This window comes from Rhipicephalus microplus, chromosome 3 (genome assembly GCF_043290135.1).
Source record: "Rhipicephalus microplus isolate Deutch F79 chromosome 3, USDA_Rmic, whole genome shotgun sequence".
Classification (NCBI taxonomy): Eukaryota; Metazoa; Arthropoda; class Arachnida; order Ixodida; family Ixodidae; genus Rhipicephalus; species Rhipicephalus microplus.
The window spans coordinates 26,455,214-26,527,302 of NC_134702.1; positions in this window are offsets into that span (position 1 = coordinate 26,455,214).

Sequence of the window (72,089 nt, forward strand, 5' to 3'; positions counted from 1 at the left end):
CATTCGACAGGCGGTTGGGATAGCAGTGTTGGCTGACGACGGACATGCGGTGGCGCATCACCTTAAGACGTATGCACGGTTGGGGAGCGTGAGAGTGGACTGCACCCGCGAAGGTTATCAATTGCTGCTGAGGCTGCTCCGGATTGGGACCACTGCGTGACTGCTGAATTCCCTCGCGTACATGGGTTAACACGCTCAACACGCTAAAGTGCGGAACGCCGTGGCGCTGCGCTCGGAACTGCACGGGCGACATCTACAGACGACACGGTGTTTTCAAACTCTAAGATGGTATGTGAGCATGCGCGGCCCGCAATGACGCGTTTGCCTCGCGTGTTCTCTCTTCGTTGATTACCACGGCTACAGCAACTCTTCTGACAGTCAGAACTGCCGTCAATTGTGCCGCGGCTTAGAAAAAAAAAAACGAAAGGCCTCACCCGGCTCAGCACCCGATGCAGGCTATGCAGCCACACGAACTTCGGTTAGCGGCGCCATCATTCGGGCGTTCCGTCACACGTACAGTGCGCGTTTCCCTTTTCTCTCTTTTAGATGCGGAAGCATCTTATACTCGCGCCTTGTAGTGCGCCGTCCGCGCCGTTCGCACCGCTTCTCGAACATTCGACAGCTGACGCGCGCGCATGCGCCGTCGCGCCGTCGCCCACCATCTGTGCCGCGCGCGCTTCTCCTTCGAGAACATTCGACAGCTGACAGCGCATGCGCCGTCGCGCCGTCGCCATCTGTGCCGCGCGCGCGCTTCTCCTTCGCGAACATTCGACAGCTGACAGCGCATGCGCCGTCGCGCTGTATATATACTCAAGGTCGGCGCTCGCTCGCTCAGTTGCCGCTCGTCCGTTGGTTTGTACGGCGCGTCGACGTCCGAAGTCGCCGTGAAATGAATGCCAACGTATCCACATACAGAATGATCGACGTCCCTTCGACCAGCGCCGGCCAAACTGTTGGCGGAACCGCAAGCGTGTTCACTAATTTAACACCCCATTTCACAACCACGTTAACCAATTTAGCCATCGACCCAAGTAAGTCGCAATTTAACACCCGTTAACCAATTACATGCTTCCGCATCCTCCTCAGTGTTCCCCCGAGGGAAGCTGCGGGCAATTTTTTTTGCTCCCGAATAAGCTCAAGAATGTATACTACCTACATGGCTTGTGGCATTCCGAAGGCAACAGATAAGAAACCATGACCACATTCGAGAATAATTCGATACGTTCACGCATGACTGGCGCCGAGAGATAACACGGGTGATAAATTTCGTTGGTCAAGTCTGGTTGCATGGAAAAACGAGAAGACGAGTAATGAACGGTGATAATTTTCGTCCGAGTGACACAGACTATGAAAACGACGGCTGCGATGGTGCACCACGTCGATGCGCTTGAAGAGAGCGAGATAAAAGAAAGCGGTGTTCAATTCACATAAAAATGTTGAGAATGTTGCATTTGAAAACCACAATATCATGATGACAGACGCTTCAATGGAAGGTTCCAGGCTTTTTTTACATCTGATGGTCTTTTACGTGCACCTAAATCTATTGTCACGGGGCTTTAGCATTAAGCGTCCTTCCCAAAACCGTCACAGCTGCCGGAGATTGATACCGTGGCTTTGAATATTAACAATTGTTGAGGTTTAAAGTCCCAAAGCCACCTTGTGATCACGCCCCGCCACGGTGGTCTAGTGGCTAAGGTACTCGGCTACTTACCCGCAGGTCGCGGGTTTGAATCCCGGCTGCGGCGGCTGCATTTCCGATGGAGGCGGAAATGTTGTAGGCCCGTGTGCTCAGATTTGGGTGCACGTTAAAGAATCCCAGGTGGTCGAAATTTCCGGAGCCCTCCACTACGGCGTCTCTCATAATCATATGGTGGTTTTGGGACGTTAAACCCCACATATCAATCAATCAATCACCTTGTGATCACGAGAAATGCCATGACAGCTAGCCCGCCATCTGCGGACCAGTAATTAGGCACAAAGACCGCAGTGATTGGTTGGCGTGCGGTCGAATGCAGACGCAAAAAATAGTTGAAGATAGAAGCTAATATTAAGGAGTAAGCCTATGTAACGTGATGAATTTAGCGCGACAAAAGACGTACCCGTGTTAAAGATGGAGGACTGGTGCTTTCAGCAACTGATTTATTGGATATACTGATAAGCGTAACGGCACTCGTCCTCACGTTTTCCGGCACGATTTGTTCGGAGCAACTGAAACCGGTGACAAAATTGTACACTGTCGTCTTTTATGAAAGGGAACACGCGAATGTGTGGCCTACGGCACCATCAACCGAGAAGAAACGAAAGTACGTTCGCTTTCGGCGCCATCTATGGCCAAGCAAGATAACTAGTCATGGCTGGTAGACAAGCGCTGCTAGATTACGTTCCCATGCACATGATATCGGGTGATTACTGCAGCTTGCACCGTGGTCGCGCAGAACGATTGATATGTTGGCAATGAACTACGCACTACAGGCGTGAGCCAAGATGGAGGGCAGTCTATCAGCGCTTGCCTACAGGCCATAACTGGTAATTATTATTTTTTTTTGCAACAGGTGACGCTGAATGGAAACGTGTTTTCTTTTCCTGTCAGTTGATGGTGGCGTAGGCTGCCGGCGCAGAGCGCAGGCCACGCGTTCGCGTGTTCCCTTTCATAAAGAACGACAGTGTACACGTATTTGCCTACTTCAGGACGTGTTTTTCAGGGTTAACTTTCAACACGAAGCCCACCGGAAACTGTCAACTGCGGTTTTTTTTCCACCTCACGCTGTACTTCAGTGCCATGCACACGTGCTGGAAATGTACATCCCGCTAAGAAAAGGTCATGTTTCCTTTGACATACATCTCATCATTCCAAACTCGTCAAACGTGCGATCACGCCTTTTGCGATGAAACACGCCTTAATGAGGTCTTGTCCTGATCAAGTTACAACAAGCTTCTCTGACTCTCTCGAAGAAGCTGTAACGCGGTGTTCGAACCTAATACATGGGAGAATGGGCTGTCTAACAATTTAAAGATGATAGTCTTTCTTGGGGACCTTGGACGCCAAAATTTTGGTCTGTCTGTCTGTCTACTTGTCTGTTTGTTTACCCTTATAACGGCACCAGATGATACTCTAAATGGCCGACCCCATCCGCAGCGCCCACCAATGTTGCTCAAGGTTCAGCGTTCATACTTGTGCGATTGTAAATTAAGAAGCATTTATTGCGCGTATCTGAGGCACCACAGCAACACGCATACCTTCTGTATGTGCGTCTTTTAGTAGAAAAGTCATACATAAGTAATTCTAAGGACAGTAGCGTTTATCACGCTGCGCTGACCATTCAACGCTTGCACGAAAAGGCAAGTGATTCCAACGCTTTGCTAACACGACACGGTAGTGGCACCTATCCGTCGCCTTGCGTTCTACACCTTATGACCTCTGAGACGGGCGCGCGCACCCGTCTTAGAGCCGGGCGCTTCGTTTTCCAAGATAACTGCCAGACAGCGCTCATATCTGACGTGTGACGCGATTTGATGCGCTAGTTCGCCTCTGCTGCACTCTCGAGGCACTCTAATGCAGCGCCCCAAGAATAACATTCACCGATTTTTTTTTTTGCGCAGAACATCAAATAAACAGTTTGTTCACTCTCTCCAGACGCAAGACAATCGTCTTTCGACGACATTTGCAGCGTAACATGCAGATACGGGGCCAATTTCCTTTTTTATGTAATACGTTGTCCAAGTCTCCTCCGTTGTTGCCTGAACTGCTAGGCACAGGCACAGTCGGCCGCAGCACGCGGGTGAAATTGCGGGTTGCGCCGTCCAGTGGCAAGGTGTCTCCTTTCGGGAGCATCGCCTTGGCCGCACAATCGCCAGCCCAATGTTATCGACAGCAGACGAGTCACCATAAGACGATGCAGGCGATATTCTTCCACGTGCCCCGTGTTATTTTGTGGTCGACTGTTTTTTTTCTGACATATAGTTATACTGCGTCCTGTTAATTTTGAGATCATACATAGAGTTCAATCCATTTCTTTATTCGTAAACAAGTATTCTGGACTTCCTTTCGCGCACTGTCACGACTCATCCCCACAACTTTTAGAAGACAGAAAAATATCCCAATCTATGACGCGCCCAAGATTAAAGTGTTCAGCAGAAAAAAAAATAAACATCGATTCCTGGCCGTCCAAATCAGAAAACGCATGAATGATAGAAAGGCAAAACTGACTTGTGAGCGTTGGAGTATGCTGTCTTAATTAGCAGGCTTTGTATGAAGATTTCAGTTCTTATTTCCGCCTTCGCGTATAACAACACAGTATTTTTTTTTTCACTTCACAAAAACTTCAATCTAAACGTCCAGGATACTGGCTCCTGTGCATAGGAGCGAGCTGGGTTCCTTGATAATTGCTTATTTTCGGAGCTGCAAAAATATAATAAGATACGTGAGAGGGACCACTGCTAGAGCACAGAGATCACAGTGAATCCTGGAGAACTTTTTTAACGAGTATGCTTAGAATTAAAATAAGGCTCTCTCAAGCCGAACAAGCGAGGCATACCTGACTATAATGGCGTTAAAATAGGTCATCTTCGATGGAACAAACACAAAGTTATGAATATGTGTAGCTGTGTTTGTAGTCTCTACGCAAAGCTTCCAGCTTTAGAAAAAAAACAATAAAACAAAGCACACCTTTCTACACCTCGGTATTCGGCTCTGTTTCTTTTGCGAATACTGAACGAACACGCCTTCGCAACGCTTACGCCTATCGTTTACGGGATTTTCTGCAATTGTTAATTTTTTCTGGTCGTCGTATTATTTAATTTCCGCGTACTCAGTGATTAGTTATAATAAATAGACCGTAGGTTCATATTTTGGGGAAAATTGAGGTGATGGAAAGAAAGAACAAAACATACAAGGTTACAGATGCAGTCGCAAAAGACGGCTTGAATACAAAAGCTATCCTCCTATTTATTTCGTCGCAGTCGATATACTCAAACGCCCTCTTCCAAATGTTCTAAATGCGAAGCATTTCTTAGTGAACTTCGGCGACATTGAGCGTATCTATCTATTTATCTATCTATCTATCTATCTATCTATCTATCTATCTATCTATCTATCTATCTATCTATCTATCTATCTATCTATCTATCTATCTATCTATCTATCTATCTATCTATCTATCTATCTATCTATCTATCTATCTATCTATCTATCTATCTATCTATCTATCTGTCTGTCTGTCTGTCTATCTATCTATCTATCTATCTATCTATCTATCTATCTATCTATCTATCTATCTATCTATCTATCTATCTATCTATCTATCTATCTATCTATCCGCCGACGACTTTTCGCTCTCCTGGCCGTTTCGACAATGGTATTGATACTAAACTTGGTATGACATGACATGACTGATTGAAGAACCTATTTGACAAGTCATAAAATGAAAGTCATGACATGTATGTCATGGATGTCTTGATTTACATTTCATTGTCCTGCAGCTCTTGCGATGGTCTCGTTGACATGACATGTTGCAGAACTGGTATGGTATTGCATGATTGCAAGACTAAGACAAGCGAGAGACCCTAAGTTGAAAATAATGACATGCGTGTCATGTAACAACATGACTACATGCTACACTCATGATGTGCTCGCGGCCATTTCGCTAGCTTCACACGTACTTAATTTGGTATCACGCGACGTGAACGGACGACATAGGTAAATGACACATCCAAACATGATAATCACGAGAGGCGTGTCATGTAACCACATGACTACATGCCACCTTTATGCTGCGCTTGTGGCCGTTTCGCTAGCTTCGCATATGCCAAATTTGTTATTTCGTGACGCCAATGGATGACAAAGGTATGTGACTGGTGCAAACATGGCTATAACAAGATGCGTTTCATGTGAGAACATGACATGAGAACATGTGAGAAGAAGCCCCACCCGACGGCGGTCGACTTCGAGTCATCTTAGGTTAGTGCAAGAAAACTTTGTGAGCTTTTTTTTTCTTTTTAAGCCAGAAATCATATAATAAACAATGAAATTTGACATTTATTTATTTATTTATTGTATGTGACATGACAGCAGTATGTGCATTTGTTTCTGCCTTCGCGTCTATCTTTTTTTTTGGGGGGGGTTGTGTTTTGCCATAAACAGTGTCACTAGATAGGAGCTTTTCAGCATTGTACTTTACCAGTACCAGTTTTCACGGAGAGAAATCTCAAGTAAACTTAGACTGCAACTGTAGTTATCGTGAACTCGAAGGAGTGGCCATTCCAGAGATGCTCTTTCGTAATTGTGGTTTAATCGTATCAAACTCCATTGTCTATTTTCAAAACCCTTTACTTTCTACCTTTCGGATAGCCTTCCGTCTCAGTACTCTACGAGAAGAAGAAAGTGCAGTGCCGTATTTGAGGTAACTTTCTATGTTCTTAACTGACTCAATGTTGCAGGGGTTAGCGGAAATGTCGCGGCAAGAGGGTACAAGTGCTATTTCGTAATCGAAAAAGCCGTTTCGCCAGAATCTCCAATCCCATCAGGCACGTCACTTGACATGGCACTCTACTTTTTCGGCAGTGCGGGATGCTAAGGAACGCTTCGACAAATAAATACATCGAAAATTCGCAAGAAGAGTAACTTTGTGGCAGTGAGGTGAGGGTGTATCTGTGAGGTCCGATTCTCATCCTATTTCAGAGGAATCGATTTTCGCCGAGACCGGGCTGTCTTTCGTTCTTTGTAAGAGCGCATGGCTTCGCGAGGGACGATCGAATTACATCCTGGTGCTTTTGCGAATGTGGGTCTTTCTCTGTCTTCTTCTGATGTGCTACCATTACGATGGTCAAAACGGAAAATGTAGGATTTCGTCTACAGCCATCTGCGGGAATACTGCACGTTTACTCTTATTACAGCAGTACTGCCCAGCGTTGGATTACTGTAGGCTGATTTTCTAGACCATTGGCTACTGGTATACTTACACTTCTTGGAGTGGCTAGAGAGAGAAAAAAAGAGACTCATGGGTTGTCTTATGGATTCGGCAAAAAGGACTCGAAGGCAAAAACCATCTTTCCAGGTGATGTAGCCTATTAATCCACAATTACACCCCCTCCCCCTCAATACTTTAGCACCTAACGTCATTTTGCCTTGCCTCAAAGCTCAGAAGTAATTGCGATCGTTGTGCAGCTCACTTAGCTTTGCATTGCCTCGGTGATCAGCCCACCTTTGTCTAAGAGAGAAGATCAAGTGACTACGTCGTCATGTGACCTCAGGGCGATGTAACAAACTATGGCAATAAAGAACGCCATGATGATGTCACATTGTGACGCCATGTAACTACCTATGCTCTCCTACACTCTCTCGCACCCCATGCTCCGGTTTCTAGGGGTGAGTATAAGCACGCGCACCCTCAGCTGTTGCTATGGGACAGGGAGTGAGAGCGGAAAGATAACACCTGCCGGCGGGCGGACATCGCCGCGGACAACGCCGGATGCCTGACGTAGCCTGTCGAATAAATGCATTCGCATTCAAAAGATTTATTCCTTTGTACAGCGAACACTACCTAGTGAGGAAATGAGACTAAAGGTGCGTCAGTACAGTTGACGAGAACCGAACTTGTTTTCGGTAGTTCAGGCACATGTTGCGGCACGAATTTTATGAGAAGTACTTTTGTTTGAGCTAGCTGGTTCATAGTACTCATGGTACTCATAGATAGGTTAGAGCGTGAGATTGTCGAGCCATTTTTAATTCATCAAGCAGGTGATAAATGCGTGATCAGGCCTTCTGTATCTTCGCCTTACACGAAGATTATGCATCTTAGATGTTTTGTTTCATTGTCTCTCCTTATCTTTTGTGTCCTTTTTTATCATAGACTGGTGTTTCTCACTGAACACCTATGCGCGAGTCCTTAAAATGTTTTCATCGTTTTCAGTTTCTTATTTTCCTTTACTTGTTGAAACCAGCATTGTTATCTCCCTTTTTACTTCATCACAATCGCGTCTACTTCCCTCTCTCTCCTTTGTGGCACATATATATGCACAGATGACTGCAATAAAATATCAGTTGTTAGTGCTCTTTGTCTCTCTGTCGTTCTTTCCTCGAGTCATCACGCCGCCCTTTCAAAGTGAGAGATGAATTTCACAGAAGTGTTACACAGTGATGGTACAATATTAGAAAATTTTATATCTGTCAGTTATACGATGTTTTGATTCCCTACACCGAACAAAAGTGTGTATCGTGCTGAGCGCAACACTAAGAAATACAAATCGGAGTAATTTTCAACTAGTCACATGTAGATAACAGTGGTCTAGGAACTGGTGAATAATAATACGCATAAAAATCATAACAAACTTCCCTAATGAAGAAGCCAAGACGTTAATATAAATTTATTTTTGCACTGCTGCTAATGTCGGGCTAGTGTATCGATGTATACTTTCAGGAAGGTCACACACACACACAAAATTCACACATACCCACGAAGTGGATGCCGATCGTGGCTCGGCACACTAACTTAAAGGTACACTAATTCACTCACTCATAATCCTTTGAACGTGGTGAGTCTGCGTGAGAGAATTCTCATGAGTGTGAGTGAACGATCGTTAGAGCTCGTGAGTGGGAGTAGTCATAATTATGGATCTGAGGTTGTACTCGTGAGTGGGAGTGGACTTGAGCGAGCACCCGTAGGTGTGAGCGGACGTGATAGCGAACATGAGTGAGTACTTAGGAGTGTGAGTGGCCGCGAGTGTTAACGTGAGTCAGTGCTCGTTAGTGTGAGTAGACGCAAGCGTGTGGGTGAAGAAGTATTCGTGAGTGTGAGTAGACGTGAGTGTGAACGTGAGTGAGGTCTCATGAGAGTGAGTAGACGTGAGTGTGAACTCGAATAAAGACTACAACGAGTTTCGCTCCAAGCCGTTCTTCCAGCACCCGCGTCGACAACCGTTCCAGCTGTGTCAACGGCGTGCGCATCGCTGCTGCTTCGCATCCCATCGTGGTTCCCTTAGGGGAGATGGTCCATAATTTTTACAAGCAGACGCTGCCTTCGTCGGCCTTGCGTAGAGAGAGGGGGGAGGGGAGGGGGGCAAGAGAGCGACGGTTATGCGGGTGTCTTGCTGAGGCCGTACGAGACGTGAGCATGTGCGTCTCGGCACAAGACGCGGGCTTGCTCAGTAGGGGTGTACAGAGGGACAGTGTTACACAGGCATGTCAAAGAGCTGGTTCACATCTAAAAGGCTCATTGAATGAATGCATAAAGGACGCTGTCCGTTACGTACCAGAGGAGGCGTTGTCAGAGCTCGTCTTGGTTGAACTTGCGCCTTGCCTGGTGAGAAAAACATAGTAGGTACGTTAACGACATGACTGCAACATCTTTATTTTGCAGTTTCTTGTTTGAAGGATCCCATGCGAACACAATTTTCTAACTTTCACGGCTCTATTTTGTTGGGTTTCAAGTTAAGGTGTTTGAAGAGGCAGTTGAACACTGGAATATAATCAGATCGAGAAAGGAGCCTTTGTGAATCAAGTAAGCCAAGTGTGCCGCAACTTATTTGATTTGAAATGCAGCCCGTATGAAGCGCCGAAATCTGGCATAATTGTGCATAAATATCATGATTTACCCATAGTAGAGTACCTCGTACTCTAAATCGTTAGCAACTTTTTCTAAACACACAATAGTATACAAAGTTGTTACTGGAATGGTATGAAGCCTTTGTGTTCTGTACATGCTGTAAATAATTTTTTTCTAAACACAAAGTTCTGTAAATCGTTAACCACCTTTTCAAACACAAAAGCCCCCTCTGGTTTATTCATGTCTTTCGTACAATTCGCACGGCTCAGTGCTCTCCCATAGTTGAGTACTAAGCTCTTGAAATTGTTACACATTATTCTAAACACAAATGCCAAAATTGTCGAATATTTTTTTCTAAACACACGTTTTACTAGGTATCCCACTTTAGGGTACATCATGCTCTAAATCATTGAACATTTGTTCTAAACAAACATAATAAGACGGCTCTATGCTCTTCCACTGTAGATAACCAAATACTCTAAATCGTTAACCACGTTTTCTGAACACCTATATCAGTGTTTTTTTTTTACTCCAACGGGACGGCTGACTGCTCTCCCATAATCGAGTACGAAGTACTCGAAATCGTTGAGCACTTCTTATAAACACACAGATGAGGGTACTGCCCTTCCAGACGCGTTTAATTATCTTAATAGTCTACGTGGTGGCAGTGGTAGTATTGATGAAAGTAGTGGCGAACCGTAAAATACGTCTCTCGAACTGATTATCAACATCTATGCTGAGAGCTAATTTATTCGACTTACTCAATTCAGCGTTTTCAACTGGTCTTATTCCCAGACAGGTACAGGAGTGTCACGAAAGATTTTTATATCCCACTGTAGTAGGTAACAGCTCCAAAGTAAACAAAAATAAAAGTTAGATCTCATGCCTTGTGGGAATCGGCATCATACGAAACTGTCAGTCAGTAGTTGTATGTGAAGCATACTTCTAGTGCCGAGCATTTCAGGGATCCGGCTGTCGTATCCTGCCGTATGCTGTCATCATCGCTGGGCGTAACGCAGACGAAGCCACTTCTTTTATTCCCTTCACCCCTTTCCCCAGCACAGGGTAGCCAGCTGGTCTAAGAACTGGCTAACGTCCTTGTCCTTCCGCTTAAACTTTCCTCCTCCTTATAGAATGGACATCAGTGGCATAGCCACGCATATAGAGATGCAGGAAAGAGACGGTGAGGAGCAATGATCTGAAAGTGAGGAGAACAGAAAGCAGGGAGGCAGAGGGCAAAACATTGTGCAGCTATGTATTTTGTCAGGCAGGCCAATCACGTAAAGAAGGAGGAGGAAAAGGACTAAAATAAAAGCTAAAGGACAGTGAGGTTAGCCAGTTCTTAGTCCGGTTGACTACCTTGTGCTAGGGAATCGGGGGCAAAAGGAAAAAAAAGTGTTACGAGAGAAAGAAGAGGGAAAAACGTAATACGACAATTAAAGTTGCTTAAACTCTCACTCTGAGTTGACCGCAAGGAACGCAACAACGCTATCAAAAGTTTCCGTTCCGAGGAATGTTTCGGGCACAGCACCATCGGCAAGGTGCCGTCAGTTCTGTGCCTGAAACATTGATTGATATTTATTTCTTTATTAAGTACGTGCTTCGTGATAAGGCATTACAGCAGGGAGGGTACAGTACATATAATCAAACACATAAAAAGCATTCATAGAGCATAGAAAAAATTATAGCTTGAATCTATGCAGACTATTTGCGGTGGCAATGTTGTCCATTCTGTTATAGTGCGGACAAAGAAAGAGTAGCAAAAAGCGTCACCCCCAAAAGGAATCTCGCGTATTTTGAAGTGATAATCACGTCTTTGAGAAACATAGTGGGGTGGTTGAAAATACAATTTCTCGATGATCCCTGTTCCGGAATGATAAATGCTATGAAAGAATTTTAATCTAAGGTTTCGACGATGGTTTTCAAGAAGATCCAATTACATATTTTTATGCTCTATGTCACACTAAGCATCCTGCCGTATTTCCAAGGACAAATTGAATTCCTCTATTCTGCCTTTTTTCAGGTTTATCTCTAAGTTCCTTAGTATATGGGTCCCAGCAGACGCGCGCATACTCCAGTATACTGCGGGCGTGTGTAAAATAGAGCTGCTCTTTAAGTGTTCGTGGTAAACTACTGAAGTTACGTTTCAGAAAACATATTGGTTTCACCGCCTTGTTCCTAACGGAAGTGACATGTTTATTCCACCTCATATCACCAGTAAAAAATAAGCCTAGGTATTTCTATTCTGTGACATGTTGAAAATTATCGTTATTGATGGTGTATGTAATGAATTCTGCAGCGCGAGAGTTTCCTAGTGAAGGTGACGTGAACGCTTTTTTTTCACATTCAACGACATTTTTTATGTATCACACCATGTGGGAATTAAATCTTAATCGTTTTGCAGTCCTTATTCGTCAAGGTCGCTATTGATGGCCCTATATACTATACAGTCATCTGCAAACATTCTAAATGATGATGTCATACCAAACGTGATGTCATTTATGAATAACAAAAATAAAAGTGGACCTAATACTGATCCCTGTGGTACACCAGAGGTCACAGCAACATACGTAGAGGAACAACCATTCAGAGCCACAGACCTGCTGAGTATGTTCGCCTTGAGCGAAGATAGCTAAGTATCTTCGCCTTGAGCGAAGATACTCAGCTATCCAGGCAATAACCCTATCATCCAATTTGTAATATCGAAGTTTAGCGATCAAAAGACTATGCGTAACGACGTCAAAAGCTTTTCTGAAATTAAAAAAAAATATACAGTCAACACTTTGCTGCTTATCGAAAGCTGAGGCAAGGTCATGAGTTAATTATACCAATAGCGTCGTACAAGAAAAGTCCTGCTGTAACCCATGCTGACTAGGATGAAGAAGGCTATTGGCAACAAGGTGAGACATGATGCTGCTATAAATCACAAGTTCCATAACTTTGCATACAATACTAGTTAACGACACTGGCTTATAATTCTCAACTCCGTCCCTCTGTCCAAATTTATGAATTGGCACCACGCGGGCCAACTTCCAGTCCCCTGGAACAATGCCGTCATTTAAAGAATTTAGAAACAAACGACAAAAATATAAACACTGAGTGCCCGAACAGATAATAAGAAAGAATGCCGGGACATCATCCGGATCACTCACTTTCGTGTGTTTCAAGCCTTGTAATAATCTCTTGACTCCCGTCTCACTAAACGCAATCTGAGACATTTTGTCGTCTTGGACAGAAAAATCAACAGTTGTACTGCACTAGCATCAGAAAAATCAGACTCAAATACCAATGAAAAGTAATTAACAAAAATTTCGACCTTACTCGTATCGTCATTAATAATTTTGTCGGACCAGTGCAATGGTGGAACAGAAGTGTCCTCCTTACCATTTCTTTTAACGTATTTCCGAAATTCCTTCAGATCGTCTACCAGCCTCTGGACTAAGTTAGCGAAGTATGTTCGTTTGGCTGATCTTGCGAGCTTTATAAAACTACGTTTCAACTATGCTAACTGTATATAGCGACTATCCGATTTCTGAGTCTTTCTAAGCCAATAGATTCTTCTGATTTCTCTTAATAAGGAACTGAGTTGCCTGTTAAACCACGGTTTATTTTTTGAACTTTCGGAAGAGAACGTTCGAATGGGAAAAAATTCAGCACGCAGTTCAAAAAGCTTCTCGTTAAGTACTCCCCAGAAATCTTCCCCGTTTAATTGTCCCCCGTAGTAGTTGTCTTTCAAATCTTCAGCGCGGTGCAAAAGTGCCGCCTCAAATGCGTCATGTGGTGTTCTGCGCGTATGTATTGCATTGCATGTGTGTTCCATTTCTTGTTATGTATAACTTCAAGTTGCTGCTCACAATAATACCGAGAAATTATCTCGACACCTGTACGGTACTTCTTTTTCGCAAATAATTGTTTGTACCTCCACCCTGTAACGGCCCACTTCTGGGCTAACAGTATAAATAAATGAAATGAAATGAAATTCATCTGCTAATGTGTCAAAAGCGGGAAAGTAAGATTCCTGAGCTAGATTTATTGCTGCGTAGTTAGCCCTGTTATATGCATACACTGTTCTAGGGGCTTTTTTCGATACACACACATTTCTAAATGTAGCGTCCGCTACAATAACCCTATGATCACTTATGCCGGGCAAAGCACATATGTCTGAAATAATGTTCGGTGCATCACAAAGTAACAAATCAAGCACGTTACCAGTGTCATCATTACTCGAAGGATCTCTTACCAACTGGTGCAGACTGTTTTCGGGTATAAACTCAAAGAAGGCTCTGTACAAACCACCTGTTGTACCACCTGCCAGACAATTACTCGACCCCCAATCTAAAACGGAAAGGTTAAATCACCTCCCAGTTTAATGTAATCACACTGAACCATAAAAAAACAATCATTTGAGCGAACTGCTGACACGGGGCAGCAGGTGGTCGGTAATAAGAACCAATGAGAAAACATTGACCATTATCAGCCCGCAACTCGCAAAATACAGATTTACATTCCAAAGCACAATCTACTCGAACACAAGGCAAGTCTTATCGTACAAAAATAAATACACCACCACCCCTAGATTCATGGTCCCGCCTAAAACAGTGATAATCAACGAGGAACAAACAAATTTACTGTCAAGAATAGTGGCTTCGAGCCAGGATTAAGTGCCTAATACTACTGAAGGCTGAACAGAACTTAACGGCAAGTGAAAGTCATCAACCTTATTTATAAGACTTCTGCAATTGACGATGAGTAGTCTTAGTTGATGCGTCACTGAAGATTGCAACGGTGGTCACATTTTAATTACGTCACCTGTAGTGCAGTCAACCCGATATCACTTATCGCCCAGATATAGGGTATCAAATCTTAAAACGGATTTCTCGCCTTCCTTCTTATTATGTTTTGCGTATGCCCAAAGCTTCTTTCTTTTTCCACGGACTGTGCGTCAAAAATATTCAGATATGCCGTATGCAGTCTCCCTTGAGTTATACGCTTTCGTCAAGACTTGCTGACGCGCTTTAAAGGAAGCAAATCTGTCTATTACTGGTCGTGCTTTATTGGCATTGCATGGTCCTATTCTACGGGGACGCTCTATGTTCACAGTAGTGCAGTTTAACGTCTCAAAACCACCATATGATTGTGAGAGACGTCGTAGTGGAGGGTACCGGAAATTTTGACCTCCTGGGGTTCTTTGACGTGCACCCAAATCTGAGTACACGGGCCTACAGCATTTTAGCCTCCATCGGAAATACAGCCGCCACAGCCGGGATTTGATCCCACGACCTGCGGGTCAGCAGCCGCGTACCTTAGCCACTAGACCACCGCGGGGGGGGGGGGGGGGTGCGTGTGCCCGAAACAAATCCTCAGAACGGAGTGCCAACGCGCCGTGCCGGCGATCAATTTACAAGTTTTATAAGGCAGCTATAACTTTCGCCTTGATGAGTTTTATTGTTCAGAGATAGAAAGGAAGACAATATAAAAGGGAAACTCGCTAAACTATGCAATTATCTGAAAATTTTAGTAAACAAGAGGGCCTTCTTTTTAATGTGTACCTTAAATACTGCAATGATTGTCTTTTAATTTTACGAAAGTGAATGTTGACCAAAGTGATGACACGTCTACAACCTGCTGGAACAAACAATTGAGAAAACACAGACAGAGAAAGAACCGAAAACGCACAGAAAGACCATGGACAACAATCGGAGGCCACGCAGGCCACCTTAGCGCTTAGGGACCACCACATATGCTGGAACCAGACCAGGACAAAATTAAAAAGCCAATGGGAATTCAAAATTAGACACTCCTCCCCTTCTTCCCCTCACCTTGGGTGTAAAAATGCGTACTTCGTCTTAATTACCTACTTATTGGAACGCTTATTTTCTCTCTCTTTGTACTTGTTTCATAGCTATACTGAGAACTATTTTATTTCTACACAAATGACGCAGCACAAGAAATTGTTTCCAGAACACGAGTGAACATAAAATTACGCTGAAATCCTGCGAAGCAGACCACTTCAATTTTATGCCCTACGTAAAATCCGATATTGCGGGCAACAAAGGTTCGTTAAAGCAAGTTGTGTTGTTAAAGCAAACTTGTTACAAGAGAAGCGCGCCCTGAAACGAACATCATTAGTCACTCCGCGTGTTTTCCCGGAAACAAGCAAAGCCCTTCTTCCGGTAAAAATTACTTTCCTTCTTCAGAAGAGATCAGAGGTTTGTTCTGCTTCAAAGGAATTTCCTTAATTTATAATATCGAAGACGTCAGAGTAGCTTCTGTATAAATAAAAGGCAAGCATTTTTCCAGACGTCTTTCATTATGTAATGGTCGAGCCCGCATTTCTGCGGCATATGCCGCCTTTTCTGTGGGCACGTTCTTTTGATTGTGCCCGAATAATCAGCACGAAGACTACCAAACCCAAGCCTTTCCGGCTGCTTCACAAAAGCTAACGCCCGAAGGGGTGGGCTTCTGTTTAGTGCAATCTAGACGGCCACGCAGCGCCAAAACATAAGAAAGAACAGACACGTCACGCCAGACATGTTCAACCAGGCAAATTTGTCGTCTTTTTCACATTTCTCGAACAGCGAACCACCCTCATTTTCTTCTTGTGTTGTTGCTGTTTCTCTCCATACTGTTTAATTGTGAGAAAGCGCCATGTCTTAGTGTAGGACACAGCGCAAGTAAATGACGTGGTCTGAGGCGGCCTCGGTTAATGGTTATCACCAATCTCAACAGCACACATCCCTCTTGAGAAACCGAATCCCTAAAGCACACGCACGCACAAAACAAAGAAAAGACAAGATTGTTTGCATTCTTTACATGCAATTGAAACAAATGCGGTAAAGAACGGCTGCGAGTGCTTATGAAAATGCTTTTTTCAGTGGACGTTGAAACAATAGCAAAATCTCGTTGTTGGTGCATTCACGTAGAAATCGTGCTTGCCACTAAAATTCCCAAGCACTTACCACCACAATCAGCTTCGGCCGCCGTTTTCTTGCCTCTTTCCTATAGCATGCATTCTCACGTTGTATACCCATACTCGAGTTTTCGGCTCACCACCGTCAAAACACCGGAATTCATTTCAATATCTGTAATTTTCTTCACATTTAGTGGACTAGTCGTGAGTAGTTATATTTACCTAGTTTCTGTGGCACAAAGTTGTTCATAATTATGATAGCTTTCCGGTCAAACCCACTGCAACTTATACCCGTTAAGACGATAGTTTTCTGAAATGCAGTATAAATTAAGGCGAGCTTAAAAAGTTTCGCTGTTCATAATCAAAAGAAGAGCCAATAGGTCCCATGGATCTGGTGAAGACGTCGTTCACGGACTTTTTTTGCAACGGGTCAGTGCAGTACCGGCTGACTTGCGCCAAATCCTCCAGAAACGAAGGAAGGAACAGGAGGGAAAGGAAAGGCAGAGATGCTATCCAGTCTTGAAGAATCGGTATACTACCATACTCTGGGGACAGGGATGAAAGAGTTTGAAAGGTCCATCCTCAAGAGTGTTGAACCATACAGCAGGATAGTTTCACAATTGCATTTTCGGGGGTAGCAAACGACTTTAACGGCGCTCTGTAAGTAAATTACGAAACACAAGAGGAATTTTATGATGACATCTCTGTGCAGCAGCATGTCGCAAGACGAACTTTGTAGACTGTGAGTACATGTCGCGCTTTATGCAGCCTCAAGGGTACTTGTATGGGTATCTGGTCACAAGTCTAAATTACGACAGGAGCCGCTGCTTTTTATTTGCTCATGTTTGGTCGATAGTCACTCTTGTAACGAAACTGGAGTGGTAGTGTTATGTCAGACACTTCTGTTAAAAGGCCACCTTAATTGAGTTACAATTTCCCCTGCGTGGCAGATGACCTGCAAGTATTGCACATATATCTTTTTTTTTGCATCGATGCTCCTTAGGCACGCACGATGCACATCGTCACCGTTGTCGTAGGTCCCCGTTGGAGGGAAACACAGGTGCTGCATATACCGTACAATAATTCTCACTGTCGGTAACCCGGTTAGCTCATATTTAATAATATCTTCAGTGAATGCAGCAAGAAGGCATAGTCGCACTAAAAAGTTGAAAGCAGTAGCGTTTCTACACAGCTACATTTGAAATATTTCTTCTAGCACGTCTATGCTCTGAGATATCAGAAAGCAAAGTTTAATTGTGTTTTGCATAATTATGCATGTAAAACAGTCAGTACTGGCACGAAGCTTCTCTCCGATGGGCTGTGGCAGTTGTGTGCGTCGTTTAATTTTATGAAGGGCCGAATGCATGGGGCAAAGTTGATAATGGTTACCCTTTTACAACCGGCTGACGATAGCAAGCTGTAACTCTTCATCACACGAGGTAGGAACATTGCGCAGATCTTCCCTGCCTTGTATGCTTAATCATGCAAAGCACAACTAAAAGTTCCCGCGTGATATTTCGCAGCACAGACATATCAGAGAAATTCGTCCACGTATAACTGAGTAGAAATGTGACTGCCTCCAACTTTTGAATACTAATATGCCCGATTGCTGCATTCAGTGAAAAGTTCATTATTAAATATGAGTTCAATGGTCCTGATTGCTGCAGTAATTGAAAATACATTAATTGTGATAGCAATTATATAGACATTCTTCGCTAGATTTTGCCATCGGCGTCAACGTCGACGTCGCCGTCACTCACCGTATATGTATACGTATCTATATATATGAAAACGTAAGAAAGAAAAAAAACAATTCCGAAAAAGTCTCCGACACGCGTAACCTAACGTGGAACCCCTGAGTCGTGAATGTGAGGCGTTAACCAATGAGCCACGGTGAAGCAGGTTATTCAACGTTAAAACGGGAAGCTATTTATATTTACCACTTATCGCTGGTGATGGTCATCTCGGAAGGGGGGGGACTATCGTGTTTTCAGCATTATCAGCAAGATGGCGCAGTGAGTGCGCAGCGGCTCTCATCTCTCACGCGTTCTTTGGCCCCCGTAGAGAATAAGGGGGTGTACGCTTGATCACGCGCCTTTATCTTGCAGTGGGGAGAATCCTACGTCTTGGCTAGCCTTTGAGTTTCGTCGGGACAATTTTGTTGTAGCTACCGGGCGAACAAAGGTCACTGCAATCGTTGCACAGCCACCGTTTGCAAAAAGGGCACGCTTTTCAGACACAGAAAAATAACAACTGAGACGCTTGTTCGCGTTAATCTGTACCTGTGAATACGTTTAGTGCATCCTTTGTGCGTGATAAACGCGGGACACGTTTCAATCTGCTTGTCAAGCTGCATGTGACATTCCAGTTTGCTGCTGTCACGTTCAATGTTTTGCCTTTGCGGCAAAGCTGTGACTTTTTTTCACTATATATATATATATATATATATATATATATATATATATATATATATATATATATATATATATATATATATATATATATATATATATATATATATATGGCAGCGGCGACGGCGAGGAAAGCACGTTGGATAACCTCTGCTGTGTTTTACAGGCGCTGACTTCGAAAACTTCCTGTGGTGCCTTGACCCAAGGCTGTGCCTAAAATCGCCTGGACTGAACTTCAAATTTCCCGCGCCCATTCTACCTGTCTGCTTGGAAGTAACTGCGTCGTTCTACGGCGCAGATCATCGGCGCAGATCATCAGCAAACAGCAGCGGCACCACGACAGAAAGAGACTTTGCGCAGGGGCGTGATTTTGGCAGGGCACTTTGGCAGCGGCGACGGCGAGGAAAGCACGTTGGATAACCTCTGCTGTGTTTTACAGGTTGGTTAAACTTCTCGTTCTTGTTCGTTTACGACTTTTCATTCGCTGTCGCTGCTGCCAAGCGATTTGTTTTGAGGACGAATGATTTTGGGGCCCAAACATGACAAAGTGTTGCGGTTGCAGAGCTGAAATTGAAGATGCCGCGAGTGCTATTGTTTGCAGTGAGTGCGAATTCTGTTTTCATGCTTCAGTATGCTCAGGCATGAGTGAACAGGAGTATGCTGAAAAGAAAAAGTCGTTTAAGAAAAGAGCATGGAAGTGTGAGGCCTGCAGGCCGGGGGCATCCAAGAGTACCACACGGCCCGCTGATCAAATAGGAGATGCTCAGCTTAAGATTACGATCATGGACACAGACAAGAAATTAACTTCTCTCCTCACTTTGAATGAAAAGGTAGAGGGAATAGACAGGTCAATTCAGTTGCTGTCGGATCACTTTGATAAAATTCAAGAACGCTTGAGTGGGCATGACAGGGAAATAAAAAACATAAAATGCAAGATCGACAAACTTGAGAAGGAGGATCCAGCTAAGGGTCTCGCCCAGCTTCAGATTGATTTTGATGACCTCGAGTGGCGCAGCCGACGTCTAAATGTGGAGATACATGGAATTCCTGAGACTGCAGGTGAAAATCTTTTAAACAAGGTAAATGATCTTGCGAAAACCTTGAGTTTGACGGAACTTGCTCCGGCGGATATTTCCGCTATTCACAGGATGGCATCGAGGCCAGGTAGAGAGCGTGGAGTGATCCTTCGCTTTGTCCACCAGGACCTTCGAAATATGTGGTTTGAAAAAAGAAAATCCTTGAGGCAGGAACAAGAAAATGTCTACATAACTGAGACTATGACCAAGCGTTTCCAGGCTCTTTTATTAGCAGCTAAAACCTGGGCTAGGAGAGTTGGCTATGACTTTGCATGGCATTCCAATGGGAAGGTCTTGGTGCGTAGGAAGAGTGGAGAACGTGCGCAGGTCATCAGGTGTGAGGATGACTTGTCAGCGTTGAGCAATTGATGTTAGTCTTTTGTGCTGTTTCTTGGTATCTCTTTTTTTGTTTGTTTTTACTGCTCTGTAAAATGGATGACCTCGGATATATCGCCCTTCGTGAGTTAGCGAAGCGGTTTGGAAACGTACAAAGAGGTTTTCTCCGATGCTTCCATTTAAATGTACAATCATTGGGAAACAAAGTAAATGAACTCGAGTGTCTGTTTAATCAAATGAAAGGTTGTTTTGATGTTGTTATGCTAACGGAAACCTGGAAATCGGATATTTCAGAAGAATTTGAACTACCTCATATGAAAACGTTCTCTGTTTTTCGGCCAAGTCGTCGAGGAGGTGGTGTCACTATGCTACTTGAAAATTCTTTACCAGCCGTATTGCTCGAAAAGTTTACTTCAGTTACTGCTCATTACGAAATGTTATGTGTTCAGTTTTAAGATGTCATAGTTGCTGTGTGTTACCGGCCACCTGATGGTGACTTGTCTGTTTTTTTTGCATTTTTAGATGTTTTCCTAACATTTGTAAATCAACATCAATACACTGTTATATTGGGTGGTGATTTCAATATTGACATGGGGCATGAAAGCACGAGAAAGTGTGACTTTGAAACTATTATTGCATGCAACGGTTGCGAAAACATTATAAATAGATCCACTAGAATTAGTCTGTCTTCGGAGACCACCATAGACTTATTTATCACAAACTGTGATCTGTCGTGTGTTACCTGTGCTGTCCTTACGTATCCTATTAGTGATCACATGGCGATATGTTGTTCTGTAAAAACAGCTGCACCTACGTTAATTCAGAATGACATTCCTTATAGTTATCAGCATGTCTCGCCAGCTGCTTTAGATGCTTTCCGTTTAGAGATTGGCACTTTGCATTGGGACAATGTTTTTCATTCAAATGATGCGAACTCAGCCTATGACGCTTTTTTAGAATCGTTTATTTGTATATACAAAAAACACTTCCCTTATAAACAGCGGAAAAAACGTAAAGGTTGTCGGAAGCCTTGGATGACACGTGAACTCTTACGTAAAATAGACAGAAAAAACAGATTATTCCGGAAATTCATACGTACGCGCGACGAGGCGGACCTAATTGCTTTCAAGCAGTTCCGAAATGCCTTAAGTAAAGAAATGAAGAAATCAAAGGAGCTGTATCATATACAAGCATTTACTGTGTGTTCAAAACGAGCAGATGTTTTATGGAATAGAATAAACTCTTTGATGGGCCGAAATTCGAAAACAGAAGAAATTAAGGAGGTACTCCATGACGGAAACTTGGTCAGTGGAGAGGCTATGGTCAATGTTTTTAATGATTACTTCGTTTACAGAGACTTTAGCGACAGATCAACCGCTACTTGCCGAACTCTGGGTCCAGAAATTGCAAACACGTTTTTCTTAGCAGGTACTATCGAACCAGAAGTCCGCACAGTATTTCTCGGCTTAAAAAACAGTCGCAGCTGCGACGCTGATGGCATACAAATAAAACCAGTGAAACATGTTATCGATCAGATCAGTCCAGCACTAACACACATATTCAATCTCTGTATTTCAACAGGGGTTTTTCCTTCGAAAATGCAAACGGCACGCGTAATAGCTCTCTACAAAAAGGGGAACAAGCATAACGTTGCAAATTATCGACCGATATCTATTCTCCCCGTATTTTCTAAAGGTTTCGAAAAAATTATTTTTAGTCGCTTATCCTGTTTTTGCACCAAATATGTCCTGACAAAATCACAATATGGCTTCCAAAAACATAAGTCTACAGAACTCGCCCTACTGGATCAAAAAGAATATATTCTACAACAATTTGAACAAAAAAATAAAGTGGTCGGAATTTTTGTGGATTTCACACAAGCATTTGACTACATTCACCACGGCATTTTATTTGAAAAATTAAACCATTATGGCATTCGCGGGCTCCCACTCATGTTACTTAAGAGCTATCTGGCGCATAGATGTCAATTTGTTTCGATAAATGATTTAGTATCAGATAAGAAAAATATAATTTCAGGGGTACCACAAGGGAGAATTCTTGGCCCTTTATTATTCACTTTATATATTAATGACATAGTCCATATCTCCCCAGAAGTTAAGTTTATTATCTATGCAGATGACACGAGTATATTTGTCACCTCATCATCAGATGTTATTCTTTCTAATAAAGCTAATGACGTCTTACAGAAGTTAGACAACTGGACAAGTAACAATAAGTTAAAAATAAATGCAACTAAAACAAAAGCGGTAGTTTTTCATTCGAAAGGTCAACAAGTGACTTTGAAGAATAATATTGTATTTAGAGGCTCAGATATAGAAATAGTGAAGTCAGTGAAAGTACTTGGGGTACATTTCTCCAGTTCTTTGCAATGGGATGACCACGTAAATAATATTCAAATAAAATTAGGCCGGATAACTGGAATACTCAGCCGTATCCGGTACCTCATCCCCAATTCGGTGAAGTTATTGATATACAAATCGCTGTTTAGTTCTTATCTTAACTATTGCTATTTGGTTTGGGGAACAACTACAGAAACAAACTTAACAAAATTACTGAGAATACAGAAGAAAATACTGAGGCTGATAGAAAACGCTACAGCTCTAGCACCTAGTGACCCACTGTTTAAAAAATATAAGATAATCAAAGTGAATGACCTATATCAATACAGACTACTACGAGAGTACTGCCTTAGCTGCAAACGCGCAAACTTTTTGTTTACGGAAATGGCGAATCTTTGCTTAAAGGAAAAGGCGTATGAAACAAGAAATACAGAAATGTGGAACGTTCCGTACTTTCGCACTAATTATGGTTTTCAGATGCTTCGATGTACTCTACCGCGAATTCTGAATACTTATATTAGCAAAGGTATAGATGTGTCTCATTTAAGTGTTGCAGAATTAGCGGCTCTTTTTGTTCTATAAACTATGTAGCAAACTATGTTATATGTTCTATAAACTATGTATTTATTCAGGTGCAGAAGATTGCTGCAAGTTCCTTTGTTGTGTAAGCTATGTATCAACTACGTTTTCAGGTTTCCTTCCTTTGTGGCATGATCTTTACGTAAAACAATGTGAAAGTGTATGATATTGTGATGTCCTTCATCTGCTGCCATTGTTCACAAAGGGGGCGGAGGATCCCTCAAGCCGTCATTACGGCTTTTCCCTCCGCCTCCTGTTACACTGTACTGTGACGAAGCAAATAAAGCAATCAATCAATCATATATATATATATGCTAAACTGGATGTGTCATTGGTAATCTATGAAAAGCCAGAGGACCCAATGACAATGAAAATATAGGCAGCCGGCAATGCAGTTTACGAGATCTGATGGTAGCACAGAACACACAGCCTAGCGAGTAGACGCAGCAAAACCGAGCGTGCACGTGCATATCATTTTATTTTTTTGTTGTGAGCAAGCGGACACGGCTGATTATGTAAGCGCCCAGGAGGCGTTCTGTGGAAACGTTCCAAAAAGGGCACTGACACTTCAGCGTATCACTCTGTTCAGCGAGCGTTCCATTTGCTTAGTATCCCTGGCGGTCGGTACCAACAATGCTTAGGGGGCCCAAACAGCTTCGTCGCACCCTCTGGTCCACTGTCGGGTGCCTATAGCGGGGCGCTTGTGTATCTCAAGATAAAATGGCTGGGATGTAGACTGGGCTGTTGTTAAGGTTTCTCTATTCGCAACAAGCACGCAATGCGTGGAATTCTCCGTATGTTTTTTTTTTGCAAAAGAGGATTTAGTGTGAAAAGTTGGTTTAAGTGTCCCCCCCCCCTTTTTTTTTACAGGAGAGCATGCGTTATGATCTATTCTACGTGTACCGTTTGTTCCCTCGATATGTGCTATTGTGATTTGGATTTAGAGAAACGCTTTCTTTCTGCATAACCGAGTGATCGTAAATCATACTAACCAAACTGATTACGTAATTAAACGACATAATGTTATTTTATGGACAAATAATGCAAAGATTTGTAGGAAAGAAGCGTAGTTAGGGAAGTGGAGCATCGTATACGTGCACACTCAAATAAACAGTCGGAATGCTTGCTTACTTGTAAACCTTTTCGATACCCTAAGGAAACTAGACAAACAGGCGAAAGGTATTCAAAAGGTTTATTTCTTCATTTATTCAATATTTTTCCTAAATCAACGGTATGCACTGTTTATGTTCAATAAGGTTTTCTTATTCCACTTTTCCTACAAAAATTGGTCTAAGTTGGCTTTCCCACACGGCAATACATCAAAAAAAAATGGCAATAAATTGAGAGCACAGGCAGATAAGGCCCGAAGCGGAGAAGCCTGGCCAACTAGCGTCTACAAATACAACTATGGCGAATATAGTTTCCATTCTTTTTGTGAGGAACCAAGTTTTGTCGGAGACGAGTATAAAGGCCATAATCGGTAGATTTCTTACGAAACTTCGTCCAGACAAGCCAAAGGGTTAAGAAAGACAGACTAAAAACAGAACAAGAAATATGATAGTTTATTTTTTAGGGGGAAAAAATCAAGCAGCGAAATTGAATGCATCGAATAACTGTTGTCGTAAACAATAAAAAAGACTAATGTTCGCAAAGCCAACCTTTGTAAAATATGGATGTCGACGTGCAGCTTGGAAAGGAGCAAACAATATAATCAGAAGGAGCTTTTTTTTTGCACATTCATTATTCAATGCGAGGCCGCTCCATTTCACCCAATCCATACAACCGCGCTGCATAAAAATAGACTTTTTTTTTGTGAACACTTAAATTGAGTTCCATTCTTCTTGTCTGTCAGACACACCGGCAGGCATCCCAGCGGCAATGATGTGAATTAAGCGCGTTCCAATTCAAACAAAGATGCCAATCCCAAATACGCAAAGATAAACACGTCGAGGCACAACGAATATCTATCACCGATCCAGATAAAACGTGTTTATCTGTGAGCACAGAGAGTTTACTCGGACAAAACTCATCGTGCCGCGTGCGTCGGTCAATTCAGGGATTGGGCAGACCAAGCGTTTGCTCTCGCTTCTCGCTTTCAGCTTCATTCGTGCCCTCTTTGCGGAGCGAATCCAATTACACCAGTCGATAAGCCCAGGCAGGGATCTATGTAGTCCAACGCTGTCTTTCTCGTATCTTTGAATCAATTGTGGAGTGTTAGTGCACATGCGCCATGAAGCGTAGAAGCGCACACGAGGACGTAGCACGCGCGCTGCCGCACTACGTCATTCAATCCCAGCACCCTCCACCACACCTTAAAGGGACAGAAGGAGAGAAAAACGAAGTTTTTCTTCATAATAATCCATTACCTCTTGGCCATAGAAACAGCACCAACCTCCGTGAAAATACACGTGGCAAGCGAAAAAAAAAAACGCGCAAAAAGGGAAATACAAATGTGGTGCCATCTCTATTGCGCTTGCAGAACCCGTTTGACACCATAAATCAATGATCATGATTGATTGATATGTGGGGTTTAACGTCCCAAAACCACTATATGATTATGAGAGACGCCGTAGTGGAGGGCTCCGGAAATTTCGACCACCTGGGGTTCTTTAACGTGCACCCAAATCTGAGCACACGGGCCTACAACATTTCCGCCTCCATCGGAAATGCAAATCAATGATCATGAAGAAGCTATCTAATTGCATACACTTATATTACACATAGCAATTTTTAACGCGATATCGTTAACGAGCTCGCTTCGCAGAAACTCCGGCGTTGGAGTCGGTGTCGGCGCTGTCGGTTGTGAGCGAAAAAACATCATCTTATGCGTCACTAAATAATTGAGAACGATGCAAACAAAATAAATGATAAAAATATCTTCGGACAGAGTGGGGATGGAACCAGAGTCGTTTGGGTTTGAGTGGAAATCAAACGCGGGTCGATGGCGTACGAACGGGATGTTCTAATACACAGCCAGGTCTCTGCTCGTTAATACAGTGAAAAGAACTTCCTCTGCTTTGAGATGCAGTCCAAATATCTTTCATGCTTCACACACATACGCCTGCTGTACACACGCTTGACAATGAAACATGAAATATTGCACTAATAATGCATGGTACACGCGTTCAGGGACAGCGGCCGTCCCAACCGGAGATTATTCCTATGGCTTCGGGGTTTTAAGCCGGTCACCCACTACAAAAGGGACACAAGCTACGGCGCCTATTCTCTTAAGGCCACGTAGTGGGTGCATACCAAGTTCACATCAGACTTATCCACTAAAAGTATGCACTAAAAATAAAAACTTCTGCTTCCAAGTGATGGTACAACCCAGGCCATATGTGTGGCATGCTAATGTTGTACCACTCGTCCACATCTCTGCTTGAAAACACAGAGAAAATAACTTCCTCTTCTCGCAATATCCGCCTTTTATGCGTGCAACCCACAACGCAGAATGTAGGCACATGTGCATTTAGGAACGTGACATCGCTATGACGTTAAACTTTTAAAGGCAAAGCCTAAGGGTCCCCCAGTTTTATTGAATTGCATTTGAAACGTATTTGTTGTCACTTTTCGCTGTTTGAGTTTAAGTTATCCAAGCTCTCACGTATGACATCACACGTGAGGACTTCATCACATGCGATAACTTTACCAAGAAGTTTGAACAACTTAAACTTAAAATGCAATTACTGCTAATGAATGCACTTTCTGTGATATCTCATAAAATTAGCGTATACGGGTAATCACTAACATCGTCAAGATCGAAGCTTTGTTATGTATTCGTAACCCTTCGTGACCATCGCTACTCGTCTGAATGAATGCTTTGAGGATATTCGCAACTTCTACGACCGTCATTTGAAGGACGGTGCAAACAAGCATTCAAAATGACCGTTATATTCCTCCAAAACAATCCGACGCTTCGTCTTCTCCTGCATAACGGTTAAATTATCTCCGAAAGTACGGCACGATATCATTATCGCGAGTGGAAAAGACTACGCTTGTGTGACGCAAAAGCGGGTTCAATAGCGGGATCGATCGAGATTGAGCTTCAAACAGTGACCATCATCCCATTAGTTTTGAAATTAAGTTCCCGAGGTTTAGTTTATTTATTTATTTATTTTATTTTATTCATACTGTTAGCATACATGCCAAATACAAGTTTGGCTGGGAAAGTAGGCTCAATTGTAAATTATGCTAAATTACAAAGACTTAAAATCCACGTTAATCTTTCACAAGGAAATGCAGGAAAAACTTAAGGCTATGAGTCTGTGTGCGGTATTGACACAATCATTAAATAGTTCAACATTTACTATAAACTCGAACACAGTGGGATTTTTTAGCTTGTGGTGGAATGTAGAATGTGTCAGGAGTATAGAAAGCGAAAAGCGGCTTTAAAAAGCTGTTAATTAACCAATGCCCCCAAAATTGGTGTGGTTATAAATTCATGGCCACTGATTTGAAGCGTACATTGTGCAAAGCAAAAGAAGACTATGATATGAATTTTTTAATTATCTGTCTAAGTCTAAAAATAAGAAAGCGCTTTTCAGGTTTTTGCGTGCCAGAAAAATGATTCCACAGCCAGAAAGCATTCATTCCGCCATTATGTCTCCTCGAGAACTCTCGGAGTTTTGGGAAAAGCTAAAGGCTAGCAAACCAGATTAACGACAAGTATGTCAAAGCCCATGGTGAAATTAAGGGTGGATGATGATTTCCAGGAGGTATCTTTAGCTTAACTGGCGGATGTGATGAAGAGATTCCCACCTGCTGCTCCTGGAGCTGATGGGGGAGCTTTACAATAATAAAAGTGCTACACGAAGTATCCTCACATAAAATCCGTAATATATTTAATTATTCACAGAAAAATTTTTAGATTCCAGCAGATTGGAAGCTTTCAAAAATTATTCCGATACTAAAGAAACAGGGAATGGAGTTTACTCTGAATAACATAAGGCCTATTTCATTGACGTCTAACCTGGTCGAACTTGTACAGAGAGTCTTGAGTGTCCGTTTAATGAACTACGCCAATGAACATACAATAATAAACCTCAGACAAATTGGCTTTAGATCGGGATACTCCATTTGGTGTGCACATGGTGATTTGGAATGTCGCACACTACAGCTGGCTCAGAATCAGCGCGAATACTGTGCACTAGAGCGTACGATAAAGGGGAGTATTCTATACTATTCCCGCAGATGCACTATCACTTTCCAAAATATATAACATCATGGATTACAGAGTTTGTAAAAGACAGAGAATTTTATTGCTTCGTGGGTGGGTGCTCTTCTAAAAGATATAAGCAGACACGAGGTGTACCTCAGGGCTCAGTACTATCCCCTGTTTTATTCAATATATTACTAAGTTCAATTCCAACTCATGGGGATATTCAAATTTACGTGTATGCAGATGATATTGTTTTTTTTTGCAATGAACAATGATCGGCACTCATTGTATCAGGCATTACATAATTACATGAACATGCTAGAAGCATGGCTTGACAATATCCATATGTCATTGAACGTCAAAAAAAGTGCGCTTCTGCCCTTCTCTTTAAAGAATCATGGCATGTCAACATTTCTGTGATGTATCGTAACGAGCTCATTCCCTAGGTCAATTTCTTAAAATACCTAGACATCGTGTATAATAGAACGCTAAATTGGAAAATCCACATAAATCAGGTTGGCTGTAAAGCGTCACGTGTCTTGGGGTGGTTACTAAAATTGGGAAACAGAAAAACGGGATCGCGAAGGAGTTAATTGATAACGACTTACAAGATGTATGTGCGGCCTATTATGAAATTAGGGTGCGTATTATTTTCTGGCACCGCGGCATTTTCGCTTATGTCTTGGGCTTCCCAAATTAGTTTCAAATAATGTTTTGTATGTGGAAGCGAGTCTTTCACCTTTGCTAACTAAGTTTAGAATACTTACAGTTCAAACTTTTTGAAAAAGATACAGATTGCCTCTTATACAAGCGGGTCACGTTTTTATTCAAGAACCAAGCGCATTCTTCGAAACACAATGGTCTAGAATACACTGCTCTCAGATTAGGTTCGTCCAAGCACTCCTAGAACCTTTGACTGTAAATATCTATTAGATTACCTCAACGAAAATGCCTCATTCAAAACGTGAAATAGAATTTGATAATATTTTCTCCTCTAATGCGAAAGAAATGCCCCTTCGATATTTAAATAATCAGTTACAAGATTACTTGACTCATCTGTCCATAAACAAATTTATTGCGACGGATGCATCCGTATTAAACGGGAAGGCTGGAGCCGGCTTCTTCTGTACTTTTCTCGACTGGTCTTTTTCAGTTCGATTGCCAGATTATACGCCTATATTCATCGCTGAAATATTTGCTATAATTCTAGCACTTCGTAAACCTCCTGCAAGCGAATCAGAAGCAGCCATACTTACTGATTCTCTCTCAGTAAGCACTGCACTATCTACAGCAAAAAATTTTACATTATTGAGTATGATTAGCAGTTTATTACCAGCGAACCTGAAAAAAATTTCACTTGCTATGGATACCTGGCCACTGCGGGATTTATCCGAACGAGATGGCAGACTCGTGAGCCAAAGAATGTTTAAGCGGACCACTCTTACCTATTTTACCTGATTTCGTTTATGTAACACCACTCAAATATCTAAATCCTTGTTTGCACAATGAAGTAGAAAAATTATGATTGGATAAAGCCAGAGACTTCGTACATTTAAGATTTTGCTGGAACAAACAGTGGTGTGTATCTCGGCTGTTAAAAATTAGAATCACCAGATTACGATTCAGAATTCCAAACCCGAATTATTACTTACATAAATCTGGACTCACAGCATCTCTGTTATGTATCTTTTGCAAAAAATTAGAAACAATAGACCATTTCTTTTTATCCTGTCACCGATATTCTTATCGAAGGAAAAGATACCTGGTCGAACCAATAGAGAAGCTAGGTTTAAAAATAAACTTGGCAGTAATTTTATCCTTAGGAGAGATTACATTAGGTTATAGCCACAAGGAGTTTTGCTCTGCGGCGTGTGCGTAAATGATGGCATAAAAATATTATCTTATTAGTCTATTGTAATTATATTTTCGGCTCCGAGACTACCTGGATGCCTGACCGCTAGTTCTTGTAGCATTTTCATGCATTTTTATACGATTTGCTTTTGCTTTATACTGAAATTCGATTTGATGATTTTAAATGCAGAACCAACAATCTTGATGATCCTGCTGCCCGGTTCTTGGCCGATCCCCCTTTGTGGGCGAAGGCCAGGAAAGCAAAAGGATCATCTTCATCACCATCATTATCATCATCATCATCATCATCATCATCATCATCATCATCATCATCATCCCTGCTGGCGTCGATTGTCGTTCAGGCATCTTTTTCCTTCGCTCCTGTGGCGTAAGCATGTAATGATTAGAACAGGTTTCTTCCTCCTGATTAACACGAGTGCCCTATTTTCCCAATAACAAGACCCCGATGAACCTTGTACGTCCAACCCATCTTTTCTCCTCCTCCCATTCCCCTTATGCGTAACAGATAGACATAAAAGAAGAGTGTGGTCAACCAGTACAAGCGTGCAGCATCATGGCAGTCCTTCCTAAATCGTGGATAAGTTAATGAGTTTATCCCCGTTGCACTCTGGAACGAGTTAATCACCCTGTGTGCTCCGGCCGGCATACTGTGTTGTACCTCTGGACTGACACATAAGGTTCTAGTGTATGTTGTGCAGCAGAACGCAATTAAAGTCCGCAGAAGGATTGTTTTATTCCGCAAAGTTTCATGTCATTTCTGGCTGCTCCGGACCACCAGATGCAATAGTACCGCAAATAAAACAAGAAACTGGAGTTGTAGAAGAGAAGACGAGTGAGAATGTATGTCGCGTGAAAAACGACCTTAGTAGTTAGAATCTGCGGAAAATTTCAGGTTGGGCCCAATGAGACCAAAGCTTTAGAAATCCGCTACATAGCACATCGCTTGCTTTTCTTTTCTTTTTTTTTCGCTGCTTTTTTAGCAGTGGACAGGATTTCCTTCAAAGGCGAGGCATTGTACACGCGCCTGCATGAGTGTGTGTGTGCGTTCGTGCACTGTCGCCTTTTTAAAAGGGTTAGGAACTACTTATGCATGTAAAAACTGAATAAACCGAAGCTTCAAGTAGTTAGCGATGCAGGGCTGACATTTTTGCACAATGCAGAATGAACGAGAACCCCTTAAAAAACAACACGGAGGTTGTGTTGTGTCCACAGACATCGCCAACACACGCATAATCGAATGATCCCAGTAACACTGTTTATTGCCTCACAACTCAATCGCCTCAAAATTTCTTTGGCGCTGTCAAGGATGAGCATATTTACAAAGATTTATGACTCGATTTACGCGTTTGCTCTTTTTTTTCGTCCTGATGAGCTTGCTAGAAGCCACACAGCGAAAAATGACAAACAGGAAGGAGAAACTACGTGAACGCACGTTATCACCTTGAGCTTGCGTGACCGAAACGTGATCGCTCTCTCCCGCTGTGATTCCTCCGCGTGCTCGCGCTGCTACTGTGCAATGTTAGTCAAACTCTGTAACGTGTTGCCTGACCGTATCAGCGCCCCTTGGAAAAAGGGGCATCTGATATAACACCACTCTTCATGTATGTCTGCTATTGGCCAGCAGCATACTGTTTGCTGTAGTACGTTACGCAGCTGGGTATTGACAACTCCAAAGAGAATGAGCACAAGCATGTGTATGAAAAGAAGGCGCCTGAGAAAGTGGCCACTTTGCTCTCGGCTTCTAGACTCTCCATGCCGGGCATGACAGGATTTGTTTCGTAAGCTTCCGAAGGATCTCTTTCACTCAGCCAGATGAGAATATTTAATATCACTATCAGAATGCTATGAGATACATAGTAAAAAACAGAATGCGAGAAGGACAAGGAAAAACAAAACAAGCGAGCTACACTTCTATGGCAGCCAACACCTGTTATCTCAGCTTGCCTTCTTCTAATCACAACTATGTGACAAGCACAACTGTCACGTTCTTACTGAGCAGCCATCGAGTGCACCTTCAAAGACTCGCTGACGCTTGGTGAGTGCCGCGACATATGCGCACGTGGCCCAAATTATCTGAGTGACTCTACAAAAGCAAACCGAATCACCCACACGTGAAAATTTTATTAGGCTGGCTTGGTGTTTCTCGGAGAACATTTCCTAATTGCAGAGGCCCCCCGATGGTGCTCTCTTTTCAGTCTCGTCCTTTTCTTCTAAGGTTCTGTGAACGGAGCCACTCCTAATTAAAGGAATCGCCCCGAATAGAAAAGTTAAAACGAACGCAAACAATTGTGAGAAGAAAATTTACAAAATGAACTCAGCGATGAGTGCAGTATGTCAAGCACAGACCTAATGGTGTGGTTGTGTTTTGTTTATTTGTTTGTTTGTTTGTTTGTTCAAAACGCCTTTTTAATGTATGTTCTGGCATGCTTGTTTGTCCGTAGTTTTTCATGTTGCTTAAAGATATTGGTTTGGCAAAGAAAGGAGGAATAAATTGCAAAAGGGAAGCATAATTTCGCACGCAAGTATGCGGCTCGTTCCTACAGAGAATATGTTGAGAAGGTATACACTACATCTACGAATAAATTGAGAAGAACGAGAATATGCCTATAGCCGCATTACATAACTCCTCGTCAAGAAAAACCAAGGAGTGAGTTTGAGCGAAAATGAACTTCCATAGATCATCTTTCACGATCTGGCCAGACATTCAGACTAAACGATACATACATGCCTCTTTGGCAGACTGCAGGCGCCCTTCTTCAAAAGGCCAGAGATATAACAGAAGTTTGGTCGTAGGTACATAGGGGGAAGGGGGATGTTTTATGTGTTACGGGTTGAAGCGCCCGAAGAAGCACCCATCTAGCTGCTTCCCTGAATGGTCAATTGTATCGATCGACATGCTTTTGTGGTCCGTGACATGATGCTTTGGATTCACGCTGGCGCACCATCTTAATTCTTTTCCCAATGTTGTCTTTTTTTCTGCGCTCTGACGTCGACTAATGCCTCTTCAAACCGAGCGTAAATCTGCGGCCAACGTAGTGGTGCAAGCGGTCAGCTTATTGCGAGAGTCGTAGACGATGTGAAGGGCACAGTCTGAGTAATGTACGTACTTGTCTCTGTTTATACGCTACGCACACAGATACGCTGATGCGAGCGTCCATAGAGCGCAGCCATCCGTTCGGTGACGCACACAGTTTGTACACCAGCTTTGAACTCACCCATTCTCTCGTGGGTATTAGTGTGGTCGGTAGACCATCAAACGGCTATTCCTACTTCCCCGGTGCTTCTTTTACTATTCATATATCTAGGGGTGTCACTCTATAGTGATTCCTCGCAAACAGCCTGTCTTTTTCGGTCTTTCTAATGTAGTTACGTCACTTGTGTGTCACCTATTATTTTTTTACTTGCCGTGTTTCCTGGCCAAAAATGTTGCAACACCTGGCGACACTCTCCAAAAAACCATAGCATTGTTTCTCCTCTTCGTAAGACGTGTTAAGCAGTTGTATTAGAGATTCCTGTGGCGACGGTAAACCAGGACAAGTTTTCGGTAATAAACGGTACTTTAGGATGAGCTTCGTAATCTTTTCACCAGCTTGTATTCCTGCGTATTAGACGTGGTTTCGTAATTTCAGAGATTCTCCGAGAAACTGGCGAAACCAAAGCTTGATGAATACGCATATATATATATATATATATAATCAGATTGAACAGACAATAATGCCAAGGAAGGTATAGGGGAAGTTATTAGGCCAATTGTAATGTAAATGAGAAGAAAGAAAATGGGTGAAAAGATAACTTGCCGCTTTTCCACTTTTCTTTCTTTCCTACTTTTATTTCTTCTCATTTACATTACAATTGGCCTAATAACTTCCGCTATACATTCCTTGGCATTATTGTACTGTTAGATCCCAATAATATTGTGTAAACACGAAAAACGAGCCTTTAAGTATACACTTGTTTCCGTTATATATATATATATATATATATATATATATATATATATATATATATATATATATATATATATATATATATGTGTGTGTGTGTGTGTGTGTGTGTGTGTGTGTGTGACTGAAAAAGGAAACCGAAGTTCTTTGACCAGACAGACCGACTTTCCATTTTCTTTTTCTAGAAAAGTCTAGTTGGAAGAGAAAAAAAAAAGCGTCTCCAGAGTAGCGATGGAGCGGAAGGAAGCCAAGCCAGAGGGCGTCACTTTCGTTTTCTCGCTCAGTCGCACACTTCACCGCACGTACGGAGCAAGCCAGGCGCAATAAACACTCTCGAGGCGTTCCTCGACTTCATGTTCCGTCCACTATTTTGTTCGCCCTTCACATTTCGTTCAATTTTCTTTTACGATTGCAGTTGAGGATATCTTCGCTGTTGTTTGTTTGTTTGTGCCGAGACTAAACACAGGTGGCGCGTAAAGGATCAAGCGTAAATTGCCAAAAGGGAGATGCTGCAGAACTCTGTCTCGTGTTTGCCGTACGTTAGGAGATATCCGTATATACGCATACATAATGCGTATGCAAATCTCTGTCTCGGAGCCATCTGACAGTTTTATTACTAGGAATATGTGGAGCGTGCAGCGAAACGAGACATGCATGCAGCCTCCGGCAGAAAAAGGAGCATCGCACAGAGCAAAAGGTACGAAGGGAGCGACTGAAAGAGGAGGAAGCATTCGAGCAATCGGAGCGACGGCGAGGGTTAGGTGTGCACCGAGAAGAACAAAATGAAGAAGAATAAATGGAAGAAGTTGCCACGTTTGCACCTAGGGGTCTTGGAATTCTTTGCCGTATACATATGTGAGTGCCGTTATCTCGTCCAAGTGCTGAATTGAAGATGAGTTCAGGGGTGTTCTTGTCGAGTTGTTGAGAAGCATACTCGTTCGCAGGGGAAATGCCACTGGCGCGTTTACATTTGTTATTTTTCTGTGTTCACGTTGATATTTCCTTTCCGCCTCTTCTATGATATTTTCGTTGCATGCATTTGATGTTACGTGTGTAGCTTTTTATGTATCACTGTCCGGTGCAGGCCACAATAATATCACAAAAAACATTTTTGCAGAAACAAACAAAATGATAGGCTGGTTACCAATACACACGAATCTGATCAAAAGGTGAATCATGGACCATTAAGCTGTACGTAAGACAGCTCACTCGTCACATACCCTAAGAGCTTTTCTTTTTGCGTAGTGCTCCAAAATGTCAACGAAAGCTTTGAAAACAATTGACTACAAATTGTATGCCAGGCACACTTTTATCGCTGTACGTCAGCCCATTCAAACGCTTTACTATATGCGTGTATTGTGCTTCTCCTACCTGCGTTATATCCGACGCTTGCTTCTCTGTGGTGTGTTTACCCTAATCGTAATGTGAAGAAACATGCTCGCCTTAAACGTACGTATAGAAGACGCTTACTGCTCTAAAGTGTCACCGCCTCAAACAAGCCAGAAATTAGCAATTACGATGGCCTCTCCGCGATGCTTAGAATGTTTCCACAAACATTATAGCAGTGGGCAGACAAATAAATATTCCGAGAATAAGTTCAAGCTCCGTACCAGGTGCTACGGTGCATCTGTAATTCGTCTGTATCAAACTTGTGATTGGTGCTTTCCGTTCTAATTATAAATATTGTTACGCACAAGGAGGACCAGGACGTATACGGCTGAAGGGGGCGGTTTATTTTGGTCGCGAAGAGAAGCGCCGAAGCGGCCAACAGGTTGATGATCGCCGTGTCGTCCTCTTCTTTTTTCCTCCAGCTTGGGGCAGCCAGCATGTTCACCCATCTTCGTTTTCTTCCAAGGCATGCGTAACATTCCTCCCCTCGCAGACGAAGCCTGCCGGGCGAGGTAACCGATTCACCTTGGTGTGTACAACTTCAGTCGAGCGACATGGACTATTTGGGTTTTAGCGGCTCTTCTACCACTTCTCGTGAGGCGAGCTATTGTGTATGTGACTTCCGTGATTTTGTCGAGAACGACAAACGATCCGTCGTATGTGGCCAAGAACTTTTGGCATAACCCGCGTCTTCGTACAGGAGTCCACAGCCACACTAAGTCACCTGGATGGTAAGTTACAGGCCGGTGGCGGACGTCATAGCGTACCTTCGATTTTTCCTGTGATGCCAAAGTGCGTAGACGAGCAATACGACGCGCCTCTTCTGCAATGCAGAGGATTTCGGTGACTGAGAGGTTCTCGTGCGCCGAGAATGGCAAAACTGTGTCGAGTGTGTGCGGTGGCGGTCGTGTGTACATCAAGAAAAAGGGGCTATAGCCTGTTGTCTCGTGCTTAGCGGTATTGAACGCGTACGTTATAAATGGTAACACGTCATCCCAGTTCTTGTGGTCGGATGCCACATACATAGAGAGCATGTTTACAATTGTTCGGTTGGTGCGCTCCGTGAGCCCATTTGTTTGCGGATGGTATGGCGACGAGTGACGAAGGCGGGACTCACTCAATCGAAGCAGCTCTTCTACTATATCTGCCGTAAATTGTCGCCCACGATCACTGATGATCACGTGAGGTGGGCCATGTCGGAGGATAACGTGCTGCAGCAGGAACACAGAAACGTCGCTGGCAGTTGCGGTTGGTATGGCCGCCGTCTCGCAGTAGCGCGTGAGGTAATCGACACATACAATTATCCAGCGATTGCCCTTAGCCGACTTTGGAAAAGGGCCCATGAGGTCAATGCCCACCTGTTGGAAAGGTGTGCTTGGAGGTGGCAAGAGCTGTAGAAGACCAGCCGGAGCAGTAGACGGGTGTTTGTGGCGTTGACACTGTGTGCAGCTGGCCACATACGCCTCAACTGACTGTCGCATTCCTGACCAATAAAAGCGTTCCTTAGCACGGTAAAGCGTCCGCGCAGAACCTAAATGTCCGGACGTAGGATCATCGTGCATCACACCTAAAATCGCTGTCCGAAGGGTTTCTGGCACTACCAGGAGGAAACGTGCACCAGTGCTGGAAAAGTTATTTTTATATAGGAGTCCGTTGCGTACACAGAAATGGCATGCCGTAGGAGCTGTGCAAAGCGATGATAGCGTGTCATTTCGCTGTTCATCTTTGAAAGTAATGAGGTCGGGAAACTTTGGTGACACAGAAGCTACGAGGTGATCGAGGTCATCGGTGTCACACTCTGTAGTGCTCAGTGGCATGTGCGAAAGGCAATCTGCGTCGGCGTGTCGTCGACCACTTTTGTACGAGACTATGAAGTTATACTCTTGGAGCCGAAGTGCCCAGCGCGCTAGACGGCCGCAAGGATCCCGAAGGTTAACGAGCCAACACAATGAGTGGTGGTCGGTGACGACTGTAAAAGGGCGTCTCATAAGTAAGACCGAAACCGCTGAATCGCAAATACTACCGCGAGGCATTCTTGTTCTGTGACAGTGTAATTCTGCTCGGGCCTACTCAAGGAGCGACTTGCGTATGCAATCACGTGCTCGTGGTTACCATAGCGTTGAACTAGGACGGCACCAATTCCTATGCCGCTGGCATCTGTGTGCAGTTCGGTTGGAGCTGATGGGTTGAAGTGTTGTAGAACAGGCCGCGACGTCAGGAGGAACTTCAGTTGACGAAAAGAGGAGTCGCACTCCGGAGTCCACTCGAAGGGAGTATTCTTCCGTAGCAAACATGTCAGCGGATACGCGACATCGGCAAATTTAGGTATAAAGCGGCGAAAATAGGAGCAAAGCCCCCAAAAACTGCGGAGCTCCTTCACGAGCGCGGCACATTGAATGTTTCAACGGCTGCCGTCTTCTGGGGATCTGGACGGATGCCCTCCTGATCGACTAGGTGTCCAAAAACAAGGGTTTGTCGGTCTCTGAAGTGGCATTTATTTGAGTTAAGAACAAGGCCAGCGTTTCTTATGCAAGTCAGTACTGTATCCAGACGTGAATTGTGTTCGCTGAAGGTGCGGCCAAAGATGACGACGTCGTCGAGATAGCACATGCAAATGCTCCACTTCAAGCCACAAAGAACAGTGTCCATAAATCGCACGAACGTCGCCGGTGCGTTGCACAGTCCAAATGGCATCACGTTGAATTCGAAAAGACCGGTAGGGGTTACAAAGGCTGTCTTTTCTTTATCTTCAGGATGCATGGGAATTGGCCAGTAGCCCGATCTAAGTCTACAGAGGAAAAGTAAGAGGCCGAATGCAGACAGTCAATGGCATCATCAATACGTGGAAGTGGGTACACGTCTTTTTTTTGTTACAGCATTCAATCGGCGATAATCGACGCAAAATCTCCAGGATCAGTCTTTCTTTTTAACGAGAATTACTGGAGCTGCCCATGGACTTACCGACTCTTGAATGATACCGTTTTCAATCATTTCGTTCACCTGCTCATTAATAATCCGCCGCTCGGATGATGAAACACGGTATGGCTTTTGTCTAATCGGATTGGCCAAACCCGTGTTGATAGTGTGACATGTCCGAGAAGCTTGGATTAGGGACGCTTTGTCTTTCTGCGCAAAGTCGAATGCAGAGACGTGCTTCGAAAGTACATTGACGAACGTTCGGCGTTCACTTGTGCTCAGCGACTTATACACCATTGACAGAAGAGCCGTTTCAAAACTGTGACTACGATGCTCTTCTGGCGCATCTCTAAGCTCGGTCACCAGTAAGGCCTCATGTTGTCCACTGACGACGGCTAACTTTAGACCATCTGGTAACATCACGGGTTCTGTAGAACAATTGACAGTCCATAAACCAGCGCGTCTACGTCTGATCGACACCACACAATGTGGGATCAACACTTTCTTTTTCATGCAGTTGGTGTACACTGGTTCTACGTTGGCATCAAAGTTGGCGGAATAGCTGTCGCTGCAACCAACAGGTACACGAACGATTGATAACGGTGGTCCCTGTGCGGCAGGCGACAGTCGCACCACACTCCCTCAAAAAAGTCCATACCCAAAATAACATCATGTGTTGCCTGCGGAATAATCACGAACTCTGTTGGGATAACGCGGCCTCCGAGAAATACGTTAGCTTGACACACACCAACAGGATGCAGTGCCTCACCACTCACTCCGCAAAACGTCGAAGCTTGATTCCACCTAAATAAAACCTTCCGCCCCAAGGTATCTTTAAAACACGCACTCATGACCGAAATGCTTGCCCCCGTATCCACCAATGCCATCACAGGCGCACCGTCAACAAAAACACGTACTTTGTTCTTGAGCATCAACCCAGGAGGTATTTCTGACATTAGCACGCCTCCGGCGACCTCACCTCCATCGGCCGCGCTTGCTAGTTTTCCTGTGGCAATGGAGACGTGTTGCGACGCCGTGGTGAAGGAGAACGGGGAACACGAGGCGGTGGAGGCGTCAAGCTCCTGTCAGATGTAGGGGAGTGGTTCCGGAAGCTGCGTGTCCAGTAGTCGTCGCGAGGCAGCAGGTGTGTTGCCTTAGGGTCGTCGTGCGGTCGATCAGACGATCGTGTGAAGTGTTGTGGTGGGCCATAGTACGTTGCTCGCGGGTCATCGCGAAGTCGTTCGGAAGGCCGTGCAAAGTGTGGTGGGTAGCCATACCGTGGGGCTACACGTCGACGGTTGCAAAATCGCGAAATATCTCCTGGTACACCACAGGAGTAGCAAACTGTGAGAGGTCGAAACTCTATTTGTCCGTCGATGAATCGAACATCGTCTTCTCTGGCGTAGTGGGTCGGTTCGTTCCGTATATCATAGGGATAGAGCGGGCGTCGCGAAGAAGGCGGACGCTGGGACCGTCGGTCATGGCGAGGAGCTGGCAAGCGTGGTGCTCTCCTTGGCTGTGGGGGTTCGCTGTACTCAGCAGCTGCTGCACTAACCATCGATTGCCATGGGGTCGTAGAATGCGGCGGCGCAGTCACAGCCTCACGTGGCACATATACCGAATGCTGGTCGTTTACAGAATGGTGATCAACTGCTGAATGCGTCTGTTCTCTATAGCGAAGAAGTTCTTCGCGAACAATCTCTCGAATTGTCGAGGACAGGTCTGGGCAGGTGCTCGTGTCGATGCTGGCAATTGTAACATTTGTGAGCCGGCCGAACTTTGGAGCAATCCTGCGCATTTTCAGCTGTTCGAAAGTTCGGCAATGCCGAATCACGTCAGACACCGAGCTCAGGTGCTCTTTTCCAAAATTATATACATCTTCGGCTATGCCTTTCAGCAAATGCCCTACTTTGTCGTCTTCTGACATCTGATCATTGACCACCTTGCAGAGCTTCAGCACATCCTCTATATACGTGGTGCATGTCTCACCTGGAAGCTGCGCGCGTTGAGACAATGTCTGCTCTGCCCGCTTCCTTTTGACGCTCGAGTCGCCGAAACACGCTTTCAGCTCTGCAACAAAAACGTCCCACGCCGTCAGTGTGTCCTCGTGGTTTTCGTACCACACAAGCGCAGTATCCGTAAGGCAAAAGACCGCATTGCTGAGCTAAGCGGCGGCATCCCAGCCGTTGGACTTGCTGACTCGCTTGTACTGGACGAGCCACGCGTCGACATCCTCTCCCGATTTTCCTCCAAAGGTTGGCGGGACTGGGTAGTAGGGCACGGAACCCATTGGAGTTGGCCTTGAAGCGTTAGATGGCTGATCTTGGGCCATTGCGATCGGTGAAGGAGGGAGTCCGGCAAGGCGGCGGCTGCGGCGTAGTCCAGGTAGTGAAGCTCCCGTCGTTGGGCTTGTCTTACCCAGTACGCTTCCACCAATCTGTTACGCACAAGGAGGACCAGGACGTATACGGCTGAAGGGGGCGGTTTATTTTGGTCGCGAAGAGAAGGGCCGAAGCGGTCAACAGGTTAACAGGTTGATGATCGCCGTGTCGTCCTCTTCTTTTTTCCTCCAGCTTGGGGCTTGCTTGCTTGCTTGTTCCTTTCTTTTTTGGCTCTCACCCACTAAGGGGGATTGGCCAAGAAGCCGGTCGTTAATGCAAGTAAATACCTATAGATTTTCTAGATTAGGGGAATATGATTACTGTGTTTTGACTGTGAAATTGATTTGGCGCAATGTAAAAAAAATAAAAAAATAAAAAAAGGGGGAAGAAATAATAGAATTTGTTGAATATGTGTGGTGGAATCGTTATATGAAATTCTCCTGAAAGTTAATCATTGCAGTGTATCAGCTAAATAATAAGTGGTAGTGTGACTAGTAAAATTCGAGAGCTGATGGCTGACTCAGCAAGGTAATCTTCTTGTCTTATATATGAATTCGCAGAGAGCCCTGCAGATGTTCCTGTCGCTATGTCCCAATGAAATGGCCCCAAAAGACAAAATATTGGGAGTATTAAGTTATATTCCTAATTTTCTGAATAAAATTTCGAAGCAGTTTTTTCTTTGATTTTTGAATCGGTGACATGTGATAAGAAAATGGTCGATATGTTCAGGTTCGTTACAGCTTGAGCACAGAGGGGATGGCACCAGACCAGACCTGTTTAAGTAGAAATTAAGAGGTGGTACACGGCAACGTAATTTTGTTACCAAGACTTCCAATTTACGCGTGGGACACCATTTATTATTCCATGTGAATTGCAGGTGCGAGAAATCTGGATTCGGTATAATGGTTTTTGATGAGTCTTCAAGAAGGGAAAGTTTTCTAAACCTCGCTGCTGTTACATAAGCTGTAGGAGGCATGATTGGCACAATCGGAAGATCAAGAGATGTTCGCGCAAGTTTGTCAGCCATCTCGTTTATAAATATACTACGATGGCCTGGCACCCATATCATTCGCACTAGACGAATGTTTGCTGGGATTAATGATTTAAAAGTCTCTAGTACTGCTGGTGTCGACGACGATGATAAGAATGAACACACGGAATACGAGTCAGTCACTATCACAGCTGTCGAACGAGTCGCAGGAAGTTTACGAATAGCTAGTATAACGGCCGTTAATTCCGCTTCAAATATTGGTGTATAATCTGGGAGGCGTAATGAAAATGACCAGAATAATGAGAGAGAAAAAATACCCACACCTGCCTTCTCGCCACTCATAGATGCATCCGTTGCAATTACTGTATTAGTACCTAATTGAGACAGGTGTTGTTCTAATAAACCAATCAAATATTTAGAGGGCAAGTGTTTAGCGTTCATGGGGAAGATATCGTCAAATTCTATTTGGACTTGGCCGATTGGTTTGACAGGTGGTGTGATCTCGAATATATTAACATTTAAAGCATCTAGAAGTGTTTGAACAAATAGCACTTGGGGTTTATATACACGGGACCAATGCTCATTGAAGAAGACACCAGGCTCGGCAAAGAATACAAATTGTCGCCTTCTTAAAGTGGATTCAGAAAATTTTAAATAGGTGTTTACTGTTAAAATACGAAATCTGCAAGCAAGGGTGGGTATCCGAGCTTCTTGATACAAAACATTGTTAGCTGTGAATTTTGGCACACCTAAACAACTACGTAGGGCTTCCCGCTCTAAAAGAATGAGGGGGTTTATTTTGTATGCTGGCCCACCAGAGAATAGTACACATCCGAATTCAAGAATCGGACGAACGTACATGCGATAAATCATGATCATCGTATCTCTGCGAAGACCGGAACGGAGGCGGCTAAGCCTACTTATCATTCCAACAGCGCGTGTAGCCTTAATTTTAATATATTCAATGTGGTCACGCCAGCTCAGTTTTTGATCGTACAGTACACCCAGATATTTAATACAGTTAACCTGGGGTATTATTTCCTGATGGTACTGAAGAGAAATAGTAACTGGTGCGTCCAACGGAAAAACTATTATAGCACTTTTAGTTACGTTCAGGTTCATATGAATTTTCTGAAACCAGGTTTCCAATGTTGCGAAATAACACTGTAAAGTCAAATGTAGTGAATAAATATCGTTGTCAGATGCAAAGAACGCGATATCATCTGCATATACATATACGTGTACCTTATCACTCTGTGGTATTGAACTTAACAAAATGTTAAATAGCACAGGCGATAGAACCGAGCCTTGAGGAACACCTCTCGTTTGACTATACTTCGGCGTGGAAATACCTCGTTGGAAGCAATAAAATTTTCTGTCTTTTAAAAATTCGTATATCCAATTTGTTATGTACTGCGGGAACGTAAGCTCTTTTAGGACATTGATAAGAATATCATGTTCAACACTGTCATATGCCTTGGCTAAATCAAGGGTTACTAGGGCCGCATATTGTCGTCTGTGCCGAGCAAGCTTTATACGAGCCTCTAAATCAACATGCGCCCACCATATAGAGTAACCTGGTCTAAATCCAATCTGGCACGCACTGAGTATCGCATTATCTGTTACGAACTTCGTAACTCTACTGTAAAGTATTCTTTCTATTAACTTAGCTACGTGTGATGTTAAAGCGATTGGCCTAATGTTATCTATCTCCATTCCTAGTCCCTGTTTTTTAAGAAGCGGTATTATTTTTGCAAGTCTCCAGTCAGGAGGTATCCAACTATTTTCAAGTGAATAGTTGACAACGTTAAGGAGGTCTTCAGGAGAGATGTCGAATAATATTTTTAACATTTCCGAAGTGACGCCATCTGGTCCAGGACCTGTGTTTGGCAGAATACGAACGACGTGCGCAAGTTCATCCCTACTTACTTCAATAAAATCATTTCCGAATGACGGTTTTGTACACTTTATTTTGATTTGTGATGTAAATCTCTTCTCCAATTCTATTGCAATTTCCGTTAATGTATTTTCCAAATCAGTTGGAGAAAAAATAACTGAGTCAATATTTACGTGTGCTGTAATAGCTTTACGATTACGGAGAAATCTGAATAGAGCTTTCTTGTTGACACTCTTGGATAAGTAGGTGTACCGTTTTTCTTCATAATCGTCTTTCGCTAATGAAACTGTTCTCCTAAAGGTAGCTTTAGCAAATAAATAATTTCTCCAATTAGTCGGACATTGGTTGGTGAGGAGTTTTTTCCATGCAGCGTTGCGGCGTCTATAATCTCTGGCGCAATCCGCATTCCACCAGGCAGATATGAATTTTCCCTTTGTTGAAGATATAGTGAACTGTGATTTTTTAATTGTACACTTTAGGGTGGAACAAAGGCTCATAGCTTTCATATTTGTTTCCATATTGGGCAAGGAAGACAGCGTTGACTGTAAGTTCTTTTTAAATTTAGAGTAGTTTACAAAACTTTGCACCTGGCGATCTACCGTCACTATAGGAATGCTGACTTCAAATACCAGGGGGCAATGATCACTACTTGTAGCAGTATCAAGAACAGTCCAAGACGATATTGTCACACTTGAGCTAGCAAATGTCAAGTCTAAGACGGACCTCGAATTACATCGAACGAATGTCGGAACTCTGGAGTTCCAACAAATAAGGTTATTCCGGTTAGTCCAGTCCCACAACCGTTTTCCTGATGAATCAGTGCGGAATCCCCATGAAACGTGATGGGAATTGAAGTCTCCCGCAAATAGCATACTATTTCTGCAAAAACTCGCAGTCACGTCAAGGGCTCTTTCATCTTGTATTCCAGCCGGAAAGTAGTTGTTGACTATAGATAGTGGCGCGCATCCGGGAAAGTGAACTTCCAGAACCATTACTTCATAATCGTGTGATATTTGTTGGTAAACTAAGTGTGCTTTATGGCAAATTTTGGATGAAATGAAAAACATTAATCCTCCACCACGTGAGTCTCGGTCAAGTCGAAAGCACTGATAGTCTTTTAGATAGAAGTTTTGATCAGCAGACAGCCAAGTTTCTTGTAAAATTATGACGTCTGGAGATTGTTGAGAAATTAGGTATAATAAGTCTGTAGTTGCAGAGAGAATTGAACGGCAGTTCCACTGAAGTACTCTAAGGTACCCTATGATGATAAGCAAGCAGTAGCAACTGCTTGATCTAAGATAATATCTTTTAAGAAGTCCGCTTTAGTCATTGGTTCCTTCACACTCTTTTTTGTTTTCGGATGAGAAGAATTATTAAGTTTGCTAGTGGGTGATCTGGTGCGTTTCAAAAGGCGAGCATCCATATCTACATCCCGATTAATTATTGATTCTGAATGAGATATACCTTCCTGCTCAGTTGTGTTAGGACTGGAAAGCATTGCCTCGTTATCGATAGAGACATCTGACTGATGTTCGGCAGGTTTACTAGTTGAGGCGCTAGGAGGTTGGATACGCTTAGTTATTCGATCAGATGCACCCGACATCTGTGAATCCATAATACTATTGAGAGAGTCGGACAGATTGAGTAAAAATTTTTCTAATACTTTTTCTACGGCCTTTTCTACCATAGCAGAAATGGACTGAGAAAGTGATGCATCCATAGAAAGAGGTGGACGAGCTGCTATACCGGCATAACCCTGACTCCTGCTTTGAATTTCTGCAATTGCTTCTCTACGAGAGCATCGTCTCCTTTCAATGATTTCAATCACCTGAAGTTCTTTTGATCTTGCAGGGCAGTTAGGATCGTCTGCAGCGTGATTTGCCTTGCACAAACAGCATGTCTTATTGTCTGATTGACACTCAGCAGTACTATGACCAGCCCCGTATATGGCTCCGCATATGCGGCATCGAGTCTCCGATCGACAACCTTTAGTACTGTGTCCAAAGCGCCAACATTTAGCACATTGCAGCGGACGGGGAGCCAAAGCTTCGACCTTATAGATAAGCGGCCATGCCTTGATCTCCGAAGGGCGATCTGTACCAGCGAATGTGGCAATTACAGTTTCAGTGGGAACTTTCTGTTGGTTTTCCTGTTTGGTACAGCGGTAAACAGAAATAACACCTGCTGGGGAAAAGATGTCCAAGACTTCTGCTGGGCTTAGACTTGCGTCTACCCCCCGAACCAATCCTTTGCAGCAAGCTAGATGAGGTGGGATAAAAGAGCTCACCGGATGTGATGCAAAAGTAGTGCACTTCAGAAGGTCTTGAATGCAGGCCTTGTCTGGTGAGCAGCATAGTATCCCCCCGCGTCCAAACTGACGAACCTCTGTTATCAGTAGAGAGTGGGGAGTGATCGCACGAAGTTCCGTTTGGATTGTCTTGGGGTTTTTCATGCGGATGAACCCACCGGTGGTCGGCACCAAAGCGACAGGAACGCTACGGGTTCCATTGCGGAGAAACAACTCCAAAGGAAGATCTTGAGGGGGAACAGAGGCTGACCAGAGGGCAGGCCTCTGGCCCGGAGAAGAAACAGACATGAAATAAGAAGAAGTTACACTTATCAATGCACTAAAACAGTTGCGGAACAAGAGGTAGATCTAATAGAATAAAATAAAAGTAACCGCCGGCTACTTGACCGCAACCCTGAGGATGGAACAAAGAACGCAGCCGCAGGCACTGAGAAGCTACTGAGGCTGCTGTCGCACCTGTGTCGACCGGTAGCTGCGTGCGGCTTGGGGCAGCCAGCATGTTCACCATCTTCGTTTTCTTCCAAGGCATGCGTAACAATATTGTTTCGCTGTTAGTGTAACTGCTTCGTGTATTACGAAATAAAAGTTCGCCATTACTCGTCAAAATATTACCTTTGGCTGAGCAGTGGAATCGTAACCTTCATTGGGTATTCCAAGAAAATTTGTTTTCGACCAAAAAGTAGTGACACAACTTGGGTCACTATGAGAAAGTTACCTATGGTGTCATCGATTGGCAGATTCGGAGTTGTCGACGAACTCTGCGTCGAAGCACTCTATTCTGGCGAAAAGCAACAGAAGGGAATCTGCCATTGGGACATACGCACTCCCTCTGGAGGAAATGGCAGGGACATGGCAGGGTCAGAACAGAACGTGATTCGCGCGTTCCTCTTCTTGCATGAGTGGGCATGCTGGGTACAGAGATGCTACGCTAGCGAAAAAAAAATGGGGGCCCCTAAGCTTCACCTTTAATAGTTGAATACGATAGCGAATTCCGGCCCCTATTGCACTCTTCCTCCGCTAAGTGCATACTTATCAATATGTTTTGTTACATACACACGCACGTACACAAACACGCACACAGTAGATTTGACCAGCATGCACTGTTTCGCCGAATGGACTCGTTTTTGTCGTGACAATTGTCGAACAAAATGCATTAAAAAGGCCCGGAAACACTTTTTAGATGCGGAGCATCTAATACTCGAGGCTTGTAGTGCGGCGCTGTCCGCAAGCTTCCTCCTCCTTCTTCCACCATCTGTGCATCCCTTCCTCCTCTACACACCGCGCGCGCTTCACTCCTCCACCATCTGTGCACCCTTCCTCCTCTACACACCGCGTTCGACATCTACAATTCTCCTGATTCTCCAGTGGACGCGCATGCGCCGTCGCGCTTCGAGAACATTCAACAGCTGACAGTGCATGCGCCGTCGCGCTGTATATATACTCAAGGTCGGCGCTCGCTCGCTCAGTTGCCGCTCGTCGGTTGGTTTGTACGGCGCGTCGACGTCTAAGGTCGCGGTGAAATGAATTCCAACGAATCCACAAACACAATGATCGACGTCCCTTCGACCAGCGCCGCCCTTTCGCATACGTGTGTACGTGTTCACTCATTTAACACCCCCTCCTACAACCACGTTAACCAATTTAGCCATCGACCCAAGTAAGTCGCAATTTAACACCCCATTTCACAACCACGTTAACCAATTTAGCCATCGACCCAAGTAAGTCGCACTTTAACACCCCGTTAACCAATTATATGCTCCGCATCCTCCTCAGTGTTCCCCCGAGGGAAGCTGCGGGAAATTTTTTAAAGTAACCATGGAATGAATTAACTAGAAGAGATTATTGTCTCACTAATTCAACGCCCCAAAAACTTTAAAAATCCGTCCAGTGCGAGAGGAGTAACAAAGGTTAGTCGCATGCTGCAATTGCATTATCTCTTCTCTCGTCCGGACGAAAGCGCTGGAAACTAAACAGGGAGGGGTGGCAGGGAAAAGAAACTACCGCTCCTCGTGACCTTCAGCACTTTTTTTCTTCGAATGCGTGGCCTTCTCAGTATGATCGCGCGCGCACGCGTGGACAAGTAGCGGCCTCCCGTGGCTATCTCGGTAACTTGATTTTTCGGTCACAGACGCACTGACAATTTTTCGCTCACAACCAACGGGGCCGCGGCTGGCTGTGGGTTTTCTGCGACACGAGCTCTTTAACGATATCGCTTTAAAACGTGAGCTCCGATGCGAGGCGCAAGTGACGCGACCGGCGTCCATTGGCGCGCTCAAAGTTCACACCATTTCAATGCACGGGTGCTTGCGACTTCTGGTAGAATCCGCTGATTTTCGCGGAGTAGAAAAGGTTGCTCCGTGGAGTGGATATCGCGAAGATGCTGCTCCGGATCTGCCAATGGAACATATAGGGAGAACTCTCAATCTGCCAATGGAATAGACTTGCTCCGCATGGAGCAGAAACACGTATTACCGGAAGTGCTCCGAATCTGCCAATGGATGGCACCACTAGTTTTAAATTCACCAGGGGCCCTCCGCTTCACGTCAGTAGTGTACACTGTAATGTTAGTTAGCAATCGAGATTGCGCGTAGCATTTATGCAATTTTCTTTGGGTGGGACAGCGACCACCGTGGGCGTATCTTATGTTTATTGTTACGTTTTAACTGATTATGGGTTCTTCTTTATTAGCGACACATTGCAAGAGAGTCGTGTTATTCGCAACTAGACATCGTAGTGATTGTCACGTAGAGGAAGTAGGTGCAAGAAGGCTCGTTCTCTCGTTAACGTCCAGATGGCGCGTTTGTACGGATGTCTTCCACATGACGATTGCTCACAGCGTCGTGCATTTCTATTGTCGCTGAATAGCAGTGCGCTGTTTTCGCGTTGTGAGTAAGCTCGCCGAGTCTGTCGCGAAAGAGGCAAACCGTTATCTTTTTCTTCGTATTATTTTAAGAGCAGTGCAGTGCTTCGCCGAAGGCTAGAACGGATTCCTCAGGACATCAAGGTCGGAGGCCTGTTTGGTCATAAAGATGGTCATACAGTCATCATAAAGATGGTCATGTAATACGATGGTCAGTGGTCATATAAGGTCCAGCTTAGACATATGCGAGTAATATTGCAAGAGTTGTAGTTAGAGTTACATCAAATATTAGAAATATCATGCAAGAGTAACACTGAAATTCTCATTGAAATGTTTAGTACAGCACAAGAAATTCACAATACAAAGAGACAGTGTAATTGCGAGATGTAAATAAATAAATAAGAACCGAATTTCGTTAAGCTGAAAGACACAGTAAATGTACTGAATTTTTACGGAATAACATATTGCATAAAGATGGCGAGAGAAAAAAATAGAAATTCGATATAACAAGATAGGCAAGAGTTTGCACAATCAAGCATATGAAGATCATATTGAAAATGTAGGGTCGGTTATGATGATCATGATGATGATTTCCAGAATAATGGCAGAATAACCCGCCTTGAGGAATCAGCCACAAGGTGTGCGGCAGTAGAACTTATGAAACAAAATTAAACAAATGAAAGAAGAAAAAGAGAGAAGAAAAGGAGGGTAAAGAATATGCGAAAAAAAAATCATTCATAGCGAAACAAAGATATTTGTGACCACTTTGGTGTATTTTAAGGAAATGCTACTTAAAATAAATACCTGAAGTGAATAATTGATATAGTTAAGGTAAATAAATAGATGCCAGATAATGTTATTACGTTGCGTTCAATTTGATTCTTTTAAATAATTACATACAGCATCGTAAATGACCCTGTTGCAGTGCCCTATCGCCGACGCCCCCATAGAGAGTAATGCCGATGTAGAAATCTCCAGGCCACTTTTTTGAAAAGTTGGTTTCCGAAATCTTTGGCTTAGGCTTTGATATTCTATAAAGAAGTGCTTGATCGTTTCTGCTTCATAAAAAAGTTACAGTTGGGGGGGGGGAAACGAATCCAGGCCTGTGTAAGTAAAAAAGTTAATGACGGTAGTCTGCATCAATATTTCGTTAACGGAACATTAAATTGCCTTATGCTGCACTATGAGCTATTCCACGGATACCTAAGGTGCTGAAAACTTGTGTCACTTAGTACAGAAGATTTAGTAATTCCTCGTGCCAACAAAGGTTTCTGAATCGTGTGAACGCGTTATTACGGGCTTGTTTAGAATATTGTCAAGGGGTTATGACGTGGGCGAATGGAGCCGACAGGATGTTCAGATAAGACTGTTTATTCAGGTGAATTTGTGGCCAGTAAATGGGGAAGCCAGATTGAAGCAACATGCTGGCACTAATAGCGGCAAACAGAACGTCTACCACTGATCAACTGACAAGCAGCGATGTTTTCGGAATTCATACATATGCCGTCGAATGTTCCAGCCTTATCACTGGTCGTCGCCCAAGCTCTGCAATAATCTCGAATGTTTATTTTGTATTTTATTTTTTAATTTTTTATTTGAGAATGCAAGATAGACATGGTGCAAGAGACGAAAGGATACATTATGAGTCACCTGATTAGGCCTCTAGCACCACACCGTGCATTCTGCACACAGAGCGACTGCATTGGCAAAAAAGAAACCAAAGAACACGATCCCATTAAGAAAAACTTGGAGAAAGTTTATACAAAATAAAGACAACAACAAAGCTTCTAAGACAGGTTAGACTACTTACACCTATCATTACAAAACAAATAAACAAAAGAGATAAAGAAAGCAACATTAGTGCAAACACCAGTGTTATATATGGGAGCATAAACACTGGCTTCGCGTCTTGCACTCATTTTTGGCGTTGGAACTCACAGTAGCTGCTTGCCTTCACGAGGGACGTCATTATGCTCTCCCATAGTAGAGTACCAAGTACTCTAAATCGTTAACCACTTTTCCTAAACACACTCGTACAGAGTACAACGGTATTACTAGATCTGCCAAGGGTGCTCCCCCATAGTTGAGTACGAAGTACTCGAAATCGTGAAACATTTTTTATAAATACACAATAGCCACTGGCGTTATGCAGTGATTTTCTGGCAATGAAAATTCTTACTACCATCTAGACGGCTTTACGCTCTCCCGTATTAAAGTACCAAGTACTTCAAGTCATTGAACACTTTTTCTAAACACATTACTGATCAAGTGTGAGGCCGACGGGACGGCTTCAAGCTCTCCCATAGTAGAGTACCTAGACTAGTACTCCGATTCGTTACCCACTTTTTCTAAACACACCTTTGCCGGCCATCTAGTGAACGGAGTGGTCTGCTTTTCAAGGACGGCTTTTTGCTCTCTCATAGTATAGACAGTTTCAAGATTGCAAGCGTTGCACCCCAAAAAGCTTCCGGTCACCTCATTTGCCACCTCCTAATTTCGAAACTGAAAGCACGTTCTTAAGTTTATTTCAAGGGTAAGGAAAGTCTCTCTTTAGTGTTTCAGATAAAAGGAACGTTCGTAAAGTTCAATGGAATTTGTGCATATCTCACGTTACTCAAAAGAATATTTATTTGAATGTAGTTTGCCAAATAATGGAAGGAAAGTAGAAAATGAGCGGGCAATTTCCTAAAAAGGATCCCTGAAACGTTTTTTTTCACAGTCTGTTTTTGATTAGATCACTACTGGAGCAAATCATTGGTACCAGACTTCAGTAGAAATACCCACTATTAACGGAGCTACGAGTACTGAAAGAGTACCCTCCTCCTCCGCGCAACCTTTCACCCTCAACTGCCCTCAACTCTTCCTTTGGCGCTCGGGGCTAAGCTCCGGCTTCACGGGGCCGATCCGATACCGGCAGTCTGTGCTTCTCGTTCCACAGCCAGTCAGATCAGCTGGAAACGATGACGTTAGTGGGCAGAGCATGTCGCTTGGTGTACGGGCGTTTGAAAACGCGTTTGGCCGAGTCGCAGCGATCTGCAGCGATCTGGGGCGATTCGCAGCTTTAATGCGTTGTAAAAAGCTACACAGTTTACACAGAAAGCTCAAATCGGTCTCTAAATTACCCTTGGGACTTGGTGTACCGGCCCAAAGTGTTTGTAAAAATTGTCAAAACCATTTCAGTATCCCTTTAAGGCACATTGGCGGACAAAATCGGAAATCATTAAGGGTATATAGAGTACCAAGTAGCCTGAATCGTTAACTTTTCCCCAAATACAATGGCAGAGCACACCACACTCTAAATCGTCGAACATTTTTTCTACACACGCCTTCACAGATGCTCGTCGTGAAGTCGTTTACCGCATAAATTCTGTCAACAGGGCCTCTTCAAGTTTGATGCCAAGGGGACGGCTTTATGCTCTTTCATATTAGAGTACCTAGAAGTCTAAACTGTTACCCGCTTTGTCTGAACAGCATGAGACACGATTGCAGTGTCTAGAAACGGAGCATATTTAACAAGCTTTCTGGCGAAAATTGAGTGAAACAAAATGAAAAGTAAAAAATGCGCCTGGCATTTCCTCTCTCTGAAAAAGCGTCGTCTCGATGCTTAAAATTACACGGGTAGACGGATGCATGAACAACAAAAATAACAACAATAAAGCTAGAAACTAAAATAGTAAATAAGTAGAAGTAATAAATCACATTATTAGATTGATTGATTGATATGTGGGGTTTAACGTCCCGAAACCACTATATGATTATGAGAGACGCCGTAGTGGAGGGCTCCGGAAATTTAGACCACCTGGGCTTCTTTAACGTGCACCCAAATCTGAGCACACGGGCCTACAACATTTCCGCCTGCTTCGGAAATGCAGCCGCCGCAGCCGGGATTCGAACCCGCGCCCTGCGGGTCAGCAGCCGAGTACCTTAGCCACTAGACCACTGCGGCGGGGTGCACAGTGTTAGAGAAGCAACAACAAATAATACACTCTTTATTTCGTCAACACACATGAAGCGGCTTTATGCGGACATGAACGACTTCATCGCGCACGCCGCCGTTGAGAGTTTGCAGTGCCGTCGGGGATAAGCTCGTAGTCGAGCGTGCCGAGATGTCGAACTGCCTTGTACGGTCCAAAGTACCGCCGCAGTAGTTTTAAATGATACCTTTCTTAGTCGGGCTACGTCAGGCGTCCGTCGAAAAACGGCCACCACTCTCTCCCATAGCAACATCTGCAGGCTCGTGCATTCCTAGCAACCACAACCCCCACCCTGTCACGCTTCGGCGTCGGCAGGTGACAGCAACAGCTGCGGGTGTGCACGTTTATCATCCCCCCTAGCAACCGGAGCGAGAAAGTGTAGGAGAGGGTAGAGGCAGTGCTTCGTCACTATCAAGTTCTCTCGACATTCGCTCTCTCTCCTTCCTGCACCTCACTTTCGCGTCCACTCGCACCTCACTTTCGACCATTCGCTGGCTGGACGCCTTTCAAGAAAATCCGGAAATGTGTGCTCGAGTCGCCGCTGTAAAACGCCAACGCCGAGCCGAGACCGCTGTTGGTTTTGTTCACTTCATGGTATTTTCAAATCGTGCATGCTAGCTACTAAAGCTGGAAACACATACCGCGCTTCTCGAGACAGAAAAACGCCACGTGAGGTGAACGGCGCCATTTATTGCATGGTGTAAGAAAAAAAAAGGAAGATCCCACGTACAGTGGGAATCGACTATATGCGAAGCCTGAATTAGAAATGTTGATATGTTAATTTAAGATCAGCACAACGTTACGAGGCGGAGGTAAATTATGCTGTACCTAACTTCCATGCCATAATTATTGCTTGGACGTGTCATTCACCTTCATCATCTATTGACGCCACCTGACACCAAATTTGGTATATATGGAGCTCGAAACGACCGGAAGCGCGCTATGAGCGTAGCATGTAGTCATGTTTTACCTGATACGCATATCATGATTATCCTGTTTGGACGTGCCATTTAACTTCGCCATCTATTGACGTCATTCAATACCATCTTGGTATAGAGAAACAATCGCGAGCACATCATTAGCGTGGCATGTGGTCGCGTTGTTACATGACACGCATCTCATGATTATCATGTTTGCACCAGTCACATACCTTCGTCGTCCTTTCACGTCTTGTAATACCCAACATGGAATATGTGAATCTAGCGAAACTGACCAATCCACGGCATCTACAGCAGCGGAACTAGCTGCTTTGCGCGCTGCACTTTGTGTGGTCAATCGGGAACCACCGCAACAATGGTCGATTTTCAGCGACTCAAGGGCTGCCCTACAATCTGTGCTCTCAGCACTGCGTCGCGGCCCGTACGAACAGCTTGTTTTCGAAATTCGATGCCTTCTCCACACTTTACTTGAGAAAGGGCATCATGTGACGCTTCAATGGCTGCCAAGTCATTGCGGCATCATAGGGAACAAACATGCCGATACTGCCGCGCGGGCAGCCCTTGAAGGAACACGAGAAGAAGCCATACCACTTTCGAGGACTGATGCTGCCAGTAATCTTCGACGACTTGCGCGTGAAATCACGTTTTCACTATGGTGCTCACCAAGCATCGATACGAATCGTCAACACCACCTGTCCTCTTTGATGGCTCTCCGCATGCCCACTGGACTCGACCGAAGAGAAGCCACCCTTCTTCATCGCTTATGGCTACGAGTGGCATTTACAAAATCTTACTCCTTTGTCATAGGAATGGCCGACAACGCTCTCTGCGATGCCTGTCATTGCAAAGAGACGCTACACCACATCCTGTGTGACTGTCCATTGTATGAAATCCAGAGACAGTCACTGGCGTCCGCTTTTGCGCACATCGACAATAGCCAAATGTCTGTGGACACTATTCTGTCAAGTGCCCGAGAGAAGACATTGCAACAGAAGGCGACAAAAGCTCTGTTGAAATTCCTACGCGACACCGACTTGAACAAGCGACTGTAACAGCAATGTCACACACCGCGAAAGACAAGACTGGACTATGACTGAGTGTGCGCGCGTGTGCTGCCGAATGTGCTGTTTCTATCTTCCCTCTCTGCTCTCTTTCATCTCCTCCATCCCTCTCCCATGCGCAGGGTAGCAAACCGGCTGCCTATAGGCTGGTTAACCTCCTTGCCTTTCTTTTCCCTCTATTTTCCTTCCTTCCTTCCTAGCGAAACGGCGGGGAGGGCATCATGATGGACCCAATATACTGCAACGTAACGATGACGAGCGCATGCTGGTCGCAGCGGCGCTGCGCTAGCAAAACGCGAACACTCTATAGTCTGACGCCAGACGCGACCAGCGTGTGTCGGCGCATCCCGGTGGCAACCGGTGCGAAATGTCGCATTTCGCACCAACCACGTTACCCAGAATGCACCGCGTCTGCCTAGTATCACCACGAAGGTACGCCAGGCCTGCTCAAACGCACCTGCGTCAAAGCAACAAAGTGCAGTGCGTGCCTGCGAGTATATGTCAGGCAGATCGGCGCCCGACGTGGCATCGCCGGCATGACGCGACGAAACGAACGCTGGAGCACACGCGCACCGGGTCACGTCTAACCCCCGTACTCACTAACGTTCCTAGACTCGACTTTCACCCTTCACTTGACAGAGTTGAGCACTGCGCAGCCGCTCGGCTGAAAATGACGCTGCGCTACTCGAGAATCGCCGCTGACAAACGCTGATATGCAGTGACTTGCCGTGCCTAGAGATGGCACTCCCATCGGCTTTCTCAAGTGAAGGCGAAGAATTGAGTGAAGGAAGGTTCTAGAATACGGGGGTAAGTGTACTGGTGCCTTGAGTGTGGCATGTAGTCATGCTCTTACTTGACGCGCATCTCGTAATTATTATGTTTGCACCAGTCACATACCTTCGTCATAAATTCACGTGACGTAATACCAAATTTGGCATATATGAATCTAGCGAAACGGCTCCGAGCGCATCACGAGAGCAGCATGTAGTCATCTTGTTACATGACACGCAGGTCATGGTTATCATGCTTGCGCCAGTCACATCACCTTGTCATCCATTCACGTCCCATAATACCGAATTTGGTGTATGTGAAGGTTGCGAAACGGCTTCGAGCGCATCATGAGAGTGGCATGTAGTCATGCTCTAACATGACACTCATCTCATGACTATCATGTTTGCACCAGTCATATACCTTCGCTATGCATTTAGGTCCCGTAACACCAAATTTGGTGTATGTGAAGCTAGCCGAAGGACTGCGAGCGTGCCATGAGCATGACGTGTAGTCAAGGCTCATGACTTACATGACATGTATGTCATAATTTTCACGTTAGGGTCTGTTGCTTGTGTTCGCCATGCAGTCATGTCACACCATACCAGTTTTGGAACATGTCATGTGAACGAAACCACCGCAAGAGCAGAAAGACCATGAAATGTAAATCATGACATTCATAACATACATGTCATGATTTTCATGTTATGACTAGTCAATTATGCTCGTCACACAGTCATGTTATGCCATACCAAGTTTCGTATTGATACCATTATCCAAACGGCCAGGAGAGTTAAAAGTCGTAGGTGGCTAGTTAGATAGATAGATACGCTCTAAGTCGCCGAAGTTCGTTAAGAAATGTTTCGCATTTAAAAAAGAAAACGTTATTCTTCTAACACTGGGTTCTCACGTTATGAACGCTACGCGATGCATTCTCATTTCCTCACGATTGCCTTCGTGGAGGTAGAGGAATTTTTTCACTGTGGTCGCGTCGGCGTGTCGGCGTCCGTACCACAACGCGATCGCCGGGCTCGTATGTGCGCCATGGAGCTACGTCGAAGATTGTAACGGTGGCGGTCAGTAGTATGCTGATTTTTGATATGCATGCGGGCAAGTTGACCAGCTTCTTCAGAGCGCTCAAGGTAGATTTTGACGTCAACGTTTTCTTCCTCAGCGACATGTGGTAGTATGTCGTCGAGCATCGTAGACGGGTTACTTCCGCAGATCAACTCGCATGGCGTCATCTGCGTCATTTCCTGGAAGGCCGTGTTGTACGTGAAGGTAACGTACGGAAAGATAGCATCTCAGGTCTTGTATTCGACGTCGACGTTAATGGCCAGCATGGTGGTGATGGTCTTGTTGAGACGCTCAGTGAGGCGATTTATCTGCGCGTGGTAAGCGGTGGCGTGGTGATGGTTCGTCTGACTATGTCTCAAGGTTTTCTGAGTGAAATCAGCCGTAAAGGCTCTACCTGAATGGATGATAAGAACCTCTGGGGTGTCATGCCGAATGATGATATTCTTGACGAAGAACTAGGCTAGCTCTGCGGCACTGCCTTTGGGTAGAGCCTTTGTTTGGGCCCAGTGGGTGAGGTACTCGGTAGCAGGGTTGATTCATTTGTTTTCGGAATTTAACGTCAAATAAGCCCTCAGAAGACCCATCCATATTTGTTTGAATGGTCAGTGAGGTGGTTAGATCATCTGAAGAAAACGTGCTGGCCTTGTCGGCAGTGTTTTGCGTCGCTGGCAGTCCCGGCATGTCTTCACGTAACGAGTGACGTTGGTGGAAAGGCGTGGCCAGTAGTACGTTCGTTGTGTCCTCGCGAACGCACCGGAAAAACCGAGGTGGCCAGCCGTTCGGCTTTCCGAGATCCCACGCCTCTAGATACGATTGGGTGCAGACTGGCGATGCACTGTAGAGCGGATGTTGCACTTGATGTCTGCGTTGGTGGACGTACACATCGCCCTCGATGTACACAGTTGCACTCCAGTCATCACTGCTGATTGCGCCGACAGTCAATGTTTGTAAAAAAAATTGTTGTGTTCTGCTTGCAGGTCTCGTATTTGTTGACTGAAGTTTCACGGATACTTGGATGATCTGGATACTCTAGTGAAATGGTTTAGCCTTCCGCACTTTCGGCATGTTGTCCTTTTCTCTGGACACATGTCAATGTGGTGCATTTGACCCACACATTTGTAGCAAATATTGTTTTTTCTACCGACTGCATTTACTAGGGAGCCATCACCTTATCCTGTGACTCCACTCATCTCTCTGAAGTGCTCTTTGCCTTGTTCATGCACACAGCATATATTGACAGTCTTTTCGTAGGTCGAGTTTTTTGCTATCAGTCTTTGCTGTAGGCTCCTATTCGTTGTGCCCTTTATGATTCTGCTCCGCAACATGCGATATTTCAGACTCCTGATTTCAGAGTTCTCAGGTAACACACGCAATTCTGTTAGCTACTCTTTAGATGGCCTTTTGGTTTATAGAACCGAAAAAAAATTCTTGAAATGTCAAGTTGATCGCATGCCTGCAGTGCTCTTCGAATTCCTTCATCAGAACTTCCACATCATTTCTGTCTTCCGCTTCCTCGAACTTGAAGGTACTGTACACCTTTCGTGTTTCTTCCCTATGGTAACTAGGAAAGTGGCTGCTTGAACATCCTTTGGCTGTTTGTTGAATTTCATGGCAGTGTTAAACATCAGAAGCTCACTTTTCCAAGCTTTCCAAGCAATCCAAGGGGCCTGTGAGGCCTCCATGGGATTCGAGGGTGATAATGCTGACGCCATCGATGCATCAGCTGTGTTCCGCTGCCACCATGTAGTGAGACCAGCATGCAGCCCGGTGAATCACAACTTTATTGCAGTTAAGTTAGCGCTATAGAGAGAAGCGTGACGTAACATGTCACGTTATTACGAGTGTTATCTGACAGCTGCACGTCGAGCCGGGCTACACAAGTGACTATCATAATGAATTCGTTGATTGAAACTGGTTACCCCCTACAAAAGGCACATAAGCTTTTGTGCCTATTCCCTTAAGACCACATAGTGGGTGCATAGCAAGTTCGAAAAGGTTCGAAGTGTTTGAAGTACGCACTAGTAACAGGACATCGCTATTGCGCTCAACTCCAACAGGCGAAGCTTTAGAGTCTCCTATTTTTTTTCTTCAGTCGATTGCACTTATTCCACCCCTTTCCCTTTAGAAATATTCCTGCATCTCACGCGCTTTTAGAGTGTCTTTGGCAACGTCCCATGCACCTTTAACCAAACGATGACGTCATGCTAAGACGTCATAGGATGGCTTGGCCACGTGATGATGATTTCTCGCATCTCTTGTGTTGACGCAAACGGTCAATTGTCACGTTTTATGAACGTAAAGGCTTTTACCTTAACGCAACTTCAATTTCTCTTTATTTATTATTTTATTATTAGTTTTTTTGGAAACAGCTCCTCGTACTTTAGCGAATTCGATCACTCAGTGGACGCTTTGCCAATGTGCTCTGACTAAAGGGAAATAAGCAACCGAAAATGACAAGAATGTCAAGTCTGATATACATGTGGGGTTTAACGTGCCAAATCCACCGTATGATTAAGAGAGACGCCGTAGTGGAGGACTCCAAAAATTTCGACCACCTGGGGTTCTTTAACGTGCACCGAAATCTGAGCACACGGGCCTTCAACATTTCCGCCTCCATCGGAAATGCAGCCGCCGCAGCCGGGATTGGATCCCGCGACGAGCGGATCAGCAGCCGAGTACCTTAGCCACCAGACCACCGATGCGGGGCAGGATTTTTAGTCTATGCAATGATAAATTGTTTTACTAAACCAAACAAGCAAATATTAAAAAAATGCACAAAAAGAGCTCGTCACGAATACTTATGAGACCCCACATCCCATGAAAGCTTCAAGTAGAAAAAAAAACGATAAACGAGGAAAACAGATGAGCAACTGGATACAAAGCAAGGTCAAATTGTAGTCAGGGCCATAAAAAGAATATACAAATGCGCCCTATTCACCGGTTTTCCTAACAGTGAAAGTAATTTGAAACGTTTCAGTTAATGATTTAGTTCGCACTGTTCTTTAGCTGCCTTTTATTCGAGGCGTCGGTTTTTCGCACCGCTTGCAAAACACTGTCGTACTAATTACGCCTTGCTTCGTAACAGCCTGCGTCGTCTGGCGCTGTGAAACCATACACCACCTTTTTATAAGGGATTGTAAAATTTACGAGAGGAACTTAGGGGTGACAGCTTCATTCCCGAAGATGTCGCAAGACAACGCCCGTAACTCTCAACCGTGCGTTGACTGATTAACTACTCTCCAGAGAGCTTCACTAAGCCGATGACTACCTAGGTGTAAGTTAGCTTACTAACAAAATAGATAGCACGAACCAAACGCTGGGAGAATTTGTAATCCATATGAACTACAAACTGCTCGAAAAACGCCGGGGCGAGCAAAAATCCGTCCTTAAGCTCTTGCACGTGTGTTTGCAATGAATTCAGGTGGGCTTATCTAACAATAGATCTCCATTTGCTAGTCTGAGCCTGTCTCGCGTTCCTTTCCCATCAGAGGTATTTTTTGCGCACTTTGTTGTTAATATCGATAACTAAAGAGCAAGCCCTTTATTGACGCTAGTTTACGGTCTTTTTGGTTAACACCCCTGCCTACTCTCTTTTATGCTCTCCTTTATTTTTTTCCTTCCTTACTAGATTATGATGCTTTTCAACTTGCTCAAACTTATGCAGCCTTTTCTGAGCTTTTTAGAACAGTTGCGATCACAGTTGAGTTGCTTCTATCACTGATGTAGTCTTATTCTGCGTGAACTTGGGAAGACTGCCATCTCTCAACCCCTGCCCTCCCTCCCCCTATCACAGGTCTGCATGTGTAGTTTTTTCATTACCTTCCCGTATAATTCATTTTGTCTCTTATTCGCTCATAAGCACCTTAATTTATGTTATCCTGTATTTTCTATTCAATCGAGTTTTTTATATATATTCAATAAAACCTTTTTCCTCGGGTAGCTGGCATGTGCATTTCACATTTTCGTGGGAGGCGCACACACACCAGCGAGCTCAGTTATTTCTAATATAGCTTGGTATTTGTATGTTTGTTCTAGTTCTATGCGTGCAGGCAATAACCACATAAATGCGATATTGCTTCCACGATTAAGGAGCAGCTATAGGAGCGTAGGAGTGATACGGAGTGATACGGAGTTATAAACATGTTGAGAGTCTATAGATATAATTGGTTCGCATTCATGGTAGTGAGCAAACATGACGTGAAAAGGGTGTAGCAAAAAACAGGCAAGAGAACAGCGCTACTTTTCACTGAGATTTTTTTTTTCGAATGAACCAAAAGTCGGGAGAACAAAAATAGCAGAAAATAATTAAAAAAAAACGAACGTTAAGTGGACTGTATAGCTGCAGCTAACAAGTGTGTAGGGCAAGAACAAGACACAGCCGTTATTACCACGCCAAAGCAAGATATTGCCAATATTCTTTGAGATAAACAGAGAGAAGGCCTGTTAACGCACATTTGTTCTAACCTATAACAACCTTACAGACCAAGAATTGTCCTCATCGTAACATGCTTCTTATACAGAATAAAAATGTTTTTAAACAACGGAATGCAACCACTCACTCGGCAGTGAATGATATTATGACGCGAAATCACTTTTGTGAACTTGTCGCGATGCTATTTTAGTCTCTGGTTGATACGTCTGCCTATCTTGCAGAGCTCAGTCCTTGACCATATTTTTTCAACATATTTATCTCGGATCGGGCTGACTCAAGATACGCGCTGCCTACCAAAAAAAAAACGACCAGAGATAACGCTGATGAGAAGACGAGCTATTCTCGGCGACACCCATCGTTAAAAGCGGTGGCACACCGAGTCTTGACGAGCCTCCTGGAATGTTGACGACGTTATTCAGCGGGTCGTCGTCGAGGTGTTTATCCTGCGTTGCACCGACAGTCGGGTCTTGATGGTGGCCGCAAGGCTTACCCAGAATATTTTTTTATTTGTTTCTTTTGTAGGTATAGAAGACAAATGAAAGAGTGTCATGGGACATCCTTTCATCAACTATATTGCACCTAATGCCGGAAAATTTATCCAAACCTCGCTACTTTTTGTGGAAACCCGAAGAAGTACCGCTACACAATAAGCGTTGTACGTTGACGAAAGCTGGCAAAAAAAGAAAGAAAAAAAAACAGGGCACACTTACTAGGTGTGACACAAAACGTTTATCGATATAAATATGGTCTAGGGTGCTGTTTCGATGGCAATAACGATAGTTGCGCTCGTTGCTGGGCATTACTGAGAGATTCGCCTGAGCAGGGATTTCGTGACATAGCCCCACTTTTTTTTTCTAGTTTACTCAGAGAGAAAGAAACACACAGAGAAAAATAGAATAAAAAGAATAGTAACCAAGTTATTCACCACTCGTCCGGTTTGTTATCTGCATTTTAAACAGGGCATATAACAACGAAAATATGAGCAGAGCGCACTCAGAAGCACGTGTTACGCCCACACTATGCGCACGATGTTGATGAACAGGTTGCAGAAATCTGTCCACTTGAAGTCACTTTGTTAACAAGGTATCTGTTGCCCCAGCCTGTAGTGTACACGCACCCCAAAGGAGTACGGTCACTAGCGTGGGTGCGGTCTTTGTGAGCCACAGGGCACGCGTTAACCGTCGTCATGGCGAGAACACGATACTGCTCAAGGTCACAACACCTTATTGTCTGTGGCAACAACAAAACGCAGTACAGAGCCCGTTGCAAACGCGCGGCGGGAAAGCAAATGGGCTTATCCACGCCACGGGCGAGAAGTATAACACAGGGGTGCCGCGAGTACGTCTCCGTGGGCAAAAGTTATTCACGGTGACACCAGGACAAACAGCCAGGTTGCTCGAGCGAGGGCAAAGGCGCTCGCGTTGGCTTCGGAGAGATACGGGCCGGCGTAGCCTGGCCACGCACTATGACACCGTACTGCTCTTCGGGCTAGCGTTCGCAAGGGGCAACAAGAGGTGAGCGTTCGCCGCGGGCGCGAAGCGCCGTTGGCGAAGTCCGACGAGCCCCAAACAATAGGAGTCAATGGATGCGTGCTCACCCTCAGTCATCCCGGAAAGATCTGACTCACTCGAGTGTACACTGTATCTCTACTCTCTCATGACGCGCGTGTGCGAAACGTCAGATGGGTTAAACGTCACTCCTCGCTCTCCCAGCGCGAAAGACCACGGAGAAGGGGAGTAATGTCGAGACATGAGAACGGCAGAAAGAGGCGGCAAAGCCCACGCGAAGGCGGTGAGCTAGCCTCGATTCCCACAAGCCTTAGTGATATAGGGACAATGATATGACCGAGTTAGTTTAGCATATTGATACTTGCGCTGAAGATACAAACACATGAGCCCCGCCGCGGTGGTCTAGTGGCTAAGGTACTCGGCTGCTGACCCGCAGGACGCGGGATCAAATCCCGGCTGCGGCGGCTGCGTTTCCGATGGAGGCGGAAACGTTGTAGGCCCGTGTGCTCAGATTTGGGCGCACGTTAAAGAACCCCAGGTGGTCAAAATTTCCGGAGTCCCCCACTACGGCGTCTCTCATAATCATATGGTGGTTTTGGGACGTTAAACCCCACATATCAATCAAATACAAACACATGAAAGACAGAAAAGGTGCTACTGGTAACTTACATACTGCAATGGTTATACTGATATATATAGCACAGTGGTGTGCGGGCATAGCGAGCGCATAACAGGGCGACGCCACTGATTTACGCTTGGTACGAATCAAACAAATCAGGCTAAGTACACGCGACTGATGTGGCATCGAGAAAAATTTCAGCATATCCACAGAATCTGCCTGCCTGCCTGCCTGCCTGCCTGCCTGCCTGCCTGCCTGCCTGCCTTGCCCCGCCGCGGTGGTCTAGTGGCTAAGGTACTCGGCTGCTGACCCGCAGGTAGCGGGTTCGATTCCCGGCTGCGGCGGCTGCATTTCCGATGGAGGCGGAAATGTTGTAGGCCCGTGTACTCAGATTTGGGTGCACGTTAAAGAACCCCAGGTGGTCAAAATTTCCGGAGCCCTCCACTACGGCGTCTCTCATAATCAGAAGTGGTTTTGGGACGTTAAACCCCACAAATCACTCAATCAATGAATCAATGCCTGCGTGCCTACGTGCCTGCGTGCCTGTCTGTCTGTCTGTCTGTCTGTCTGTCTGTCTGTCCACCCATCCAACTGTCAGTCCGCTCCTATTACTCTATATAGAGCACGAATCAGAAAGACGGATGGACGCTTCGCCCCATTCAGATAACATATACCGCTTGTGAAACATTGAGGGTCAGGATGAACACACTTATATGATAGTTCAGACTACGCGTAGATTTCGTGAAAAACATAAACAAAAAATTATGGCGTCCCAGTGAAGGTCGAACAGCATGGTAGTTGAGCGTGCATGCCCATATTTTTAGCAAATACCTTTGGTGCATAACACAGACGCTAACCAGCTGCCAAATCAACCACCCCGTCTTTATCCCACGGATCCGAGCAGAAAAGACGCTGCAAAGAATTAAAGAGGCCATCATTCCGTCAACTCAGCCGATGCTGTGGATGTGCAATGTTCTGCGGGAAACGATAGTCGTTTCAGCAAAGGCTTGGTCCTTGACTCACGCATCCTCCTCTCAACCTGAAATTTCACGGTTCACGACAGCTTTCGCACACAGCAGCGTGTTAAATTGCCATGGTTGTCTTCGTTCCAAGTACCTGTCGTGGCTGCACAAAAAGATAAATGCAAGCACTTTAGATCGATGACACATCTTTAATCTGTTCGCGCACGTCCACATTTCTTTTTTTTGCACCTTAAATCTTCACTTGGCGTCCATGGCCAAACTCGCCGTTCACCCCTACTTCGCTTCTTTTTCGGCATAGCGTAAGGGGACTCTTTCTCTTATTAAACCTTTCAAGCGATCTCGAGAGGGGCTTTTCCAGCGCGTCGAGCAAAAGTACAAAAAGGGTATTTCACTCCCAATGCGTGAAAAGAAAGAATGGCTGGTCATTCATTGCATATAGCACCGCGCAAAAGCGGATTGGGGTGTGCAAATAGCAACCTACAGAATCGCAATGGGCTAGCTGTAATGTTTTGTGAATTGCTGCAGGTGTCGCGGGAGGCGGGGTGTAAATTGGCCCACACGTAGTTTGCCTTAATGTTATGACGTCTTTGTTCAAAAAGAGTCAGGCAGAGTAACATATAATTTGACTTCATGATCACGAAAAAGATCGCGCACTATTTGCTTCTATTAGCAGAACTTTTAAACTAACCTGAAAAATTAAAAAAAAAGGTGGCGTATCTGCGTGCTTCGCTGGCAAATGTCGTCGAAGTACGATAGTCTTCTTTGTTGAGAGAGATGTTATGCCAGCGAGTCCTCGTCAAACGTCCGTGCCTCTGAAAAAGGCAATCTGGGTCAAGGCCAGCCCGCCGTCCGCCTGACACGAACAACTCAACGGCGTAAACACGCGCGGCGCCTCTCTGGCCCACGTGCAGTGAGTCAGCAGCGCACGTGACAGCGAGCCGGCGTCTTCGTGTCTGGGGGTCTGACGTGGCCCAGCGGCGACCCCATTGGAGGAATCTGCCCTGACGACCAGCGGCGCTTCTGATTGGACATTTTGGTTGGACCCGGTGCAAATAAAAGAAGCCCTGCGGCGCGTCGGGATCGGCGGTCCTATGAAAGAGGAGTCCCCGTGTCGGAGAGCCGACATGTGTGTGAGTCGGCGGTCTTAGGCGAAAAGCTGACCTATGTGTTAGAGAGGAGAGCTCGGCTCTTCGAGTCTCTGTCGGCCCCAGTGCCGAAATTGTAACGCCTCTGTATATATGCTGTACATAAACCTTGTTTAACTCACCGACGTCTCGTCCGCCCGTCTTATCAGCTCTGCGCAGAAGCAGTCGCGAGCTGAGAAACACACGCTACCAAACGGCTGGTGACCTTCCCGGCGGAGTTGAAAGCAGTGGCGCCTTCGGAACCGTGTTGGCGTCGCCGTCGTTCGCAACAGTGGAGGTCAGCGGTGGGATTTCGGAGGTGGCTTCGCAACAGAGAGAATAAAACGTTTATTTGCTGGTCTGCGCGAGAAAACCGACGAATAGGTGCTGGTATGCAGAGCTGCGCCATTGTTTTCCGGGTGCCGCTCACACCGCTTGCAGGAGTTCAGCAACCCTATTCACCGAGAGCCATCACGTGGTCATATGTGGTTCATTTGCACTGCGGAGAAGCCAACATTACGCAGTTTCCGGGCAGATCAAGCGTTGTTGACATCAGCTGTTGTTGTTATTCTCACCCAAGGAGGTGTAAAAAATGGCAGGATATCCACGGGGTGAATGATGGAGAGCGGGGCGAAACATCCGTCCGTCCATTCGTTCTTAGTTCCGTCCGTCTATGCGTCCGTCTGTGTGACCGTCCATGCGTGCATCCGCCCGTCCGTGCGTGCGTCTGTTCGAGCGTCCGCATGTCCATCCGTGCGTCCGTTCATGTGTCCATCCGTCCGTGCAGCCATCCGTGCGTCAGTCCATGCATCTGTCTGTGTTTCCGTTCGTCCATCTACTCAACACTCCAAGTACCACCTTCTCACATCTTTTCGTATTATATTCCGCATATAGAAGCACCGCCATCCAGTGGACATTGCAAGGACTAAACGAGAGGTGGCACACGCACACTTTCTCATGGCTTGCGCTTCGTGTCTACTTCCCACTTTTAACCACCTCGAGCTCATGGTACATACTAGTTCGCTGTATTTATGGCACTCAGGCCCAACGCTCGCTAAACCTTTCTAAAACCAAGGAAGTTACACCCAGCGAGTCTAACGTCGCAACCCTTTCTTGTCAGATAGCCCTCAATGTACATGTTAATGGTTGCTAAGGGGGAATGAGAGACAGGAGAATTCCGCTTTTAGTTAGCGCGCACGCTGCGAAATTTTTTATTGTTCAACAACGCACAGGAAAAATCTCACACCGGCACCACCTTGCAGGTGAAAGCGTAAGACATGTTACGTACTATGACTAGGGATGAACGGGTGCTGCTTTAAGGAGCTTCGCCCCTAAAATTGCCGGAGCGAAAATTCCCGCAATGCTTTGCCAGCAGTAATAGGCTAGCTTTTGCCCTCCAAAAATCTCAGAAACATGCTATCTTCTGATGATGCCCACTTAGACATCAAGTGGCTTTGATTTATTATTCTAAAGGCTACGTTACTTAAAAATTAAGGCAGTTCTTTCCGAAGAAATAATCCGCCGAGACTAGTATTGGTGACTTATTCTCCAATAAAATTTGTCTTGAATTCAAGGCTTTCTATAGAAAATTAATAACACAAAAACGCACTTTAAGCACTATGTGACCCGAAAAGGTTGCCACGTTAAACTCGTTGGGCGTGCTAGCTGCTATGTTACTCTATGGTGCTTGAAGAACACTCCTCCTCAATCGCCAAACGTCAACAGCTCATCATGCCCCTAGTAAGATGGCTGTCACCGCCGCCATCTTACGGTTGGCATGGCTTCACTCGTGGGAAAGAATTTCCACTCCAGCATTTTTTTTTAAGCTCCTGGTTCTCACCACGCTTCTTCGTTACTGTAGCCATGTTGCTTGTTGGTCGAATGAAATGTCGTAGCAAGTGCATTCTGTGTTGAATTTTACTACGTGCAGCCCATGTGATCAGACGCGGATGCGGCGGGTGTTGCTATAAAAATATTAGTATATAGTAAGGAAGGAATAAACGCTTGGCCTTTTTTTTATTTATCCAAGCCACTGCCAAACATGCCCTATTTCTATTACCCACGAATGCATTGAATAGGTTATACAAGCAGAGTCGGCCAGCGTGTGTCGGCTGCATGCGTCCAAATTGGTCTGACGGGTAAAACGCTAAAAATAAAGCGAGATTCAGTTAAACTTGAATTATTCGCATCGGCAAGGTGTTGCAGCTAGCTCGTGAATTTAATGCAGCTTTCAACCCTTCAGCGCAACGAATGTTGAAAGCGGCAGAGCTGTTGAACAACGATTCACATCAGCTGTGGTGAGCCGCGATTGTAATGCGTGAGCCGTGCGTAACATGAGAGTCGCACGGCCACTCTCGATTGCTATCCATTTCGATTCATTCGAGGACGATAAAACTACAGCTGGCTTCCTCACACAGTAAACGAATGAGTCCAACGCGACGAAAAAAATTCATCCCTTACTGGTTCGATCACAATCGAAAGTGAGAAAATATTTTCATATCTGTGAATGGGGAAGACAGAAGAAAATAAGACGAAGCTAAGGTGGGACCAACTATAAATATTTATCTCCCTGGTTCAACAGGTCGATGCACTTAGTTTTATTATTAAATACAAATAACCTAAGCATAAAATCAATGCTTCCATGCGTGACCGGAGCCACCGAGTGTTGCTCATACGTTCATAAAAATAGAAATAAAGCGAAAAATTCTGTAAAGCAACGCTAGAACTCCAATGCCCGAGCGCTGCTCCAAAGCGGGTGGTGAGTGGCTTCCACGCAAGACGTTTGAACCCAAGATGACGCACTTTGGCGAAACTCTGCTACCTAAAGGTACCATATACAGTAACTCTACGCTGCAGAAGAATTGCATGCCATATAACAATTATTTGAAAAAAAAAAACAAAAATTTTCTAGAATGCAAAGTGTCAGGTGGCAGCACCATGTTGCTTTAGTGAAGCGTAGAACCCGTTTTTTCGGTCATGTTCTCGCATTTACAGCCCCACGTAATAAACACTGTATTCTTTATAATAGCGTATTTATGCGTTTCCGCAATAAGCCAACACGCTACTTAATGACCCCGTATGGAATTGGCGCCAAAATATGCGTAATATTTGTTGTTTCATTGACAATGTCAGCCGGTATAAACGCAGAAACCAGGTCTAGATGTCGAGTCAGTGAGAAAGTGTAAGGTGGCAATTAAACACTGCACTCCGGCACTGCAGTGATAATAAGCAGCTGCGTAATCCTCGAATATTCTAAATCGACCATTCATTTCATCGGATTTTAACCGGGACGGTTTTAAGCTCTCCCATAGTAGAGTACCCTGTACTCTAAATTGTTACCCACTTTTCCAAAAACCCACCACTTTTTCTAAACATATCCTGTCTTTGTCGTACAGTTTTGCATTGTACGTCACTGCATATGCAATAAGTTCTTTTCGCTGTATATAACAGCTTGCATTGTACATACGCATTGTTCACCATTGTCCATTTTTATGTGTGCACATAGGCTAGCTGTGTATGATATATCCAGAAATAAAATTCTCTTAAATGATAGTGGTATTTTTGGCCTTTTTGAAGATAGGTGTAGAGAGACGGCTCAGTGCTCTTCCATAGTTCAGTACGGAGTACTCGAAATTGTTAATTTTTCTTAATGTGAAGCATTTTTTGGCGAACTTCAGCGACTTTGAGCGGATCTATCTATCTAGCCATAGAGATCTAGCCGCCTAAGACCGTCAGTTCTCCTGGTCGTTTCAATAATGGTATCGATACCAAACTTGGTATGACATAACATGACTGTATGAAGAACATATTTGACTAGTCATCACATGAAAATCATGATATGTATGTCATGAATGCCATTGAATGCCATGATTTACATTTCATGGTCCTGCAGCACTTGCGGTGGTTTCGTTAACATGGAATGTAGCAAAACTGGTATGGCATGGCATGGCAAACACAAGTGACAGACCCTAACACGAAAATTATGACATACGTGTCATGTAACAACATGACTACATGCCACGCTCATGATGCGCTCGTAGCCGTTTCGCTAGCGTCACTTATACCAATATTGGTATTGCAGTACGTGAATGGATGACGAAGGTATGTGACAGGTGTAAACATGATAATCCTAAGATGCGTGTCATGTAACAACATGGTTACATGCCACGCTCATCATAAGCGCTGGCGTTTGTTTCACTAGTTTCCCTTATACCAACTCGGTATTATGGGACGTGAGTGGATGACAAAGGTATGCTGCTAGTGCAAACATGATAAGCATGCGATGCGTGTCATGTAACAACATGACAACATGCTACGCTCATGATGCGCTCGCGGCCGTTTCGCTAGCTTAACATGTACCAAACTAGGTATTACTCGACGCGAACGGACGACATAGGTAAACGACACATCCAAACTTAATAATCGCGACATGCGTCTCATGAATTAACATGACTACATGCCACACTCATGATGCGCTCGCGGCCGTTTCGGTAGCTTCACATATGCCAAACTTGGTATTATGGGACGTCAATGCATGACGAAGGTATGTGACTGGTGCAAAGATGATAATCATGAGATACGTGTCATATGAGAACATGGCTACATGCCACTCTCAAGGCGCCAATACGTTTCGTCGTGACGTGGTGCGCGTGCTCGCCGGCGTTCATTTCGTCGCGCCACGCCGCGTTGCCACGCCAGGCGCATGCAGGTCCTGCCATATACTCGCAGGAGCACGCCGCACTTTGTTGCTTTGACGCATGGGCGCTTCAGCGCGTCCGGCTCCCTCCGTCACGAAAATAGGGAGACCCAGTGTTGTCCGGGTAACGCATCGGCGCGAAAAGCAGCATGTCGCGTTTCGCGCAGGTTGCTGTCGGGCCGCGCCGACAAACGCTGGTCACGCCTGGCGTCAGACTATAGAGTGCTCGCGTCTTGCTAACGTAGCGACGCTGTGCCCAGCGTGCGTGCCCGTCAACGTTACGTTGGAGTATACTGGGCCCTTCATGATGCGCTCGTGGCCGTTTCAATAGCTCGACATATACCGAATTCGGTGTTAAGTGACGTCAATGGAAGACGAAATATATGACTGGTGCAAACATGCTAATCCTGACACGCATGGCATGTAAGAATATGACAACATACCACGCTCATGGCGTGCGCACGGGAGTTTGGCTAGCTCCACATATACTAAATTTGGTATCGCGTGACGTGAATAGATGAAAAAGGTAAACTATACAATCAAACATGATAATTTTGACACGTAAGTCACGTACGGCATCATTTACCTCCACCTCAAAGCATTGTGCTGATTTTAAAGTGACATATCAACCTTTCTCATTCGTGATTTACATATATATTATCATCGATTCCCGCTGTACGTGGGATCCGCCAATTTTTTTTCCTAATGGAAGTGAGTCCCACGAAACCGGTCTCCAACCATCTTTGCGTTTCTGGCCATCGAGTCACCTTCGACTACCGCGGTCTGCAACGTGTTTGTCGTCGGTGTGGATTTAGTGGTCATTATCAAGCACAGTGCAAAGCACCATCCTGTGGTCGCTGTTATGTGCACGGACACGAAAGCGTAGGTTGCGACCATCCCTGCCGACGTTGTGGAGATGGCCACCCAACCACCGTCTGCCCTGTGCGTCGTTCATATTCAGATGCTGCTGCGGGGACCTTTCCTGCCCTACGGTCCGTGTCACCAACGGCAACAGATGAACGAGAACCCGGAGCTGTACTAGAAGAACGCCAGAATCCGATTCTTAGAGCCCCAATAAACGACGAAGAAGTAGTGTGTGGCTTGGCCAACCCTAGAGCGCCATGTTTGTCATCTCACCAAGAACATAAACCACCGCGGTCGACCTAGTGTATGTCTCAGGCAAACATGCCATGCCATGTTTGACGTCAGCCCAAGCCGAGAAAGAAACGCTTGTATGTTTAGAAAAAGCGGTCAGAGATTTAGCGATTTAGAGTACTCGGTACTCTACTATTGGAGAGCAAAAAGCCGTCCCGTTGCCGAAGAAACACTAATATTTCAATGTGAGCGTTACATTCCAATCAACGTTGCATGCGCATGCATGCCCGATTGTTTGTAGACACCGAGGCGCTGGACTCATCCCTAAATCTAGCAGCTGAGTGCTCAGTAAATGCCGACTTTACGCGGGCTACTGGCGCTGGTGTTTCACCAGGAAGAGAATCGCAACCGAATGAGTAAAGCCTATTTTGGCTCCTTCCGAGAGCCGAGCTCGCGACTTCCTTGAACAAGTAGCAAGTCGCCATGGTAGCTCTTTACTGACGCGTCTCGACAAGCAATCTGTGATCAAGGTCGTTGGAGGTGGCGACAACGTTGACGCTGCCTCCCTACCACTATCTGATTTGTCAGAAAGCAGCTTCAGTCTCGCAATCGACAGTACCATCAGAGTCCCTTTCAGACTAGACGGATGTGACGTGGAAATGCAAGCCCCGTGAGATTTTAAGCGTGCTCACAAGTCTGGCACCAGCTCGGACGGCCCCCAGAATAGCCGCTCCGAGTCCCAGCAACCAAAGAAACCTTGACCCTCTTCTAGAGGGTAGAAATGTGCTGCGTATATAGTATGTGCACTCCAGTTCCCCCGGACAGAACCCCGGGGTACTGAATCAAAAAACACGACCACGGCAGTCCCTCACAAATATTTCTATATG